Source organism: Trichechus manatus, unplaced genomic scaffold (assembly GCF_000243295.1).
Source record: "Trichechus manatus latirostris isolate Lorelei unplaced genomic scaffold, TriManLat1.0 scaffold00048, whole genome shotgun sequence".
Classification (NCBI taxonomy): Eukaryota; Metazoa; Chordata; class Mammalia; order Sirenia; family Trichechidae; genus Trichechus; species Trichechus manatus.
The window spans coordinates 4131580-4186355 of NW_004443984.1; the positions used below are offsets into that span (position 1 = coordinate 4131580).

Below are 54776 nucleotides of genomic sequence, written 5' to 3' on the forward strand. Positions count from 1 at the left end.
ACACACACACACAATGCTCCAAGTCCCTCAAGCCACAGTCTGGGGACAAGAGAGGGGAAAGTTTTGCATTGCCTCTGAGATTAGGATTTCAAACTGATAGCATTCTGATAACCGAATGTGACCATGCACCCCGGGTTCTGCCACTGCACAGCTGGGGCCAGTGATTGCAGAAAAATGAAACTGTTTCTTGTTCCAACCCCTATACCCATAGAGCTCAACAAACTGGCTACAAATGGTTAATGTCAGCTCCCTGTGCAGCATAAACTCCTTGGTAGCTGAGACTACTGGGTCAGGGCTCAGCACAGTGCCTGGCACATCATAGGTGCCAGTCAAAGTCGGATGAAAGACTGAAGAGCCTCCTCCGTCTGACAGAGAAGGAAACCGAGGCCTAGGGAGGTCAGGGCACTGCCCAGAGCCACACAGTGAGGCAGCGGCACGGCCAGGCCTAGAACCCAGATCCCTACTCCTGTGGCCCAGGCCAGTGCTGAGCTAGATTTCACTAAGAGGACCCTCCCCCAGCTGTGCACATCTGTCAGCCTCAGTGGGGTGGGATGAGGTAATTGCCCAGGAACTTGGCCAAGGACTCACACAGTCGGGACAGAACAACAGGAGGCGCTTCCAAGGGGTGGAGTTGGCAGCCTAGAGGCGAGCTTGGGTTCCTGCAGGGCTGCCCCCTCCTCCTGGCTCTGGGAGCTGCATTCCTAAGGCCACACCTCGTCCTATCACCCCAAATCCTCCTGGCTGGGAGGTGGGAGCTCTGGGATGCTGTCCCGGTTGGTTACATCCTGCTGGACAAGCTTAGCAGGCCTCTGCCCCTCTCTGGGCCTCAGTTTCCCCTTCAGTATAATCATGTTCCATCCAGCTGTGTTAGTCTCACTCCTCAAATCTGCTTGCCTCTTGGGGCCACTTAGAACACACAGCCCTGCCTTCTGGTGTCCCTAGTCTAAGGAGAGAGACAGTCCCGCCCTTAGAAGCCTCAGCTCGAAGGGAAAGACAGTCCTACACACAGAAGCTCCCAATATGTTGGAAGAGGCAGAGCTCCGCCGTTAGAAGCTTCCAGTCTAAGGAGGGAGACCACCTCAGATTCAGAAATTCCTAGTCTGATGGGAGAGTCCTGAGCTGCCAGCAGGAGTCCCCTGTCAGTGCCTGGGCTTTGGTCGACTCCTCCCTTTCCTTTCTCAGATATCCTCTCTCCTTCCCCAGTCACAGGGTGAAGGACTGGCACCTCTCTGCTTCTCAGAACTCAGCATCTGCCTCAGCTGACACAGCAGAGGGTCTTGCCTCAGGCTGTTGGCCGCAGCCCCATCATGAGAGGCTGCCCAGCGCTGAGGCCTGCCAGAAAACACATGTTCCCGCTATGCCATCTGCTTTTGGTGAGAAGCTCTCTGGCTCGGCTGCAGTTGCTGCAGCCCCCAGGGTGACTCTCCCTTGGTCCAGGACCTGCAGGGTCTGGCTTTGGCTCCAGTCAGGCCAACAGTAGTAGCACCTAGAATTAGAAAGTACTCAGACTGGACAGGCTGCTGAGACACAAAGACCAAGATTGGCCTAAAGGGCGACTCCTCTGGGGAGCCTGGATCTGAGCTGTTCTGCATTTGTGTGTCCAGTCTGGTCCTCCCAGTACCCCAAATGTCTGAGGTTGTTACTGATGAAATAACTCAGAGCCTGTTTCCCTATCTATAATATGAGGCTAATAAAAGCAACACCTCTCAAGAGATAACTGTGAAGATTGAATTGAGACAATGCAGTCAAAATGTTAGCACAGGGAACCACAATGAGATATCACTTCACACCCACTAGGATGGTATTATGGATTGAATTGTTTCCCCTAAAATATGTATTGAAGTTCTGGTCCCTATAACTGTGGATGTGTTCCTGTTTGGAAATAGACTTTTCTTTGTTATGCTAATTAGGTCAGACCAGAGCAGTTGTTTTTGTTAGGTGCCACTGAGTCAACCCTGACTCATGGCAATGCCATAGACAACAGAATGAAATGCTGCCTGGTCCTGTGGATCCCCATGATCAGTGGGTCCTAAACCTAATTACTTCTGAGTAAAAAGAGTAGTATAGACACAGACACGGACAGGGGAAGAGGAAGATAGATAACAGTGACATATGCATTCACAGACCCAGAAACACCAAGGATAACCGGTAGCTATTAGAAGCTGAGAAGGATAAGGAAGGACACTCTCCTAGAGCTGCTGCCCTTAATTCAGAGTTCTAGCAGCCCAAAGTGTGAGAAAATAAATTTCCCTTCTTTAAAACCATCCAATTGTGGTATTTCTGTTACGATAGCACTAGGTAACTAAGAGAGAGGGCTATTATTTTTTTTAAAGAAAGGAAAATAACAAGTGTTGGCAAGGACATGGGGAAACTGGAATCCTCATGCATTGCTGGTGGGAATGTATAATGATACAGCCACTGTGAAAACAGTCTATGGTTCCTCAGTAAGTTAAACATAGAATTACCATGTGACCCAGCAATTCCACGCCTGGTATATACCCAAAAGACTTGCAAGGAGGTACTCAAACATACTTGTACACCTATGTATATTGCACCATTATTCTCAAAAGGTGGAAGCAACCCAAAAGTCCATCAACAGATGAACGGATAAACACAGATCCACTGTTGTTAGGTGCTATCAAGTCGGTTCTGACTCATAATGATCCTATGTACAACAGAACGAAACACTGCCTGGTCCTGTGCCATCCGCACAATTGTTGCTATGTTTGAGCCCATTGTTGCAGTCCCTGTGTCAATCTATCTCGATGAGGGTCTTCCTCTTCTTGCTGACCTTCTACTTTACCAAACATGATGTCCTTCTCCAGGAACTGGTCCCTCTTGATAACATATCCAAAGTATGTGAGACGAAGTCTCGCCATCCTTGCTTCTAAGGAACGTTCTGGCTGTACTTCTTCCAAAACAGATTTGTTCATTCTTTTGGCAGTCCATGGCGTATTCAATATTCTTTGCCAACACCATAATTCAAAGGCATGGATTCTTCCTCAGACTTCCTTATTCATTGTCCAGCTTTCACATGTATACGAGGCAACTGAAAACACCATGGCTTGGGTCAAGCGCACCTTAGTCTTCAGGGTGACATTTTTGCTTTTTAACACTTTAAAGAGGTCTTTTGCAGCAGATTTGCCTAGTGCAATGAGTCTTTTGATTTCTTGACTGCTACCACCATGGGTATTGATTATGGATCCCAGTAAAATGAAATCCTTGACAACTTCAGTATTTTCTCCATTTACCATGATGTTGCTTATTGGTCCAGTTGTGAGGATTTTTGTTTTCTTTATGTTGAGGTGTAATCCATAGTGAAGGCTGTCGTCTGATCTTCATCAGCAAGTGTTTCAAGTCCTGTTCACTTTCATCAAGCAAGGTTGTGTCATCTGCATATGGCAGGTTGTTAATGAGTCTTCCTCCAATCCTAATGCCACATTCTTCATATATTCCAGCTTCTCAGATTATTTGCTCAGCATACAGATTGAATAAGCAGGGTGAAAGGCTACAACCCTGACACACATCTTTCCTGATTTTAAACCATGTAGTACTCCCTTCTTCTATTCAAACAACTGCCTCTTGGTCTATGTACACGTTCCACATGAGCACAGTTAAGTGTTCTACAATTCCCATTCTTCGAAATGTTACCCGTAATTCGTTATGATCCACACAGTCAAACGCCTTTGCATAGTCAATAAAACACAGGTAAACATTTTTCTGGTATTCTCTGCTTTCAGTCAAGATCCATCTGACATCAGCAATGATATACCTCCTTCCACATCTTCTTCTGAATCAAGCTTGAATTTCTAGAAGTTCTCTGTCGACGTACTGCTGCAACCGTTTTTTAATTTATCTTCGGCAAAATTTTACTTGCACGTGATATTAATGATATTGTTCAATAATTTCCATATTCTGTTGGATCACCTTTCTCTGGAATGGGCACGTATATGGATCTTTTCCAGTCGGTTGGTAGCTGTTTTCCAAATTACTTGGCATAGATGAGTGAGTGCTTCCAGCAGTGCATCCGTTTGTAGAAACATCTCAATCTGGTATTCCGTCAATTCCTGGAGCCTTGTTTTTTGCTAATCCTTCAGCGCAGTTTCGACATCTTCCTTCAGTACTATCGGTTCTTGACCATATGCTACCTCCCAAAATGGTTGAACGCTGACCAGTTTTTTTGGTACAGTGACTCTGTGTATTCCTTCCATCTTTTTTTGATGCTTCCTGCATTGTTCAATATTTTGCCCATAGAGTTCTTCAGTATTGCAACTTGAGGCTTGAATTTTTTCTTCAGTTCTTTCAGCTTGAGAAATGATGAGCGTATTCTTCTCTTTTGGTTTTCTATCTCCAGGTCTTTGCACATTTCATTACAATACTTTACTTTGCCTTCTCGAGCCAAATTTAGAGACTATCTCAAGAATAGATTTGATGCATTAAACGCTAATGAAAGAAAACCAGATGAGTTGTAGGATAACATCAAGGACATCATCATGAAGAAAGCAAAAGTTCATTAAAAAGACAGGAAAGAAAGAAAAGACCAAAATGGTTGTCAGAAGAGACTCTGAAACTTGCTCTTGAACCTCGAGTAGCTAAATCGAAAGGAAGAAATGATGAAGTAAAACAGGTGAACAGAAAATTTCAAAGGTGGCTTGAGAAGACAAGGTAAAGTATGATAATGAAATGTGCAAAGACCTGGAGTAGAAAACCAAAAGGGAAGAACATGCTCAGCATTTCCCAAGCTGAAGAACTGATGAAAAACTTCAAGCCTTGAGTTGCAATATTGAAGGATTCTATGGGTAGAAAGGAGCCCTGGTGGCGCAGTGCTTAAGAGCTATGGCTCCTAACCAAAAGGTCAGCAGTTCGAATCCACCAGCCACTCCCTGGAAACCCTATGGGGCAGTTCTACTCTGTCCTATAGGGTTGCCATGAGTTGGAATCGACTTGACAGCAACTGGTTTGGTTTTTGGTTTTATGGGCAAATACTGAACAACGCAGGAAGCATCAAAAGAAGAAAGGAATACAGAGTCACTGTACCAAAAAAAAATTGGTTGACATTCAATCATTTCAGGAGGTAGCATATGATCAAGACCTAATGGTACTGAAGGAAGAAATCCAAGCTCCACTGTGGCACTGGCGAAAAACAAGGCTCCAGGAATTGACGGAATACCAACTGAGATGTTTTAACAAACTAATGCAATGCTGAAAGTGCTCACTCGTCTCTGCCAAGAAATTTGGAAGACAGCTACCTGGCCAACTGACTGAAAGAGATGCATATACATTCTCATTCCAAAGAAAGATGATCCAACAGAATGCGGAAATTATTGAACAATATCATTAATATCACACGTAAGTAAAATTTTGCTGAAGATAATTCAAAAATGTTTGCAGCAGTACATCAACAAGGAATATCCAGAAATTCAAGGTAGATTCAGACGAAGATGTAGAAAGAGGTATATCATTGCCGATGTCAGATGGATCTTGGCTGAAAGCAAAGAATACCAGAAAAATGTTTACCTGTGTTTTATTGACTACTCAAAGGCATTCCAGTGTGTGGACCATAACAAATTATGGATCACATTGCAAAGAATGGGAACTGTAGAACACTTAATTGTGCTCACGTACATCGACATGAACATGAGACATGTACATACAATCTGTACATAGACCAAGAAGCAGTCGTTCCAACAGAACAAGGGGATACTGCATGGTTTAAAATCTGAACAGGTGTGCTTCAAGGCTGTATCCTTTCGCCATACTTATTCAATCTGTATGCTAAGCAAATAATCTGAGGAGCTGGAATATATGAAGAAGAACGGGGCATCAGGATTGGAGGAAGACTCATTAACAACCTGAGTTACGCAGATGACACAATCTTGCTTGCTGAAAGTGAAGAGGACTTGAAGCACTTACTGATGAAGATCAAAGACTACAGCCTTCAGCATGGATTACACCTCAACATAAAGAAAACGAAAATCCTCACAACTGGACCGACCATTAAGCAACATCATGCTAAACAGAGAAAAGGTTGAAGTTGTTAAGGATTTCATTTTACTTGGATCCATAATCAATGCCCATGGAAGCAGCAGTCAAGAAATCAAATGACACATTGCACTGGGCAAATCTGCTGCAAAAGACCTCTTTAAAGTGTTAAAAAGCAAAGATTTCACTTTGAGTACTAAGGTTCGCCTGACCCAAGCCATAGTATTTTTAATTGCCTCATATGCATGTGAAGGGGGGACAGTGAGTAAGGAAGACGGAAGAATTGATGCCTTTGAATTATGGTGTTGGCAAAGAATATTAAATATACTATGGACTGCCAGAAGAACAAACAAATCTGTCTTGGAAGAAATACAGCCAGAAAGCTCCTTAGATCTGAATGGCAAGACTTGGTCTCACATACTTTGGATATGTTATCAGGAGCGACCAATCTCTGGGGAAGGGCATTGTGCTTGCTAAAGCAGAGGGTCAGTGAAAAAGAGGAAGACCCTCAACAAAATGGATTGACACAGTGGCTGCAACAACGGGTTCAAACAGAGCAAAGACTGTGAGGACGGCACAGGACCAGGAGTGTTTCGTTCTGTGGTACATAGGGTCCTATGAGTCGGAATTGACTTGATGGCACCTAACAACAACAAATGTTGCACAACACTGTAAATGTAATTAATGCCATTTAATTATACCTTAAAAATCATTAAAATGGTAAATTTTTATGTTATGTATATTTTACTACAATAAATTAAAAATATATATATTAGCACTGTGCCTAACCAAGGTGGAGATATTCTGGGTTTTTTTTTTTTTTTTGGTTTTTGTTTTCTCTTCTTTTTTTTTCCTGCTTACCAGTCAAAGCCCTTTGTTATTTGGGGTCTACTGCATTGGGTGAACCTTAGATGGATGCAGGTCTGTTCTCACAATGTGGAAGCTGAAAACGGTAGACATTTTGCCCAGGTCAGCCAGGAGCTGACAGGTCATCTGGGTTGATCAATTAGGAGCTCTGCCCTGAATCCCTGCTGCAGGGAACAGTAGTGCTCACTGGGGGCATAAGGAGGGCAGGGCCTGGGGCAGAGCCGAGGCTGTGCTGTCCAGATATTTCCTGTAGGTGGCCTGTGTCCTGAACTGCCAACCTCCCCGGGACTCCTGTCCTTTTCCCTGAGCCTGCTCCTCCAGTCGATTCTGTGAGCTCCTTGGTGTCCTTCCAATAAATGCCTTTTCTGCTTAGAGAGGGTCAGTTTCCACTCTTTTCAACTGAGAAACTTGACTGGTTTGGGAACCGGTCTGAGGGAGTGGGTTTCAGGCAACACACCCTCAGGGAAATGGGGGAAATGATTACTGGTGTAGTTGGGGCTAAAGGTAGTGAAAATCCAGTTAGTATCCAGGGATGAGAATCTAGCAGCCTGTGGAATGTTGTTGTGAAACAGCTAATTAAATTAAATTTATGGCCCATGGCCATCTGGAAAAAAAGTGCCATGGAAGGCAAAGCTTCGAGGACCCAAGTCACCACTGCCATTGAACATATGAAGGGCACAGAAATTTCAGAGATGGCTGGCTGGGGTGGCTGCTTCTATGACACGGGACAATTAAACGAAAAAGAATAGCAAGTTTAAATCCCTCAATTCTTGGCTTAAGGCACACACGGAAACCTAGGAACTTTCTATAACTGGGCTAAAAAAATTCTCTTATCTTTCACTGCAGCAGGATTAGGTTTGTGGAAAACCAAATGCAAAGTCTGATCCTTTGCAGTGCACAATTACACTGGCAGTTGATCCACAGCTTCCCATTCCTCTGCCTACCTCATAAATACTAATAGTTGTTCCAGGTTGGTCCTGGGTCCTCTTCTCTTCTTACCCTGCACATTCCCTGCAGCAGGTGGGATGCATTTGGCTGCAAGTAACAGAAAATCCTGTGCAAGTGGCAGTCCAGAGGTAGGCAGGCACCCGGCATGGTGCAGATTCACAGCAGCAACCAAATGTTGTCAGAGCTGCAGATGCTTTTCTCTCTCTCTGCTCTGCTGTTCTCAGGGTTGGCTTCATCCAGTGGTATGTGAAGCCGGCTCACAGTGGCTTGCAAGAGCTGATTGTGTGCATCCTACCTCTGCATTCAGTGATGTCTTCTTGGTAGTTTGAAATTGGCCATGGTGGGAGTATTTACACCACGCAAACAAGCAAATGCTGCAAATCGGGGCATATTTTTTTTAATTGCAGAGGTGGATTCATCCTAAATCTGATTCCCTAAGAGTGGTAATCCATCCCCCATCTGTCCGTTTGTTGTACTTCGGTGGCTTGCATGTTGCTGTGATGCTGGATGCTATGCTACCAGAATTTCAAATACCAGCAGGGTTATCCATGGTGGAGAGGTTTCAGCAGAGCTTCCAGACTAAGACAGACTAGGAAGAAAGACCTGGCGATCTACGTCTGAAAATCAGTCTGTGAAAACCCTATGGATCACAACAGAATACTGCCTGATATAGTGCTGGAAGATGAGCCCCTAGGTTGGAAGGCACTCAAAATACACAGTGGCCATAACAATGGACTCGAGCATACCAAGGATCATGAAGATGGAGCAGGAGGCGTTTCATTCTGTTGTATGTACATGGAGTTGCCATGAGTTGGAGCCGACTTGATGACAACTAACAACACAAGGGTGGCAAGGGGGCCACCTACTTCTTTGTTCATGTGCAGAGTAGAGAGAGATAGAACATTTCTCCCCTGACCATGGAACCAGGTCCAGACCCAGATCTCCAGCCCCACTGACAGCCAGCACCAGGGGAAAGCCATGACCAGACTGCCTCAGTCTCCCCAGGATCCTCTCTGGAGCTGATGTGGCGTCAGCTTCCCCTGAAGAGCCAGGGCTCTTTTGGGGGTAGATGCCTGAACAAAACTGGGGTTCTGCAGGGACTGAGGAAAGAGGTAAATAGAGGTGTGTGGGTGTGTGGGTGGCAACAGCGACCACCATACTCTTGGAAGGCAGCTCACGCACACCTGTGACTTCACTGACCACTCCCTGAGCTATGAACCCAGCCCAGATTTCTCCCTGTGCTCCAGACTTATATAACCGACTGCTGACTGGACATCTCTGCTTGGACAATAATAACAGCAATAGTAATCACTAATGCACATAGGACTTACCCTGTGCCAGGTGCTGTTCCAAGTGCTTTACACGTATGAGCTCATCTAATCCACACAATTATGAATTGTGGTGTTGGCAAAGAATACTGAATATACCACGGACTGCCAAAAGAACGAACAAATCTGTCTTGGAAGAAGTACAGCCAGAGTGCTCCTCAGAAGCAAGGATGGCGAGACTATGTCTCACATACTTTGAACATGTTATCAGGAGGGAGCAGTCCTTGGAGAAGGACATCATGCTTGGTAAAGTAGAGGGTAAGCGAAAAAGAGGAAGACCCTCAACGAGATGGATTGACAGAGTGGCTGCAATAATGGGCTCAAGCATAACAATTGTGAGGATGGCTCAGGACAGGGCAGTGTTTCGTTCTGTTGTATACAGGGTCGCTATGAGTCAGAACCAACTCGACGGCACCTAACAACAATCCACACAAGAACCATATGAAGGGGGTTCCATCATTATCCCCATTTACAGATAAGGAAAATGAGGCTCAGAGGGGTGACGTAACTTGCCAAGGCAACTTGCCAGAGCCATTAAGTGGTGGTGCTGGGGCGTGATCCAGCTGCCCAGCTCCAGGTCCTTGCTCTACTCTACCCTGCCTCTGCCAGGCGCCTCAAACTCACTGCCTTTCTCCCAATGTGCTCAAAGCCCACTCCCCTCCCTGTCTGACTCCAACTCAACATTCAGGCCTCACTGCAGGCATCCCTGTTCTAGAAAGCTCTGTCTGATGTCCAGCTAGGGGCCCAGAGGGTTGCTAATGACCTCTGCCTCCTCGTCAGAGCCCTCGGCACTTGGCGTTGGAACTGTCTGGTTTCCTGTTACCCTTGAGGCAGGAATGGCTCCTACTCATCTCCACATCACCAGTGCCCTCAGCCCAGGACCTGGTACACAGGGGCCACTTGGTAGAGAACTGGTGGGTGGGTGGGTAAGTGTATGGGTCTCAGTCCAGCCCTAGGCCCCCAGCACGCTGCCCCTCCTCCCCAGGCCCAGGACCCTGAGCCCTGGCAGTCTGGGCACGTGCAGCCCCCTTCCCCTTTGCCCAACCTTCCAGCCAATGGCCCAGCAGCCCCCACCTCCACCCCCCCGCCTCCCCAGCTGGGCCTACTTCACAGGCTCTGCACGATTTCCTTACCTCCACTTCTCAGCCTCCTTCCTGCTTTACTCTTTTATTAAGATTCTAATTAAATAATTCTAATTAAATGTAATGAGCTGAACGGACAAACTTATTGCGATAAGCAGCAGTCAAGACATGCTCTCTCCTGATCTTTCTCGCGCAGCTGAAGGGAGATGGCTTGGGCCTTGGGGGCCTCAGTTGCCCGGGGGTGAGTGCTGTGCTCACAGGAGGCCACAGGAGCATCGCTATGGTGAGGACCACTGCCCGGCACCCACGGCCCAGCTGAGGCCTTCCCCAGCCGAGCTGCCGTGGGTTCCGTGCTTTAGGCAGAAGTTCCTCTGCTCTTAGAGATGGTGAGCATCGGCCCGGGCCACAATGTCAGCCCCTCCTCTGGTCCACGCCTCAGGCCAGTCTCAGTGCCACTGCCCGATGACACCATGTGCCCTCCTCCACACCAGAAGGGCCATGTGAAGGGCTCCAGGCCTATAGCTGGGGCTTGCTAACCGTGCAGGCATCTGTATTTGCCCTTCCATCCCACTCTACAAAGAGGAAGAAAGGCCTAGGCCGACAGTCTGGCCCCTGCCCTTCTCCTCTCCTTCTGTGTGGCCTTAGGCAAGTTCCATGCCCTCTCTGGGCCCCATCTCAGTTTCCACCAAATGACAGGCTGAGTAGGGCATGAGGGAGCCGCTATGAAACAGCAGGGGCATGTTGAGTTGCACAGGCCTGGGCTCCATCCTGGCCCTGCCCCTACTGGCTGTATGACCCATAGGTCACTTCATTTCTCTGAGCTGTTTTCTCATCTATAAAATGGGACTAATATCACCTCCTCTGCAGATCTGTTGTGAAAATTATATTAAAACAAGAACATGGCACAGCCTAAGTGCTTGATCCACCACCCGTCTGTCAGTTTGTTGTACTGTGCTGGCTTGTGTGCTACTGTGATACTGGAAGGTGGGCCATCGGTATTTCAAATACCAACAGGGTCACCCATGGTGGACAAGTTTCAGTAGAGCTTCCAGATGAAAACAGACCAGGAAGAATGAACTGGTGATCTACTTCCAGAAATTAGCCAATGAGAACTCTATGGATCACTAGAGAATATTGCCTGATATAGTTCTGGAAAGGTGCCCTGGTGGTGCAGAGGTAAAAGTGCTCAGATGCTAACTGAAAGGCTGGTAGTTCGAACCCACCAGCCACTCTGCAGGAGAAAGATGTGGCAGTCTGCTTCCGTAAAGATTACAGCCTTGGAAACTCTATGGGACTGTTCTACTCTGTCCTATAGGGTCACTATGAATTGAATCGACTCGATGGCAATGGGTTTATCGTGCTGGAAGATGAGCCCCCTAGGTTGGAAGGCACTCAAAATGCACAGTGGCTGCAACAATGGACTTGAGCACACAAACCACCGTGCAGATGGTGCAGGAGCGGGCAACGTTCTGTTCTGTTGCACATGGGGTCACCATGAGTTGGAGCTGACTCAATGGCAACTAACAACAACAAAGTGCTGGATAAATTATTACTGTTAGTTACCTTCACCATGGCCCCTTCCCTGTAGCAAGGGGCTTAGAGGTGGCTCAGGCGGATAGACTCAGAGAGGCAAGTTAGAGCTTTTAGAATCTTCCTAAGCCAGAACCACCTTCCTTCCTCCTCTGGGTTAGACCAGACTGATCAGTGTCAGGGATGTGGTACCCTGGTGACCCCAGGCAGGACATTGTATCTCTCACTCACAGGCCCTGCTTGGGCAGCGGCCCTGAGCCTCTTCTCATCCCTAAACTCACTGGATCTTCACAACCACCCTGTAAGGAAAGTGGAGCTCCGTCCATGGTCCCTACTTCACAAAGAAACCAGAGAGGGGTTGGTGACTTGCTCAAGGCACAAAACCACACAGTGGTGGAGTCAGGACACGAACCCAGAGTTCTGGCTCTGAGACCAGTGGGCCACTAACCACCACCTCCAACTGCACGTGCCACATGGCCAGCGGTGCCCTCTGCACGTGCCCCCATGACCCAGGCCTGAGACCTCCAATGGCCCTGGAGGCAGGCTGGCCAAAGCGACTGCCCCCACTGCACAGATGAGGAAGCTGAAGTCAGTGAGGGGAAGAGGCCACAGGACAGAGCTGAAGGCCGGAGCCAGGCCCTGGTTTCCTGGGCTGCCCCAGCCTGGCCCGGGCCACGTGGCCTCCAGCTGTGTGCCCTACTCCTGGGGAGAGGAGCATTGACTTTGGAGTCACACAGACCGGGGTTCGAGTCCTGGCACTATGCCCACTTGCTGTGTGCCTGGGCCCATGTCTGCACCTCACTGAGCCTTGGTCTCCTCCCGGGGACAGTAAGGGTGTGAGTTTGTAAAAACACCCAGCTAAAAGTGGTGGGTATTATGGGTATTATATCACAGGCTACGAAAACTCTTGTGTACACATTTGATCCTTATAAGTAATTAGGGAAGCTGGCAGACCAAAAATTAGGGTTGTCATTTTACAGATGAGGAAACTGGAGGCTCAGGGAGGGAAAGTGCCTAGTGCAAGGTCACCGGGTGAGAGACAGAGCTGGGCTCTGCACTTCCCTCGCCCAAGTCTGCTGGCCTTTCCACTGTTGTGGTGGTTGTTGGCAGGCGCCGTCGAGTGAATTTTCGACTCATAGTGACCGTGTGTGACAGAATAGAACTGCCCCATAAGGTTTTCTAGGCTGTAATCTTCAAGGCAGCAGATCACCAGGTCTCTCTCCTGCGGAGCTGCTCCACTACCCTCTTTAATTTTAAAATTAGAAAAGAAATGTGTGGAAGTCCAGAGCTGTCTTTTGGGGGTCATGAATTTGATCCTGAGTGGCTACCTGGCATCAATAATAACAGCCTCCGTTGACCACGTATCTACTGTAAGCCAGGCACTGCTTTATATTCACTGTCTCAGGCTGCTGCTTTTGAAGCCCAGCTGCCTGGTTCAAATCCAGGCTCTGTCCCTTCTAAGCTGTATGACCCTGAGCAAGTAGCCTAACCTCTCTGAGACTGTTTTTTCTTATGTAAAGTGGGAGATGAAGAGTACCCACCACAGAGGGTTGACGTGAGGATTAAATGAGGCAATTCAGGTAAAGCCCTTAGCATAGTACCTGGCACACAGTAAGTGCTCGATACATGCCAGCTTTTAGTATTATTTAATCTTTACAATAACAGCATGAGGTGAGCGCCCACTCTAAAGATGAGAAAACTGAAATTTAATGTAGCCATGGAGCTAGTGACAGGAGTGGATTTGAACCCAGGTCTCTCGGACTGTGCTCTTTCTACAGTGCTAAAGCCCTGCTTTCCCTGAGGGCTCTCCAGGCTTAAGAATCTGACTGTCATTTAGGGGTTGAGGAGCCTAAATACCATTTGGTCTTCGTAAATGGGGGGTAAGACCCCTGGTCCAACCTGGTCACCTGGAAGGAGGGTGTCTCTGGGTTTAAGGCACTGCACTATGGGGCCTGGGGCTGGGTGTTCTCCCTCCTTCAGCTGTTGGAGACTCCCCCAGAGAACAGACCCTCAACCCAAGCCCCCAAGAAGCACATGCCAACCCTGCTGGGTCCCAGGAGCCATCTGCTTTGATTCACTGTAAAATCTGTAGACACTCAAGCAAGCAGGGCCTCAAGTGACAGGGCCAAAATCAGACACACTCCCTCCCACTGCTCCACTCTACAGACAAGCAGGTACCCACACACGCACAAACACACAGGCCTGCTCACCCTGCACTCAGATGTACGCATGCTCATGTTCACGTACACACACCTGCTGCACATACAGACCTACTAAGCCAGCACACACTCACCCACACCCAGAGAATGAACAAAATGTGTTCCGAGACACTGGCCTCATCACAGTCTCACGGCTGGCAGAGACTTGGAGACACAACACCCCACATCACCTAAGAATACACAAGCCCCAAACGTACAGACACCCAGAGTCACGACACGCAGATTTGTAAACACCTTCAAACCCAGCCCCCTGGCCACGCACGCATCCTTTTCCTCAACTAACCCAGATGCCCCCAACTGGAAAACAGGGAGGAAAATGCCGTTCCATTTTCTATCTTCCACCTGTCCCTTTTAAAGCCCATGGCCTGCTTTCTCTTGGGCCTGACCTTGGACAACTGCCACAGCCCCCTAACAGGCCTCTTAGCATCAACCCTCACAGCAGATTTCTGTGTAATCATGTCTCTCCCTGAAAGACCCTCCAATGACTCTCAACCTCACTCAGAAGCAAGTCTAAAGCCCTCACCATGGCCTCCCAGGTCCTGCTCTCTCTGATCTCATTCTCTTGCTCTCTCCTCTTCAGCCACACTGACCTCCTTGTTCCTCCTGTTCTTTGATCATTCCAAATTTCCGCCTGCCTCAGGGCCTTTGCTCATCCCTAAGGTAACCACGGGGTTTGCCTCCCTATCTCCTTTAGGTCTCCCTTCAACGTCTCTGACCACCTCTAGAAAACAGCTGCCCCTCCCCCCATGTCACTCTCCACCTCCTCCCCCCGAGTTTTCTTCATCACAATACTTAGCACCACACGTTAGGTACATATATTTGGGAGATTCACTATCCTTCCCACTAGGATATCAACTCCACAAGAACCGGGATTTTTGTTCATCTTTTTGCTGCCACGTTCTGAGCACTTAGAACCAAGGCTAGCACATAGTAGATGCTCGACAAGTGCATGTTGAATGAATGACTCCTGACCCCAGCCTGGCTCCAAGAGCCTCCAGGGGACAAGCCCAAGCCCATGTGCAGACAGACCTGAGGTACAGTCCTGGCTTTGTCACTTAATTGGACACTTCACCCCCCCGCCCCGAGTCTTGGGTCTCACATAGCTTTTGTGAGGATTAAATGATAATGGGCGAACTCTGAGCAGAGCACCCGACACATAGCAGGCATGGCAGCAAGGTTTTCTCTGGGCTAACCACCTCTAGTTTCTTTCACACCCAGCACACCCCACAGGAGTGCCAGGGCAGATGGGGTGCCGGCTGGCATCTCGGCACCATTTTCTTTCCCTCCTATGTGCCCTTCTGTACTCAGGGGCGAAAAGCCTGGAAGTCACTTTTTCCATCTTCCTTTGCCACCAAGGTTCCAACCAGCTTCTGCCCGGGAGGTGCCATCACCCGCGATCTAGAAGGCGGAAGCAGTGGAAACCATTGCTGCTGCGGCAGCAGGGGCCGCCGAGATCGAGGGCAGCAGCTCCCCGTACTCCCACCCTCTCTGATTCCCTGAGTCCCTGCAGGGACCTCCTCCACGCCCCAGCCCTTCCAATGCTTTTTTGAGCTGATTCCCTTTATTAAATACCTACCTTCTTGAAACACCTAGAATGGAACGCTTTCCTGACCGAATGCTGAGCATGAGGTTTCTAGAGCTCTTCTTGAGGGCACAATCTGATGAGAAGGAGGGGCCAGAGTGTGCAACATAGTGGCATCAGGGTGGATGCTTGTGGGACATGATGTGCCCCCTCCCAACTCTGCCACCTTGGGTGGGTCTTACCCAGCCCCCTGCTCCGCCCCACCTAGACCAGCCCTCAACAATAAGAACAGTGACAACAGTGAAAGGTATTCTCAGCACTTTACAAGTAGTAACTCTTCTATTAACTCATTTACTCCTTACAACAACCCTATTTGAACTTGAGTGTCATCCACCTATTGAGGAAACTGAGGCACAAAGTTTTCAGGTCACTTGGCCAAAGGCACACATCTAGTAGGTGGCAAAGATGGGGTCAGGCACAGCCCAGTCTGCTCTAGAGGCCGTGCTCAGAACCACCAGTCTATGCTGTCTCTTCCAGGCAGCTGTGCTGGCAGCTCAAGCCGCATATGAGGACTTGGGGCCCTTGAGGAGGGAGACTGAAGAGACAGAAGATGAGTTGATGCTCATTACGTGCTTGAGAATTCACCAAGGTCCTTTTCTCCAGCCTCTTGTTGTCATAATTATTTTCACTTCCCCACAAGCCCCACAGACCTCAAGCTTGTGGTTCCCTTCCAGCGAGATGGGGTGGGCGGAGGACCGGGCCTGGGGTCCATGAAAAGAATAGGGTGCAAACTCAGCTCTGCTTAACTGCCTGCATGGCCTGGGGAAGTCCTGTTCCCTCTGTGGGCCTCAATTCCCCAGCTGGGAACAAAGTGGATGGGCTGGAGGACTCTTACGGGCTCTTTCAGCACTACCATCCTAGAATCTCACTTTAAGGACATTTTGAAAACCCAGATCTTTGGTGAGGGCAGAAAGTGGACCATACATGTTTCACCAAACCAGGCTGGGCCATGTGCCCGGAAGCTAAGTTCCAATAAGCTTCTGCAGTGAAATGCAATCCCCTGAGGTCTGTGTGTAACGGGGACCCAGAGCACTAAGCCTAGTGTGCACAGGTGAGTCTGCACAGGACGGGCTTGCCTTCTGACCAGACAACCTGCAAAGTGGACCATGCAGCTGCAGAGGCTCCAGTGCTGCTTGCTGACCCAGGGCTGCCCCTTCACACAGCAGAGCTCAAGGGAAGCTGGGCTGGCTCTCCCTCTTCTGATAAGCTATTCTGCGCCAGGTGACTCAGACACGGGCCCTGACCTCATGGGCTCCAGGCTAGTGGATAAGAGGCTCCAACCTTCTACCCTCTTCACAGCCCAACTGGCACACCCCGTACTCCCAGGAGCCCTCCCTGACTTCCCCAGCTACCATCCTCAGCTCTGACTTCACATGTCCCCTGGTGTGGTGCAAACCTAGCCCATACCCAGGAACTTTATGGGGCACCATGACCCACAATCCCTGGACTGTGAAAAGGTCAAAGGCAGCAGCTGTGCTTCAGCCATCACATGCTGGGGCTCAGCAGGTATAGTCAGAATTGCTGCCTGGCAACAAGGACTTCTGACAGCTACCTCTGTCCTGGCAGGAAAAAAAGGCATCAACCTGATCCAGCAACTCTGTGCCAGGCACTGCACTAAGGGCTTCCCATTGGTCCAAATCCTCATAGCTCTGAGGTTGGTATTATCCTAATTAAGGACTAAACCAGGAACTAAGGCCAGAGAGGGTAAGTAACTTGCACAAGGTAGCACAGCTATGAGCTTAAAAGCACCATTCTTTTTTGGTCCCATTTCCAAGCGCTTGACAATGCTTTGGAGATCTCAGAGTTGCTCTGTGCTGGCCTCAGGAGCTCCTACATAAGCAACGTCATTGTGCTCTCCAAATGCTCCTAGTGGCCTGCAAAGGGCTGGCGGGGCCACCCAGGACAGCGGGCTCTGAATCCCAGGCCTGCCTCTTAGCAGCTGTGTGAAGCTGGTAGGTCATATAACCTCTGTGGGCCTCAGTGTCATCACCTCTAAAATGGGTTAATAATACCTACAAGCACAGTTGCTGTGCAGCAGCTTAAACTAACGTGTGTAGATGCTGCTGGTGTTCCAGAGATGTGTTTTTCTCCACCTTCCTGGCTGCTCTGAGGCTGGCATTCACTGCCACAAGGCATGGGCGAGTTTGCTCCCAGAGGGAGCCAGCCGACTTCCCCTGAGGAACAGCCGTTGCAGGTTGGGCAATGCCTGCTGGGGGCAAGGAGGGAGGCCTGATGCAATGGGGCACACCCTGATGTGACTGGCATGTCCAGAGAAGCAGCCTCAAAGGGCAGTCCCCTGGGAAGATCTGTTCTGACCAGTCTATGGAGTCGGCCCTGACTTAGTATCTAGCACGGCAGCCTCCCCAGTCTGTTCTGTAGTAGACTGTCGACCTGCCGGCACGGCAGAGCAGGGCATGGGCAACTTGGCTTGGGTTTGCCCTTCACTCTACAGGGAGCAGTGGAAATACTCAAGTTGTGGATTTAGACAGACCAGGGTTCATTCCCAGCTCCCCTCTTCCCCCTTACTGGCTATGAGAGTTCGATCAATTCATTTATCCTGACCCTCAGTTGTCCCATTCCAAAAACGGGAATATGACCACCCACCTTGTAGAATGGTTGTGAGGCCTTAACATCCAGTGTGGTATGCACTGGAGAAAGGTTTGCTTCCTAATAAATAAGCAGGCCGCCTGTTCTGACACACACATGGGGAGGGGTGGAGGGAGGAAGGACAGGTGAAGACCAGGCCCCAACCAGCATCGAAGGCATGGAAGCAGCCCAGATTTCCTATCCGGGCTTGTTGAAAAGTCGTAGGAGACATAAGTGGGCTGGTTTCTCCTCCTGGGAGAGAAGACCCCCAAAATCTACCCACTGAAGCTGAAGGTCACATCAAATCTGAAAGGCAACTTTGTTCTTCCCGGCTTCATCTGTTATGCATGAAAGAGCAGACGGCAGGTGCTCAGGATTCATAATTTGAGACATCTGGAGACTAAAGACACTGGCCAAATTTAAACCGAAAGATGAACTTGTTGGGTGTCTTCTCAGATTATGAGAAAAGAAGAAAGGAGAGAATTTCTTAGTCATCTGTAATCCACTCGGAATTCACAGCGAGTCTGCCTGACGGCCGTCATCAAAAACTCCACCTCCGCCTCCAGGTTCCGCACTTTTAAATATCACTGTTTGAAAAGGACAGAGATAAACGCCCGAGGAGACCCTACAAGCCATAGCCGAGCAGGGGTGGGCAGAGGTCTGGGGCGTCCCTGGACAGAGGAGCCTGAAGAGAGTGGCCTTTCTGTGAAGGTCACTATGCAAATAGGATCCACGAGCAGCACGATAGCAGATTTGGCTCCTGGGAGGCCAGGACATGGTGGGGCTGAGGGTCACACAGATCTGAGTCTGGGCCGGTGCTCTGCAAAGTCCACGAGGCATGACCCTGGACACTACCTTCCTCTCTGAGCATTGATGCCCTCAGCAGTCAAGGGAGATAGTACCATCTGGGCTCAACAGGACCGTTAATTAAACAAGATAAAGTTACGGGCTTAGCACAGTGCCTGGCATATAGTAAGAGCTCAGTTACAGTAGTTACGAATTTTATCTTTTTAAAACCGTTACTTGGTCCAAACTGCCTTTTGCTCCTGAGATAAGTACACTACTAAGGAGGTGGAATTGTCACTGTCCATTTTCCAAGAGTCATCATACGATAATGGTCACCTCAGTCTCACAAAACCGGGGGGCACAGGAAGAGTAAGGGTTACTGTACCTTTTTCACAGATGAGGGCACTGAGGCTCAAGGAAAGAGGGGACTGATTCATTGCCACAGTTCCTAAGTGGCAGAGCCAGTGCTATACCTGGGGGTACCCACATCACTAAAACACACTTCCCACCATGCCTGTCCCAGTCCCGTCACACTCAACTTACACCCTGAGTTCATCTGGATCCTGTCTGGACCACTGTCCCGGCACTGAGCCCTGGCCCTGGCTCATGGCCAGCACAGAGTAAGTTTGTCAAGAACAAACACTGTGGACTCTCCCCAGGAAAAAAGCACATATAATCTTATATACATTTAAGAGGGTGCACAGGCCCCTGGCCAGGTACCTTCAACCTAGGTTTTCAAAGGCCCCTTCAATGCTGACACTGGATTACTGGAGTTGCCTCAGTGAATCACCCAAAGGCCACCTCATCACACACATACCCATCTGCAGTGAAAAGGAGGCTGACTGCCCTCACCCAGGGTGTACAGCCAGTGTCCAGGCCAACTCCATCCAAGTGCTGCCTGTATTTCAAATAGAGAACTTTTATTACTTTTTCCTCACTAGAACTTCCTTTACGGCATCACGAAGTACAGCACAACCAAGGCTTATCTGCAGACACATGGGGAGCACACCGACAGCTTGTCGACAAGACACAGGGATGCAGACCACAGCGTGACTCACACCAATACAGCAGTCTTCCTCAGGATTCCTGGCCCCTCATGCCAAGCACAGTCTGTGTCACACCCAACCCTCACTGCCTTATGTCAAACACAGAGGCTGACATGGAGGTCTGAGGTGGGGAAGGGGGCAGGAGCTAGAGCCGGGAAAGGAAGTTATCCTCTTATTCTGATAAAGACCCCACAAATCCCACCCCACCCTCTCACCAGGGACTCGGTCTCGAATGTGTTTTGATTAGTGTTGAAGTGGCTTTTAAGAAATGGTGTATGTTTTTCCTGAAGCTCGTAAAACCTGCTCTGAGCCAGGCCACTGGCAGGCATCTCAGGCCGGAAAAAATGCTCATAGCTTTGCTGGGTTTCAGGATGCTGGGAGCCCCGCGGGAGTCAAAGGGGGAGGAAGAAAAGAGACTCTGATGACAGATTGCTGCTGGTGTGTCCCGACCCAGGGTCTGAGTGTCAGGAAAGAGAACAGCGTGATGCTTACGGAGTTTGATTTTGTTTCACCCTCTGAATTAGCAGACTTCAAACACTTCCATTTTCACAGAAATCAACAGCAAGACAGCTAGCAGGGCATGGAGGCTTATGCCAGTTTTGTGCAGAAAGGCACCAGATGGTTTGTTATGAAACACATTTTGGTCAGAAAATAGCTGAGGTTTTTGGTTCCTGGGAGGACAACAAAGCTAGGGGAAAAAAAAGTAGGTGCTGAGTTGTGGGAGGTGGGGGTGGAGAAAGCAGCTTTGGCATCAGATCTGGGTTCTACTCTTCACTCTACCCCTTCCTCCCTTGTGGCCTCAGTTTCCTCATCCATATAATGGCAATAAAATATTTTTAAGTGAATGTAGGTATTAGGTTTCACACAGGAAGTATGGGGAGGCGGGGATCAGAGAAATTCACACACACACACACACACACACACACACACACACACACACACACACACACAGACACAAACACAAGAGAAGAGCAGGCAAACCTTGTCTGTATGACAGGAGGTGGGGGTGGGGACCTCACACAGGCCAGTCACAGTGACAATCCCCACTCACAGTCAGACTCTGGGAGTCCAAGGGTGGCCAGTTACACTGGTTCTAAGCATTGACAGAGATCCCCCACAGGGACTTTGGGCCCCTTCACCTAGAATAAGGGCAGTAAGAAAGCTCTGTTCAAGGCAGCACCAGCGAGCTGTTTGTGTTTTAAAGTGCCAAGCTACATGTTGTCTTTGGTCAGGGCCCACCCCTCTGTATCTGAGAGGCCCAGGGTCCAGGGGCTCAAGCCCAGGCCCGCTGGGGCCCCAGGGAAGGTGAGCTTGAGGACAGTCCTCTCCTGAGGCTGCGAGTGCCCTCCTGTGCTCCGAAGACTGAAATCCAGCTGCTTTCAGTAAGGGACAGGATGCCTCCAGGGAAACCTAGGTCCTTAGAAAGAAGGTACAAGAAATGCTTTGGTCATGTCCCAACACCCACAGCCAGAACAGAGCTTGTCTGATAGAGAGAGCGAGCAGGAAGCTGGTTATCACACCGCACACGTTACGCAGTGGGAGACGTGGCTGACACAAAACTGCTTCCGAGCATGAACCAGGAGAGTCACTGAATAAATATTCAAGGCATCTTTCAGTTCTCAGAGAAAGGGCGAGGTCAAATGAAAATCTCTCCTTCCCCCTGCTTGACTGGCTACAGCCTTGATGTGAAGGCTGATGGTGCTGCAGACCGGAAGAGGCCGGGACACAGGCCCAAGGGCTGGCTCCCGCCGTGGCGGCTTTGGTCCATTTCATGTAGTGGTCAGTCATGTGGCGCTAGCCCCAGGCCCTCAGAAGCTGAAGAGCTCATCCTGCTCAGTGCCACCGCCATCAGGCTTATCCCAGTTGACAGGTGAGAGGCAGTGGGCGTAACGGATGTCCTGCGCTGTCAGTCCAATATCCAGGACCTGAGGGTTCGTCCGAGACTGGGCCAGCCTGGAAGGCAGAGTTGTGTGAGTTGAGGACCCAGGCGAAGCGCTGGCAGGGCCTGAGGAGCCAGTCTAGCCCGGCCAGCACCAGGGGCAGAAATGAAAGGGCATGAGGAGCGGGGATGCCAAGACACAGGGGCCAAAGAAGGAAGTCTCAGATGCCGGGGAGGCAGAGCCTCTGACCAAACAGCCTAAGGGCCAAACAGCTCCGAAAACTGTGGGGCAGGCAGTGCGCATTCCCACCACTGAGAGGCCACAGCGCCCGTGTGGTGCCACAACACCACAAGGTCATGCCCAAGAAGAGGAGAAAGGGCAACGCTGGGGAGGGCAGTGAGGAGCATACCATAGGGTGGGGGGTGGGGAGGCACTGGTGCCCTCCAGTCAGGGAGAAGATGCATGTCAACACAGTGGTGTTCAAAGAGTAATTCAGAAAAGGAGACAATCCAAATGTCCAAAAGAACAGCAGACAGCTAAGTAAATTATGGCCTGTGCTCTTAAAAAACGTTAGGCACTCAATGAACATGGTGTTTACAAGGAGTTTTCAACAGCCTGGAGAAATGCTTCTGATATATTGATGTTAAGTGAAAAATCAGGATACCACAATGCAAACATGAGGAGCTGATCAATGCAAAAAAAAAAGTGTATACGTATAGGATTAGCATGAATTAAACCAAAGTCTGGGCTGTGGGATTATGGGATGGTGTTATTTTCTATTTCAAAACTGTTATTAAAGGGCACATGATATTTGAATGATCTGGAAAAAGCAAACAGAAGACCTTCTTCCAACGAGGGGGTTGTGGTCAAAAGCAGGGGAGATGGTAAAAGAAATGTCTTTGCCTCCACGAAGGGCCATACATGCCCTGCCAGGGCTGGGCCAAGGGGTTTCCAGCCCGGCTCTGGCAGGAGGGGGTGAGGTGGAGGGAGAGGAGGGTAAGGCTCTGCTCCCATCCAGTGCCCACAAGCCACAGGCTCTCACTCCAAACAAAGCCCCTGCTGTGGGAGGGCTGCAGGCAGCTGTTGAGGGTCCCAAAGGGAAAAGGGGGGGCCTGACTGATCAGGGCCCAGTAAGAACTCAGCCTCCCAGGACGAAATGTCCCTCAGGTGCAGCTTTTTTGATGGCATATCCCCAAGCTGAAGGTAGCCATGGCTACAGGGATGGCCCCTGGGAAAATGGGGAAATGCCACCACCCTCAGGCTATACCAAAATATCTTCTCCAAAAAACAATCCAGGGGCTTAATTAAGCACTGCCATCTCCCTCCCCCTTTTCATAAATGTAAAACCTTTGAAGGAGACAAAGCCTGCAACAAAGCCAATTTCTGAAGACTACACCAGGTGTAGGAAGAGGAAATCCACTTAAGCTGCAAAGCGTTTAGCTCAGCTCAGACTCTTGTACAGCAGCCACCAGGAACAGTTTTTGATTCAACAGCAAGAGCTTTTAAGAGATCTGGCCACCACTGCAGGGGTTCCGGCAAGAGACAGTGAGCGCCCTGCCCCTGGAGGTATTCAAGAAGAGGGGATGGGAATTCCTGCTCTGGAGAAGGTGTGACTCATGTTCTCATACAAGGCAAAGGGCCCCAGGAGGAAAGGGCAAGCCAGAAGAGCCTACAAATGCTAGCCTCCCTCGCCCAGCACAAGAAACCCAGCTGATGTTACCTCGAAAATGCTTCATCCAGGCCATCATCCAGCTCCTTGGGGAAACAAAGGAGGAGATATGAACCCTAAGCGGAGAAGCCAAGGCTCACAGCTGGGGCTGTCTTCAGCCCTAGGTAAGCTACAGGGACTCAGGACACAAGCATAGGAGTCTGGGGGGTGCCTGGAGGAACAGATACAGGCAAGCATCTCGCCTGGCTGCCACCATCAGCACCTCTGTTCATGGACATGGAGCGTGGGCTGTGGGGTTGTGGTGCGCCAGGAGAAGGCTGTGTCGCAGAGTGTCTGGAGACAGGGTGGGTTCAACTTCCAGCTCTGCCACTACCTGCCCAGGAGACCTTGGGCAAGTCACTGTTCCTCCCTGAGACTCAGCCTTTCCTTCCACAGAACGAGGGGGCTGGATCAGATGATTTCTACAACTTTCAGATTCCAAGAGGAAGAGGGTGGGGAAAGAGCATTTGTGGCCTTCATCTACTTCCAAGAGCTGAGCCAAATTCCAAGCCCACGAAGGAGGGATAGCTAGTGGCAGGAATCCCACAGCCTAGGTGGAAAAACGAGGGGTGAGGCTCCCACCGTGGCCTCCCATGAGGATAGGCAAGTGGCAAGAGTGGCTCCCAGATAGCAGAGAACTCATGGGTGTCTGCTCATGGGTGCCCCCAACAGCCAGAGGGACTTGACAGTTTTTCATGCAAATTCAAGTCCCTCAATGTTCAGATTCTAAAAAATTAAGTGGGCGTGATAAGTAAAGTAATGCATGATCCTGCACTGGGTCCTGGACCAGAACAAAGACACTGGTGGGACAGGTGGGGAAACATGGACAAGGTCTGCAGAGTCCATAACAGTATTGTATCCATGCTGATTTCCTGATTTTGATCATTGTAAAATGGCTATGTAAGATGTTAACATTTGAGGAATTTGGATGAGGGTGAACAGGAAGTCTTTGTACTATTTTTGTAATGTTTTTAAAGTCTGATATTATTTCCAATTGAAAAATTAAACATGTTTTTAAATACCAAAACAAAACAAAAAAGGGTCCTCTGGGTGATCCTGCAGGCAGAGGTCACACCCTCACTGAGGGGATGAAAAAGCTGAGACACAGAGAGGTCAGGGGGCTTGCTCTGAATCACACAGCAACTCAGGGGCCAGGCTGCCAACTGCCCAAGTCCCCGGCTCCTAATTCAGATGGCTGAGGGGGAGGGGCGCCAGGAGCAAAGTCTGCCCACTCCAGGAACAAGGGAGCCTTTGGCTGGTCCTGTGGTGGGCAGAGCCACAGATGCTCGGGCCAAGAGGCCGGGCATTGTGAGGAGACAGCTGTGCAGGCAGCCAGGCCTGTTGGGGACGCAGGCCCAAGTTCAAAGATGACATTGTTCATCCCCTGCCCTGGGCCTAGGCACTGCTGGGTTGGGTCTTGCCCTCCTAGAGGCCCTCAAGTCACGTGTGTCAGGGCTGGGGCCCTGGAGCACCCATAGGCCTCATCCAGAGATCAGGCTGACGCTCAGTCGGCCCCTGAGGAGTTCCCAAGCTACCCAACCACTCACCCAGACAACACTGCTATTGCTCAAGGTTTGAGGCCACAGTGCTTCGTCCATGTTAGGAGTGTTAGCGCTGACCGTGGACAGCGAGGCCTTGGCCGTCTCTTCCAAGTCCAGCAAGTTCCCGGTAGCGACCACTATGAAGGGTCCAGTCAGGTGTGTCAGTGGAGATGAGCCTCCTCTCTTCCCACCCCATCCCCCACCCCATCCTGTAGTCTCCCTCCTGGTCCTGATTCCCTCATTGGGCAGGACCCAGGCCTATCACCCAGAGCCCCACCCTGGCACCTCCCCTAGCAGCAGCCCACAGGGTGGGAACTTCTCCCCCACTAACGGTTGGGTTTAGGCTGGAACTTTCACAGTCACAACCGTTAAGTTTTTGAAGAGATCACACAACAGGATGTAAAGTGTAGATACAGAGAAGTATACACATATTTGCATAGGGACATATGTAGAAGAACATATACCAAAACAAGTATTTTTTCCCCTTTATCTACATTTTCTAATTTATCTATAGTGAACATGCATTACTGATTTAAAAACAAAACAATGAAATGAAAAAGCCCAGAGTCAGCCCCAGCCAAGGAGGGAGTGAGGCCCTATGGGAGACGGCTGACTCAAACTTAAGGAGATGAATCTGGCTCCCTCCCCTTGCCCGAGACTCACGGCTCTTCAGCGGAGGGGTGTTGTCATGGTGGGCCCCACCTGGGACGTCCCCTCCCTCTTGGCTGGCTTTCTCCCTCTTCTCCTTCTCTGTGGGACCAAGGCACAGCATGTTGGTGGTACCTCAGACCTCAGCACTCCTCCCCAGCCATTGCTGGGGAGGGAAGAGGTTTTGGTCAATCACAGGGGGCAGGTTTTAGGTCTCCAGCAGGGAAGAAAGACACCTCACAGATTTCATTTAATCCTCACAAGCACTCTGGGGGAGGAAGATAGTTACTTCCATTATTCAGATGCGGAAACTGAGACTCAGGTGAAGAGGCCTCTCCAAAGTCACATACTGGGTAAGTGATAAAGCTGGGAGTTGGTCCATGTCTGACTTCAGGCCCACCTTCCCTCCCCACCCCTAATACTGTTCTGGCACCTTCCTCCCCACCCCTCACACCCTCCTCATGTGAAGAAATAATACTCACCTTCCTTGGATACCTGCCAAATCTCAAAGGCAACTTTGAAGGCTTGGGCTACTGTGAGGGTGACAGCCTGGGCCTGAAAAACAGGAAGTGGGGTCAGGGGAGGGGTGCAGTGTCTGCAGGGGACAGCAAGTCTGAACTGGAGGGCCCTGACTTCCTCCCTGAAGATGCTGAGGGCTCCATCCCTGGCTTTGGAATGCCTGATGGATGGCGGCAGCACCCAGGCCTCTCCCAGCTTACCAAGGCAGCCCAGGATGTAAGAAGCCACACGCTCCTCAGGCAGCTAGGGCTCAATCTTCACCACCCTGCACCACCTGCCCCCCCAGCCAAAGCTCTGCGCTGTCAGCAAACACATTCATCCAGCCCCACACCTCTGCAACAGCTGTTCACCTCCACTTTCTCTCCTTTCCCTGTGTGCTGAATTCAATTAACTCTGATGCTTACTTTCTCTGAGAAAATCAAAAAAACCAAACCCACTGCCATCGATTCTGACTCATAGCGACCCTGCAGGACACAGCAGAACTGCCCATACGGTTTCCAAGGAGTGCCTGGTGGATTTGAACCGCTGACCTTTTGGTTAGTAGCCATCGCTCTTAACCACTATGCCACCAGGGTTTCCGTTTGTGCTGAATTCAATTAACTTTGAGGCTTACTTTCCCTGAGAAGCCCACCCCAATTACCTGAGGACTTCACATGCTACCTTAGCCCTTGGAATTGGGAGAACAGAAAAGTGAGAGTTGGAAGGGCCCAGCCACTGCCTGAATGAGCCACAGCCACAGAGGAGAAGGCTAAGTCTGGTTAGCACTATGCCGGCTCAGAGGGGCTGATATCTGGATCCCAGAAAGGGAGGGGAGGCGTCATTCAGTCCAATAACCCACCTGGAAGGAGGGGTTCATGAGGAGACCTTCCCTACACCTTGGCCCTTGGCCCCGGGTGAATTCCCATCCACCCCTTAAAACCCAACTCAAATGCCACAACCACCCAGCAAGGAGTTCCTACAGCCCCACTGCCCACCTCTGGCCTCAGACATGTCAAAGCGTCATTAGCTCACATGCTTGTGTCACCCCCATCTGTGTGCTTCCTTGGCACAAATCATGTCCGAACACCTCTGCAACCCAGCACAGGGGCAACGCCCTCCAGAGGTGCCAACAATGCCGGCAGAAACAAGTGTTGTCCAAGGGGCAGGCTCCTGGGGCTGAAGCCTCACATGCCAGCCAGGACCTGCCCCCAACCCACACATATCTCAACCCCGTCCTCTCTTAGCCTCTCTAACAGTGATACCAGTTCAGGGTTAATCAGCTCAGCCTCTAAAGTGGAATCCCCAGAGCTTGTAGCCGTAGCCGGAAGTAACATCAAGCTTCATTCTGAAAGCCCGGCCTCGGGAAGAAAGCACCAGCCTGGCCTGCACAAGTGTACAAGTTCAGGCCTCACCAGTCTTGGCCCCACTCCCTTCCTCTCCGCCAGACAACGCAATTTAATTGAGAAATGAATTTGTGGCTACTGCCTTTAGAATTCTTTTTAAAAAAAATTTTTCTTAAATCCCTAAACAAGCTGACTGATCCATGCCAATTAAACTAACTCCACGAAGTATAAAATCTCATTTGAATGTCTCTGTCATTTACATTTCTGATGGAAGTACGGGTGCTTTATGGCAAAACTTAAATATGGTAATTAAGTATGAAACTCTTCACAGCTGTTTACAATTTAAGATGTCACGTCTGAATCAAGTTTAATAGACCCAGTTACCATTGAGAATTGCCCATGAACTAAAAATACGATCTAATTACCAGCCAGAGTCAGATCCCTATATACCCAAGCAAGGGCTGGTCACCCAATGTGGCAGGGACATAGAAACACCATTATTTTTTGCCTCTAGGAAATCTGGGGGCACTAGCTTGATACTGTTTTTGCATAAATCTGCTTGTTCATTTGCATATACTCCTACCCTTTTGCCCTGAAGTCCGAGCTGCAAGTTAAACCAAATATAACCTGAGATACAGATGTGTGCAGGTGGCTGCAAGCCGAGGCTGGGCAGGGACTGAGGGGGGGTGACCCTGCTTCCTGTAATTCGGGTGCAGGAATCTGGGCACTGAAAGACTGCTGGGGCCTGCCCACCAGGAGGCCCTCCTTCCTCGATTCCCGAGGCCTGGTATAAACCCCTCCACTGAGTGCCTCTGGCCTGTGGGTCTGTCTTATTACCCTGACCAGGTTCTACCTCATCCACAAGGTCCTGTCTTATTCCCAGTAACCAGGCTGCTAGCCCCTCACAGAGGCCAGGTCTAGCTTAGGGCTATAGACCCTGGGACGCCTGATCCCAGCCTAGTACTTAGGCCAAGTCGGGCCATGTGCTTCCTAGCACCGCTGCCCCAGAACCGAGTCTTGCACAAAAGCAATACTCTAGGAATGCCAAATGGCCATATGGGGGAGAGCAGTCCTGCCCCCTAACAGAGGCTGAGGGCCCTCACAGAATTAGGGGGTATCAGTTTGCTTACTGTCAGTCCAGCCCAGCACCTACTCTGCAACCCTGAGCTCCTGGCCAACGCCAATGTCCCCTCCCCCAAAATCCACCTTCACTCCAGAGCTCAGAGGCTGACATGGCCACCCAGGCCCCAGCTGGGCAGATGGAAACGTAACATTACTTAGTAGAGAACCCTATCCTGGCCATGTCAAACAGGAGCCACTGGGAGAGTGGGGCCTGGGTAGCTTTGAGTTGAATTGGTGGGTGACCCACAAAGGACCCGCTTTGGAAGCTTCTTTCCGCCGACCCTGGGTGGGTCATAAGCCTCCTATTTATGAGCAGGGGATGTGGAGACTCCAGACCTCTGGCACAGGATGAGGGCTATGTTAACACCCGAATTCAAGGCCTCCGCAGGCTGACTCCACCTTGCCCACCCCAGGCTTCGGTGACATCCGACTCTTCAACCACCAGTCACGCTGTTTAATTTTTTATCTCCGTGTCTTTGCACGTTACGTCCTGTGTCTGAAGAGCACTAACTTATCACCTTGGCCTGGCCAATGCCTACTTATCACCAATCCTTCAAAGCCCAACTCACAATGTTCCTCGTCAGGGAAGTCTTACTTACCTCCCAGGGAGATTGAATAACCTCCACCCAAAACCACACTCCCTGTATTCCAGTTACTGAGTCCGGGCTCACCTGCCTACTGCCCTCCTAGGGCCCCAGTGGCCACATAGGCCTGGGACAGTCTGCAGCAAAGGTCCCAGCAGGTGGGATGCAGAACTTGAGGCACCTATCTTGTCTTCTGTCTCCTCCTTAGAAACTTCCACATGAGTTCTGAGAATCTCAGGATTTCCAAGCCAATCTGGGCTCAGCTGAGGCCTTGCAAGCCACGCAGCATTGCCCTCGAGCAAGGTGGTCTATTTACCCCACACTGGGCTGGGCCCCTGTCTCTGAAAGGGCTTCTTGAAAGGGGGAGGCCAGATAAGAAGGGTGGAGGAGAAGAAGGATAAGCCACAAGCCAGCCCCCAACCACAATGAGAATGTGAAGAAAAGTAGAGTTTGGGCCATGAGTGTCTAGCAGTAGCCCTTCCCCTGCCAACTCAGGGCTCTACAGCCAGCCGACAGGAATGGCCAGGCTCTGTTTTCCTTAGTAATGATCTCTTGGCCTGAGGGCAGGCTGGTTTCTTTCAGGCCTGTCTAAAGTCCCCTGGCCCCAGGCCAGGCCTCCCTTGAATGGCTGGTCCAGCACCCGCTCTCTCTCTGCCCCAGGACCTCCAACCCAGAGGGAGCTCTGCACCTTGGAAAACCCCTCAGACTCAAAGCCCATGTTCGGCAGCAATCTGCGCCATGGGCCAGCTGTCCCTGCCCAGCGCTCACTCTGGTCAGTGGGGAGGAAGAGCCTAACAATGGGGACATAATGAGCTTGTATTTTTAAGTCTATGTGGCCTCATCAGAGACAAAGCCAAGAGTTACTGTCTGTGGGAACAAGGCTGTCACAGGAAAGGCCACCACAGCTCAGGGTCCTGGGATGTCACGAGGCCCTGGGTGAGTGGCCAGTGACACTGAGTCTGCAGGAAAGAAACACAAGGTGCACAAAAGGAATTGGGGCCTTTCAGAAAAATCCTGGAGGGCACTGAGAAGACCTCCTCATTCTACTGATGTCCAAGGTCACACAGCACATCAGCCAGGATCCAACCACTAGTCTGTCTCATACTACAGTGGTCCTTCCATGAAACCTGCAGTAGGTTGGATAATGTCTCCCAAAGACATTCATGTCCTAATCCCTGAAACTTGTGACTATGTTACCTTACATCGCAAGAGGGACTCTATAGATACAATTAAGTTAAAGATTTTGAGATGGAGAGATTATTCTGGATTACTTGGTGGGTCTGAGTAATCACAAGAGTCCTCAAAAAAGTGAGCAGGAGGGTCGGTCAGAAATGGCAATAACAGAAGCAGACAGGGAAGAGACTGGAAGATGCTGTGCTGCCAGCTTTGAAGACAGAGGATGGGGCCACAAGCCAAGGAATGCAGGTGGTCTCCAGAAGCTCTAGAAAAGTCAAGGAAGCATATCTTCCCTTAGAGCCTCCAGAAGAAATACAGCCCTGCTGACCATTTTAGACTTATGCCCTCCAGAATGGTAAGAGAATAAATTTATGTTGTTTTTAAGCCACTAAGTTTGTGGTAATTTGTTATAGCAGCAATAGGGAATTTATACAATATCTAAAGTGCACCCTGATAGGGAGCAGAAAGCCTAAGGGGCCACTTAAAGACTGTGATGTCCTGATGATGGGGGAGTGGGGAGAATCTTGTCTCCTTGGCCCATGGACCACACGGCGTGACGACCAGGGCTCCAGACTCAGCACAAAGAGGTGAACAGATGCCAGCACTTAGTCAATAAACATCAGGAACCTCCTCCCAGGGAGGATGCTCAGATCTCAGGGTCTCAGAAATGAAAGCTTCAGCATCAAAGGTTGGCCCCTCTGGTTCCTCACCAGACATCTCAGGACAAACGCCCACAGAGACCTGAGGTGCCCCCTCATCCCAGCTAGATGTAGTCAAGAGGCGGCCCAGGAATGGGACGAGGGCTCTCAGGTCCTCACATTCACCCTCGCAGTCATGCAGGAGGGGAAGAAACACGAGTTCAAGCCCTTGCTCTGCCCCTGGCTGGCTGTGTCATCTTCAGTAAGACATCTGGCCTCTGTGGGCTTGCTTCCCCATAAAAAACAAAACCAGAAACAAAGGAGACAGTAACAGACCCACCTCCACAGCTGCTGTGAAGGTTGGAAGAGAAAACACCTTAAAGCCTAGCACTGTAACAGGCACACAGTACACATTAAAAAAAAAAAAAAGTTCGTTTTCCTCCCTGCTCTGGCTGCAGCAAGCCAGGCTTCCTGAAGGCCCTGTCTTTGCCTTACACCCTGGGCGCCTCTGATCTCCAATCTCTGAAGACTAATCCCTACAAGGCCCCATACCCTCTCCTGTACTAATGACATTGTTAGTTGTCGTCCTGTCAATTCTGACTCATGGTGACCCCATGTGTGCAGAATAGAACTGATCCATAGGGTTTTCAACGCTGTGACCCTTCAGAAGCAGATTACCAGGCATGTCTTCCAAGGCGTCTCTCGGTGGGTTTGAACTGCCAACCTTTCTAGGAGATCCAAAAAAATCTTAAATCCAACAAATCACGTTGCAGGAAGGAAGGCACCCAGGGCTAGTCACTGCCACAGACCAGGCTGACTGGGCAGGGCAGAGGCTGAGGTCGAGACAAGCCCACCCAGCAGTCCCACTTGCCTGACCACACCTCTACTCCTTCCCTCAGCTCCCAGGACTCACCTGGGGTTCTGAGGGATTTCACACCTTTTAAAAAGTAACTGTCACCTTTGGGTCCTGCCTCTCACTTCCAAGGGCAGGACCGCTAAGGCCAGGCCAGAACCTCCCCCACCTGGCCCTCTCCCCACTGACCATCTTCCGCTTGGTGCAGAGGAAGGCATGACACTCAAGATTCTCGTTGTGCTGGCTCTGGGCGATGTATGCAAACACCTTGTCGTGCATCTTGTCTGCTGTGCAGTAGGAGATCCTGAAAGGTAAGGGATGTCACCAGACCCTAGCACAGGGGCCTGACCACATCCAGGACATCCCACGGGGCATCTCCCTGAGTCTCAGAGAGCCCACTATCCCAGCTGCACCAGGGCGAGACTCGGGAGAGACGGCCTTGGCCTCCAGGCCTGGCATCCTCGGTTGTCTATGGGGAAGGGACCCAAGCCAAGGGAATACCTGATTTAACCCTACAGTGTCCCGTCCCCACCAGGGTCCCAGGGAGTCAGGGGACCAAATGACCATCTGCCCCAGGCAGCCTCAGACATAATCCGCTCCCTCCTGCCCCTCCAGAGCTGAGACCAGACTTCTTGCATGGAAGTCAGCACCAGTAAAGGAGCTCATCCCACCTCCTGGGACTTAATCACTCCAGAGCCAAGGAAGCTTCATGCTCTGAATCCTGCCTTCCTTCTGTCTAGCCAGGGTCTCTCATGCTTCACAGCACATGCATGTTAGGGGAGGACTGTGGGTGATGCTGCAAACCCCAGCCCCTGGTCAAAAGCAGAAAGGAAAGACCAGAGGAAAGGTACTTCCCTCTCTCTACTCTTCCATCCCACAAGGAGCCCCCACCCTGAAATAGTAATAGCTGAGCCCTGGCCATGTAACAGGCAATGTACCAAGAGCCATCATCGTTTAATCCTCACAGCTACCTCTGAGACAGGTTCATTATCATCCTCAATTCCCAGATGAGGAAACTGAGGCTCACGGTCACAGACCACAAGCTAGTGGCAGAGCTGAGACCTGAACTCACCTGTGGGCTGTAACCACTGCTGTGCTGTCTCTTCAGAGTTTGTACTGACTGGCTGGGAGGGGAAGCAGCACCTTGCCGACCGACGCCCTTCACCGGGCCTTCCCCTGCCCTGCCCGCCCTCTCATCCATGACCCAGTCCAGAGGCCAGAAACGTTCCAGGCCACAACCTCGGCTCTCCTTGCACCCGCAGTCTTTCCATCCTCTCTCACTTGTCTGGTCCCTCCACGAAGCCCCCAATCATCCCAGGAATATCAAACGGGAGACAAGCTGGCAGCCCCAAGGTGGGACAGGAGCTTGGCAGGCTCCCTCCCTCTCCCTGGCTGGCCCAAACTTCCATCACAGGCATTGATACAGGATGAGCACCACTTAAAACCCCTAGGCACCAGGCTGCAGCTGCCTCTTCTCCATCCCAGGGGGTCCAGCCTCCTGCCCCAAACACCACTTGTCCTTGGTATCAATCAACCAGACCCTGCTATTTGTCAAGGCCCAGCCACCTTTCCTGAGAGACTTTCCCAGATTTCTCCAGGCAGGAACCTCCTTCTCTGCCCTTTTGAGAAACACTTATCATACTTTATCTCCTATCTCTTTCCCTCCACTCCTTCCTAGACTAGAAACTCCTTGAGGGCAGGGGTGAATTCCTCACCTGGCATAGACCCCAAGTAAATATTTGGAAAATGTTAATTAAAGAAAGGAAGGCAGAATCAGGAAGGTAAGAGGAAGGTATCAGCCTGAGACTCTGGTCCCCTCTCCCCGCCTCCCAAATTATATCCAGTACTGGCTTGTGCTCCAGCCAGCTTAGCCACCTGCTTGGGGACAAAGCAGCAGGAGGGATATCTGGAAGATGGCGGCCTGCTGGACTGAGCTCTGGCCTAGGTGTCCTGTTTCCAGCTCAGCCACTACCTCACCATGGACCTTGGGCGATATCCTCTGGGCCTCAGTCTCTTCATCTGTAAAAATGGATCTGGGCTGTCCCGTCCAGCTCTGAAATCTTACAACTGACCGCGCAAGAGAGAGGTGGGGGTAGCCTGAGGCTCCAAGGGCTGAGCCCTGCCTCCCTGGGAACAGGAGCCCCGCTCTAGAAGCCATCTACACCCTGGCCTCAGACCCTGGCAGAGGCCTCCCTGGGACACCCAGCTAGATATCTAGAGATAAGCTGCTACACTCATGGCAGAAGGAAAAGGCAGTGACTATGCGGCACTCTGCTCCAAGCCTGACTCAGTGGCAAGCGGGGAATGGGGATGGGAGTGGGTTCCAGGCCTGGTCAGGCCTCAGCTGCCTGGACTACTGCAACTGGTGATAATGACAGTAGCATGTCATTTAACACAGTGCTCATGTGCATGAGGTGCTGTTACTCATAACACCACTGTGAGGCAGGATGTTTCCACTCTCTGTTTTACAGATGAGGAAACTGAGGCTCCGAGGCCAACCTGATAGGAAATGGTAGAGCCTGGATTCAGACAAGAGATTCCAGCCACCGTCCCAAGGGACAAAGTGGATGTGAGCTGCCCCCCAGGCCGAGTGTACCTGTAAATGGACACGTTCTCAATCAGCTGGTTGGTGAGGCTGTCAGTCAGGATGATTCCCCGTGGCGACACCTTCAGAGTTACCTTCTGCAGCTTCTTCCCGCTGGCCTTAGCCTTGAGAGCAGACATGGGTCAGAGGAGATTGACTGCCCCACTTGGGCTCTACCCTCGTGGGCTACACCTACTGCTGCTAGCTGCCAGACAGTCCTTAGCTCAGGTGGCTGGCAGCTGAGACGAGGAAGGCAACTCAGACAGCCCCATCTTTGGCCATCTCTGTTCTGGTCTATCCCCAATTGGTTTGTTGTTAGCTGTCGTTGAGCAGATTCCGATTTATGGCGACCCCAAGTGTGCAGAGTAGAACTTCACTCCATAGGGTTTCCAAGGCTGTGACCTTTTGGAAGCAGAACACCAGGCCTTACTTCTGAGGCACCTCTGGCTGGGTCTGAACTGCCAATCTTTCGGTTAGTAGTCCAGCGCTTAACCGTTTGTGCCACCCAGGGACTCCTGCCAGCACCCTCTTGTAGAACAAAACAACTACCACTCATTGAGCACCTACTGTCTGCTAAGCACTGGATCTGGCAACATTGATCTCAGGGGCAGAAGGGTGTCTCCCCAGAAGGAAATGGGTTCAGAAAGGTTAAGTGACTTGCCCAAGGACACACAGCTAGGAGGGACCACAGACTCTTAGTGCTGAGTGGGCTATCACAACCCAGCAGGACAACTCCTGGGGACTCTCTACTCTACCCACTGCACCTGCCAGGGCCTAAGCTGAGGGGCCTCAGGCCCCCAAGGGAGATGGATTCAAAGGGCCCACACTCACTCAGAGACGGGGAGGGGAAAAATCTAGTCTCTGGTGGGCTACCTTGTCCCTGCTCTGCCCTCCAAGGGTCAATCCCTCAGGCCACTGGGCAAGTGGTCAGGCGACAGCAATCCCCGCACTGTCTCCCACACCAGCCTCCCTGGCACTGGTAAGTCTCCAGCCCTTAGGCAGGGAGCCTGAGCAGGGAGGCTAGGAGAGGCCATGGCCACACAGCTGGGGAGGAGGACGCTGACCGTGACCCCTCAAGTCCAATGGCTCCCCTCCACCAAGGGTCCCTAAGCTAGATGCAAGAAGATTCAAGGGCAGGGCCAGGCTCAGGCACATCCAGTTGGGGTAATGAGCAGGGGCACAGGGGGAGGGGCACCCCAGGAAGGAGCTGGCCCTTGGCCCATGGTTGTCCCCGCGCCCCCAACTGGGTTCTCACCGTGGCCACGATCCTCTTGACAGCTGCAGCCGACAGCTCCTCGCCCTTGGGCTGTTCCACCAGTGTCATGCCCAAGTACTTGAGGCTGAAGAGCATCCCCTCGAGCAGTGTCTCCCGAGTGTCTGTCCAGTTCTCAGGCAGCTCTGGGGCAGGGGCAGGACAGGACCTCAGAACCTACTGGCAGGACCCACCACCAGCAACCAGCCAGCCCCCATTTCCTAGGGAAACTCATAAGGGACACTGGGGTTCCCCCATCTAGCATTATTTTCATTTTTTAATAAAAACCAAACCAAACCCGTTGCTGTCGAGTCAATTCCAACTCATAGTGTCTCTAGAGGACGGAGCAGAACTGCCCCATACAGTGTCCAAGGAGCGGCTAGTAGATTTGAACTGCCGACCTCTTGGTTAGTAGCCAAGCTCTTAACTACTGCACCACCAGGGCTCCTGGGCTAACATTTTCCGATATATACCAAATACCATGGTAAGAAGCTTTACATATGTTCTCATCAGTTCTTGTGAAAATCAAAGTAGACACTTTTATCATCCCCATTTTAAAGACAAAGACACCAAGGCCCAGGTAGGCTAAATAACAACAAAATCTATACAGCCGTTAAGTCCAAGAGCCAAGATCCGAACCCATATTTAAGTCCAGAGCCTAAACTCCTAACTTCAACACTAATACTCCACTAATGCTTGCTGAGGGTCTACCATGCCATTTCCTTACTTGATCCTCAGTGCAATCCTGTGAGGTAGGTATTCCCACTTTACAGATCAGAAAACTGAGGCTCAGAGAGGCAAAGCCATTAGAGAAAGGCCACATACTATGAGTAAAGGGTTGGGGTCAGAATGCAAAGCCAGGTGTTGCCCATGGCCCCCGCCTGCTCTCCTCCGTTCCTCTATCTGCACATCCACAGAGACCAACAGGTTAGGGGGAAAGGGACAGCAGCCTCTGTAGGCTCCTTCAACAAGCCACAGCCTGGCTCTGGGGCTCCTGCACTGTCCAGAGCAGAAACCTGGGCCCAGGTAGCACCACTGCATCCTCAACGCAGCCTGGGCCCAAGCTACTCCTTTCATCCCCAGCCTCCTCTAGCTCCGGTCCTAGAGCTCCAAGCCTCTGTGGGCTCTGCCCCACCACCACCTCCAGCCAGAAGGAGTAGGGGTGGGGTGGTAAGGGCTAGTGGAGAAAGGGGAGATGATTTCTCAAATGATGCAGTATAAAGACCATCCGAATCTGGCAGACCTGGGTTCGAGTCCCAGCTCTGCTTCCCACCACCTGCATGGTGGCCTCCAGAAAGACAGCTTCCCTCTTCAAGATGAATAACACCTGCCTTCCCAGCCTGCGGCAGTGGCATAAAGTAGGATACACAGGAAGCGTCCTCTGAAAACTCTGACCACAACTGATGTCAGGAAGGCTGGGAAAGGCGGGGATGGGCCCGTCTCCCTGAGTAGGGAAACAGACCAGGAGGGAGAGTTGGAAAGAGACACCCACCTCGCCCCACCCATGCAAGGAGAGGGCCCTGGGGAGGAAGAGGGACAAAAGGGGAAGCATGGTCCTCAACGGTGGTTTAACCATTCCCAAGTTTCCTCCTGGAAGCTGAGCCAGAAGAACCATATTACTCAGCTGGGAAGCAATGAGGCCAGAATAAAGTCTCCAGGGCTTCTTCCAAGCCCCTATCACTAGGATGAATGGACACCCCACGCTCCTGCCTGTCAGGGCACTTTGCCTGTCCCTCATCATCCCCTCACAGATCCTGCACTTGTAGGAGGTATGATTGTGCCCATTTTACAGATAAGGAAACTGCTCTTCTGCCTCACATACAATCTTGGATAGAGTAGGATCCAGAGAGGAATAGCTTCCAGGGGACCCCAGAGAGGTGGAGGGGAACTGGGAGAAGTCCTGTGCCCTCCCGGCCTCCTCCTGGGGTCTTCCTCATTGGTTCTGAATGAAGAACCACAGGAAGTTAGTTTAAGACTGGACATAGCTGGTTCCAGCACAGCTGAGGCCCTGGCAAGGCTGTGGGCTCCCCCTACAAGCCACAGCCTGGCTCCGGGCCTCCTGCACTGCCAGGAGCAGAAACCTGGGCCCAGGTAGCACTACTGTGTCCTCGACCCAGCCTGGGCCCATGCTACCCTCTCATCCCTAGCCTCCTCTAGCTCCTGTCCTAGAGCCCCAGGCCTCTATGGGCTCTGCCCCACCACCACCGCCAGCCAGAAAGAGCCTTGTATACTCACCTCTCTCTGGACTTGCTTGAGCAAGCCACTGGCCTCCCTGAGGCTGTTTTCTCATCTGAAAAAAGTGTGTGTATGGTGAGGGGTATGCCTACCCCTGTGGACTGAGATCTAGGTGGGCAGGGACTCATTTACTGGTCATCAGCACAGGGTCCAGCATGCAGTTGGCACTCATTGTTTGCTGAGTGAAGGAATGACCTGGACACCTCCATGGAAATGTCAGGACCTACCCTCCAACCCTGCCCCAAGCTCTGGCTCTGACCCACTGTCCTCTACCCTTGCCCCTGGGCCACTACCTCATATGAAGCCAGTCCTTGCAGTGACGATCCGAAAGTGACCCCATTCTCTGTCCCATCAACCAGAAGTCTATTCCATTTGATCCTCAAAAAAAAATCAGGAAGTTCCTGATGTGTCTCCAAGCCTGTGTTGGTGATAGGGGCCAGGATCAACTCAGACATGGGCCCTGCTCCCCCAAAAACTGAGAACAACAGTACCATTAACAGAGCAAAAGAGAGCTATCAAGTAACAACGATGACAATAATAATAAAGCAGTAGTTATTACCATAACCTCTAACCCTCACAGCCACCTTGCAAGCAGGCATTATTTCATTCCCATTTTGCACATGAGGAAACAGGCTCAAAGGATAAGTAATTTGACTTATCTGACTCTAAAGCGCAAGTTCCTGACCATTAGGCGGCACTACCTTACCATAAGGCAAAGTACCTTAATTCTAGCAGAAAATCAGGGAGAAGCTCCTGAAGCTGGAGATATTTCCTCCCACAATTCCTAATTCCTGATGCTTCCCTTCTGCAGGCTAAGATAACCCAGATCATTACCTTCAAACCTAGACCTATCTAAGCAAGGACGGCAAACGACAAGCTGCCATGCCTATTACCTGTGTCCTTGGCAGACATTGCTAATCAATTGTGGCTCTATTTCCCTCGGATCTACAGAGGGGCTTTGGACTATTTCTCAACACAAGGCTCCAGGCAGGCTATATCAATCAATGAGGGCTGGCCTTGTTCATCTCATTAGCCATCTCTGCCCTACAGCAAACATCCCTTTCCTCATTTTGATGTCCTCACTCTCCCCTTTCCTCCAGCTCAGTTCTTTCCTGGCCCCTCTCCAAAGCCACTTCCGCTCCCTCCATTCCAAAGGGCCAAAGTTTGCCAAGGTCACTGATGACCTCTTTGCTGTCCAAACATTCCCCAGTCCTCCCTGACCTCTGAAATGCTCGGCATTTTTATGCATTCCTCCTTCCCTGGCCTGACCCTTCCCTGATTCTACCATCTCCTAGAAGAGGACCTTGGTAGACCAGCCACCATTCTTCAGCTTTGGCGACCCTATGCCCAAAGCCCTCACTTGTCAGATGATGCAACTGAGGCCCAGAGAGGGATGTGACAAGGCCACCCAGCAAGTCAGAGGGAGCCCCAGCTCAGCTCTCAGTCACTACAGGTAATTCCCACAATGACTGTTGCAGGAGGTCACAGAGCGCCTCAAGCTCCTCTCCCATGGTATCAGCCTTGTGTCTGTCTGTCTCTCTCTCTCTCACACACACACACACATCCAGAAGCTCCAACCATACAGCGCTTCTCCTTCAAACTGTAACATTCACTTTTCTACTTCTATGCCTTTGCTCAAGCAGTTCCCTCATGCCCGTCTTTCCCTCGCTTGATCAAACCCCCACGCATCCAACACCCTCCGCCAGGAAGCCTTCTATAGACTGGTGGTTAAGAGCTAAGGCCCTAGTTCTAGGATCTCAGTTCTGACATTTGATGGCTCAGTGATCTTGACTGAGTTAACTGCATTCACTGAGCCTCAGTTCTCTTACCTGCAATTTGAGGTAAACAACAGTCCCTGGTTCAGAGGATTGTTATCACCCTTGAATGAAATTTTAAAAAATGAAACAAGATATAAAATACAAGCTCATCACAGAGGGCCCTGCCCATGGTGGATGCTCAGTAAACATTATACCTTCTGATGAGGCCTCTTGCCCATGGATTGCTCGTGCCTCTCTCAAGTGTGGGATTTCCTTCTCTTCCTCACAAAGCCACATCGCCTATTGCCAAGCAGCTGCCTACATGTGTGTCTTTCCTCCTCAAGAGGACAGATGGAAAGACTTGCCATTCATGTTTCCCTCCCTTAGGAACTAGTACAGAGAAGGTGCTCTCCTGCCCAGTAGAGCTGTCCAGTTACATCCTGTCCCCTATCCTCCCAGGCCGGGCTGAGATCCCCCTCCTCTGGAGAACCCTGCCTCCCTCCTGTACTTCTGTGCATGTGGCTTGTCTCTTCACAGAGGCACAAGCGAGTCTCGTGCCCCTCACCCTCCCCACAGAAGCCAGTGCCCAGGAGCGCTCAATAAATAAAGACATGAATGGTTTACCACCATGCCTACCCTGCTCAGCATCCAGCCACCTCAAATGGAGATCTGCCTAGGGCCAAGCTCAAGTCCAACGGCTGGAGGCCACATGCTCCTTCCCATGAGGAGCCCAGGGCCTTGGGAAGAGCTCCCAGGGGCCCCCAGGCAAATACAGGCCTACAGCCACAGCCCAGCCCCGTTCCGGTCCTAGTTATTTTTGGCCCTGTGGTGGGTAATGACTGCGCTATTTTATATGTGCAATTTTACAGATGACCTGCTGCTGGAGTTAACTGGGGACAGACCATATGCCCAACCTATCTCTCAGCTGCTAACATGTGTTCTTTCCTGGTTAAGGCCCCTGCCCACAAATCAGAGCTGGGAAGGGTGCCCCCTACCCCTTCAGGTGCCCCGAGAGATTCAGCCCGGCTGGTGTCTGGAACATCAGAATTGTAGCCAGTCACGGGGCCAGGGAGAACCTCCAACCAGGGCCCTGGCCTTGAGCCTCCTCTGGCTTGGCAGGGAGATGGCCTCAGAAGCTGCAGAGTGACAACACCTCAGAAGGGGACTCAAACCTCAGCTCTGCCCTGACCTGGAGTGCTGCTGCTTCTTATCTGACAAGTGGCTTCTTGCCCCTCTTGGGGGCATCATTAGAAAAAGCATCAGGGTGTGAAAAGTGTGAGGCAAATTTCAGAAGTCAGGGTTGTTGAGACTTATCCAAAGAATAGATAAATACTGATAATAGCCCCATAACCATTGAGTCGATTCAGACTCATAGCAACCCCATGTGACAGAGTCGAACCTCCCCCATAGGGTTTTCTAGGCTGCAATCTTTACGGGAGTAGATCACCAGGTCTTTCTCCCGCAGAGCCACTGGCTGGGTGCGAACCGCCAACCTTTTGGTTAGCAGCTGAGTGCTTAACCACTGCGCCACCAGGGCTCCTCCAGTAATAACTGCAGTAGCTACCATTTCTTAAGAACCTACTTACACTGTAAGAAAAAAAATACACTGTTGTGGTTATAAATATGAACTCTGAAGCCAGCCTGTGGAGTTCAAATCCTGGCTCTGCTACTTGGGCAGTTTACTTAGCCTCCCTGGACCTGTTTCCTCACTTTAAAATATGGACAATAAAAGTATCCACCCCATGGGGTTGTTGTGAGAAATGAGTTCACACAGGAGGTGTGCTTAGAATAGTGCCTGGTATGTACCAAGCGCCACTGAAGTGTGAGCTACTGTCATTACTAAGTACTTTAGCACATACATGGCCATTTACAGTGTTTTATGAGAAGAGTCAAACCAAAAAAACCCCACTGCCGCTGAGTTGATTCCGACCCTATAAGACAGAATAGAACTGCCCGTCAGGTTTCCAAGGAGCAGCTGGTTACCAAGACCTTTTGGTCAGCAGCTGAGCTCTTAACTATTGCGCCACCTGGGCTCCATGAGAAGAGTCAAGGATATATTAATATCGCCATTTCACATTCAGAGAAGTTCAGCCACTTGTTCAGTGTCACATAACTGGCAGCACTGGGACTCGAATCCCCAGCAGATGCCCTTACCCACTCTTCCTTCCTGCACCCCACCATGCTCCTCCTGATGCAAGGCAGGGGTTCGGCAGGGCCCTCTCAGGATCCCCCCAGGAAGGGTTGGGCCTGCCACCTGCAGAGCTGCCAGAAAGGGTGTCCAGTTCCTCCTCAGTGAGCAGTGAGTGACCTCTAACTCCAAGCCACATCCTCCTCCCTCAGCTGCCAGGACTGTGAGAAGCAGGGCCCCAGCCTCTACTTAAACGTCCCCTGTACTGGCTGCTCCCTCTGGCTGGACCGTTCTTCCCCAGATTTGTGTGCACAGCATCCTCCCTCCTTGTATTCACGTCTCTGTTCCAAGCTTACCTTCTCTGAGAGGCCTGCCCTGACTCCCTGCAGCTGACACCATCAGTGCCTCACCCATATCCCTCTGTGCGAAGCATTTCTGCATACACCACCTGACTTCCAACTGCCAGCACCTGTCACTCTACCTGAGCGCCCTCTCTGCTGATGCTCCAGGCCAGTGCAGACTGGTGAGTTAAGATCTCACATCCCCAGCAGCCCTCACCCACGAGTGACAGGAAGTGGCCCTATCGAAATGGAATAACTCTGAAGAGCATATTCTTCACTGCCTCTAGAAGCCTGCAGTGGTAATCACTTTATATGGCCACTTTTTTGGCTCCCTTTCCATTTCACTTTAATGGTGTTTCCTGGAATCTCTGCCCCGGCGGCACAAACAGTTAAGCATTCGGCTGCTAACTAAAAGGTTGGTGGTTTGAACCCACCCAGTGGCTCCACAAGAGAAAGACCTGGTGATCTACTTCCAGAAAGATTACTGCCAAGAAAACCCTATGGGGCAGTTCTAGTGTCATGTGGGTCAGAATCGACTTGACAGCACCTAACAGCAACTTCCCTAATAAATTATTTGCACTCAGATCCTTGTCTCAGGGTCTGCTTCTGGAAGAACCCAAATGAAGGCACCACCCTATCCAAAAAAGCTGTCCCCATCATTCCCTCACCCCACTTTATTTTTCTTCATAGCACTTACCACTACCCACAACTATATTACTTATTTGCAGCCACAGCTGTCATTTTCTCTGCCTCGTCCACCATGCTATGAACACTATCAGAAGAGAGGCTGTCTCATTGTTCACCAGAGTCCCTAGTGCCTGTGTCAGCGCCTATCACATAGTCAGCGCTCAAAAAATATTTGGAATGGAATAGATTCCCCTCCCCCACCCACCACCATAAACTACAGGCAGTCCCCGATTACAAGTTCCATTCCTAAATCTATCTTTAAGTCGAATTTGTATGTACGTCAGAACAGTTAGGTACGGTTTGTAGCTAACGTTAGTTAGTTAAATGTTTGTCTTAAAAAAAAAAATCCCAAACCCGTTGCCATCAAGTCGATTACAAGTCATAGCAACCTCATAGGTTTGTCTTAGTATACAGTATAGAGTGTACCTTTCTATGCATAAAAACATTAAAGAAACACTTCCAGATACACTAAAACATCTTTAACATAATAATACAGTAGTAATAGTAATAACGTGCCTCAATCAAATTTGTAATATAATAGGCTTCACGTGGGTTGTTACGTTGGGTCAGACGTTAGCAACCCAGGGACTGCCTGTAGCTTTACTGGAACTTGTACCTCAATGCTCCTTTACTCCTCACTGGGTTGTCTGATGGGTTGGCATAACCCGTAAAGGAGCCTCAGGGTTAAAGTAACCCCAGAGCCTTTGGAAAGAAGGAGAGACTCTAAAGTGCCAGGGTGAGCCACCCTTCTAGGCCACTGGAAGAAAGGAAAATCTCTGGCCTGTGACTAAGATAAAATATTTATGGTTCCTGAAGAGAGAAAAAGAGCCACGAGTGGGAGAGGGAGGGAGCCCTTCTCTGAGGTCAAGACTAAGTGTAAGATAAAAAGCAAGAGGTTCAAGGCAAAGAAGCCTGGGAAGCTGACTTCGCTGTGTGACCTCCGGCAAGTTGCCTCCCTTATCTGGGCTTCAGTTTCTCTACTAACAAAACAATGATCATGCTAGTCCCAGCTCTGAGGACCTAAGGGGTAAGGAAACAGGCCAGGTCAGGGATCAGGTCTAACCTTAACTACCCTTCAGCTTAGTACCATCATTTAACTATAGGCCTCAGACCTCTAGCACTGGACCCAGGGCCTGGCTGGTTATGACCTCAGGTAAGCCCATCCCGGTACCACCCAACCCATGCACACATCCCACAACCTCCCTCCCTGCCCTGTGGCCACTGCTGTCCTCAGGGGCACCAGCTCTCCGCATGGCCAGAGAGTCCACGGGGCACACTGGTAAGACCCCTAGGCTGGGAGTTGGAACTCTGCCTCTTGGAAGCTCTATGTCCAGGGCCAGTGACACCACTTCCTTGAGCCTCAGTTCCTTTATCTCTAAAACGGGTCTGATGGTAAGAATCCCCTGCTCTGTCACCTCACGGGAGCAAATGAAAGAATGGAAGTAAAAACACTTCGCAAACCATAAAAGACAAAGGCAATACTTAGCATTCGTTTAACACTTCCTCTGTGCCAGGCATGATTTCATTTAACCCCCACAAAGACATCCAAGGCAGGTACTAGTGTTATTTGCAATTTGCAGATGAGGAAACTGGGTCTTAATAATGAGAGATGGGGGGGATTTGAATCCAGATCAGTCTGGGTACAGAAGGCTCAGGAACAGCAGCACTCTGGGCTTACTAGGGTGAGGGGCAGCCCTCCTCTTCTTTCCTCTGCAGGTGGCAACAGGCTTCGAGCCCCCAAAACCTGTTCCACTGCAGGATTAACCATGTGGAAGGTCCAGACGACAGGCAGGGGGAAGGGGAGGGGGAGACGGAAACCACCAATTAGGTGCCAGAAGGGAGTATTATTATCAGTAATCTTCTAACACCCTGGCTGGGTAAGAATTTTTATCCCGGTTTTGCAGATGAGGAAACAGGGTTATAAAGGATAAGTCAACCTGCCCAAGATCAGAGTAGGCAGGAGAAACTCTTTTCCACCACCCCCCAGGTGGCTCCCTCTTCCCTGCTCCCAAATTCAGAGGTGCTGCTAAGCTCCCCTCCCTTGCCTAGGGCCCACAGCCCCCCTTACTCCATAACCACCTCCCTTGGGGATGCCCCACCCACCCTCTCTCCCTCATCCCAGAAAAGAACCACAGAGTTCCCCCATTGAAACAGACACCATCATTCTCAGAAGCAGTGGGCAACTCCCACTCCTGGTGGAATCCCACAAATATGTAAAGGGGATATTTTGGGAGCCAAGAAGTGTGGAAGATGGTCCCTGCCCCGCCTGGCACTCCCACTAGCAGGCACCAGCCCAAGTTCCTGATGCCAGTTTCGTATAGGAGGCGGCTACAGCTGAACAGCAGAGTAGGGCAAGTGGAGGGGCAGGGCAGACTCCCTAGGCCCAGACAGGCTGGCACTCCTAGGAGAGGGAGCTCGGGCTTCCCTGGTGGGACCATGGAAGGCAAAGAGGGAATGGGCGTGTGCATGTGGCTGCACTCCCTGCTGTTTCCTGGAGTGGGAGAGGCCTTGGCCAAGGTGGCAGAGGAGGAGGAGGAAGAGACCAGGTGAGGGAAGGTGTGTGCATGAGTCTTGGGCTTTGGCTCCACATCCGCCAGGAAGGCCTGCGTGAGCCCAGGAAAGCCGCTTCACCTCTCTGGGCCTCCATTTCCCCTCGTGAAAAAGGAGGGATCTGGGCTGGGTTTCTCAGGCCTCAGCGGAACGTGCCAGGTGACGGGCTGCAACCGGAGACAAGGGAGAGATGGGGGAAGGAGGCCAGATGAGGCCCCTCCCAGCCTCCCAAATGCCCCTGGGAGGTGGCGGCGAAGCCTGCCATTTGCCTGGGCGCCCCGGGACTTTAGAAACCCCAGGGGGGAGGTGCGAGAGAAAACAGGTTTCAAAAATAGCCGGGATGCCAGCTTCACCACTTCGACCTGGCTAGTGGAGGAAAAGCGGGGGTGTAGACTGCCCGGTGTGAGAGACCTACGGAGACCCAGGCCGGGCCTCGCCCCCAACCTCAACCAAGTACCTGCGACCCCAGGCTCACATTCGAGTGGGTCTTTGGGCACCCGGGAGTCAAGAGAGGGCATCGTAGGTTGGACTAGGGGAGGAGGCAAGTGTGCTGCCGCCCCTCGTTAACCTCTCAGAGGGGGCGCAAGGGTGCGAGGACCTGGCCATCCTCCCAAGCCCCTGCGCCCACTCCCCTCCCCCGGCCACCGACTGCGAGCTCCTGCCTCCCCCAAGCTGTGCAGAGCAGGTCAGCTTTCCTCTCCTGACCTGCAACCCCGTCCCACTCCCGCTTACACCTGGGCACCCCGAGATCCAGCCTCGTCCCCAAGTTCCTGCCCCTCCTGCCCGGCTGCACAGAGCGAGGGAGACACAACTTGACACCGAGCGACCTCCCAGCCCCGCCGGGCCCTGCCTCTCCTCAACGTCACCGAACTCCAGGCGCCGCGGGAGGCCCGTCTGCCGCGGCCCGACCCCGGCCCGGCCCCGGGGGACGCGCACACACTCACTCCGGTGCCGGCCGGCGCCCCCCCAGCTCTGCTTGGCGATGCTGGGGCTCCGGATCAGTGCCCGCCCCGCGGACTTGAGCGCGTCCATGGCTCGCTCCGATTGCCGCGGCCAAAACTCCGTAAGGAAAAACTTTCCGCCGGGGCCAGGCGGCGCGCGCTCCGCGCTCTCCCTTCCCCCGCGCGAGCTCCGCTGCGTCGTCCGGAGGGACGGGGCCAATGCCTTCCAAGCCCCGCCCCCGGACCCGCCCCCGACGGCCCTACCTCGCCCCGCCTGCCCTACCCTGCCCTGCCCTACCCTCAGAGCAGGGCTGGGCGCGCCGCGCTACCTGGCCCGGCGCGGACTAAAGGCCTCGTTGTGGTCGAGTCCATTCCAACTCATAGCGACCGTATTTAGACACAGTAGAACTGCCCCATAGGGCTTCCAAGGAGCATCTGGTGGATTTGAACCCCTAAAATAATGAGCTGAAAAGAGGACGGCTCCTCCTTTCCCACCCTCTCTCTCACCTCATTTCCCCCACCCAATAGGAACTGGCAGGTCAGAGAGCCGCCGCCGCCACACCGCGGGACTCTCCCCTTCGGAAGGCCCGACCCTAGGATTTCCTAGACAGCCCAGCTGAAAGGTACTTGGAGACCACTTTATGGATGGGAAGACTGAGGGCCGGAGAGGGGTCCTGTCCAGAGGCAATAGCAGGGAGATGGCTAGGACAGAGGGAGGCTTAGAAGGAGAGGGTGGATGTTGTAGAACTTTGCTGGGAATGGGCAGGAGTATAAAAGTTGGCCTTAGCAAGACCAACTGGCACCTTACCCACATAGCACCCAGGCTGTTCCTTGGCACCACCTGGGCACACTGTTCCCCTCCCCACCCCCAAGGAGGCCTCACAAGGCGGTGTGTTTTAGCTTCTGACACTGACTCGCCGGGCAACTCGGGCAAGACCTTGCCCTCTCTGTGTCTTGTTCTTTATCTGTAAAATAAGAGGGGACCCCATCACCATTGGTCCTCCCAACCTAACAGGGCTGATGTGCTGCATGACCTCGACCCAGCCCCCCTCCCCCCCCCCGCCCCTTTTCCTAGGACGCTCTTGGAGGGGCCAAGAGTCTCCCTTCTAGAATTCCTCAAGCAGATGCCCTAAAGCCAGGATTCTAGAACTGTGACTCTGTAGGATCCTGTGACTTCCTGTCAAACTGCCAAAAGGAGTCAGAAGGAGAGTATGTACATTCAGGCCCAGGGTCTGGCTTCTTTTGGGTGGAGGTGCCTCAGCCAGGCGAGCTAGAGAGAGAGCAGGGCGAGCTAACCCTCACAGTCAGCCTCTGTGCTTGCTCCAGGGTCAGAAGCCAGGAGCCTGGTTTCTGTGTTGGAGGAGAGAGGAGGCTGTGCTAGTCCCAGCTGGCTGGGGAGGCCTGGACAACACTGCCACTCCCTGTTCATAAACAAAGTGGGTTTTCCAACCATTCTGTCTTTGCTTCTCCCAACATCATGACTAATGTGGATGAGGCAACCAGAAACAGACCCATTTTACAGAGAAGGAGCCTGAGGCTAGAAGTGAAGCATTCACCAAGGCTCTCCAGCAAGTCAGAGACCCAGATCAGACTCAAACTCAGGCCCATAGGCCAGAGTAGAATGCTTAGGGTTTGAACCCAACTCTCCTCCTTTATGTAGTTGTTAACCTTAGCAAATCTCTCACCTTTCTGAGCCTCATCTGTAAAAGGGGCAACAATACCTATTCCACAGGACTGTTTGCAAGCAGTTGGAGAGACTGAGTCTTGTCCTTGAGAACTCACCTTTAAAGTCACTTCCTCCAGGAAGCCTCCCCAGACTCCCACCCATGGGTTAGGTTTCTCCCTGTGGGCTCTCACAGTCCTGGGCTTTTGGCATAACAAGTATTGCCACTGCCTGTTTTTACTCTTCTCACCCCCACCAGACTTTGTGTCCTTCAAGGGCAGCAAGTTTTTCTGATTCATTTGTGAAGCCCAAACGCCTAGCAAGGGGTCCAAATGGAGTTGGAAGGCAGTCAGTGTTCCTTTCTTCCCTCTCTCCTCTCTCCTTTCCTTCCTCTCTCCAGCTTTTACCCACACCAGGATGCCTCCTCCCACAGAAGGACAGAAGGGCTGTGGCGATAGGTAGTTAGGTCCTCAGGGCTGAGCCCCTCAGCTCTCTTACCCTGAGCCAACTGGGTCTTGGAGTGGCAGAGAGAACATTCTGGAGCCCGAAGGAAAAGCAGTCACCCAGGGCTGTCTAGGAAAGGGCAGTGGGCAGCGTGGGCTGGAAGGGGGCACTGTATGGGCCTGGTACGCAATCAGGCCTGGAGATGTGCATGCAAGGAAGGCTGTTTGTGGGGCCTTCACATCCTCCCAGAGATGATGCTGGGAGCTGTCAGCCATGCATTCCCCGCAGAGGGCAGCCTGCTTGTGTCCTGCTGATTCCAGAAACAGAAGCAGAAACAGAAGGTCAGAGCTGCAAGGGGCCGCCTCTGAGGTCCCATGTCCAACCCCTCATTTCACAGCTGAAGAGTCTGAGGCCCAGAGAGGGGCAGTGACTTGCCCAAGGTCACACAGCAAGCCAGGACTGGAAGCCAGGTCTCCTGCCTCCCAGACCGGATGCTTATAAAACCAAGGAGGGAGTAAAGAAATCTTGAAAATACACCAGTATTCAAGAAGGGGGTTTAGGGTGATTTTTCTTTTCTTTCTTTCTTTGCCTTATCTGGTCTGTCTCTGCAGAAATTTCTAAAATGATCATATATCCTTTAGTAAGCAGAAAGAAAAAAAAAAAGGGAGAAAAAGCTACCTATAGGAATCACTGGCTTTAGTGTTGAGGACAGTGGGATCAGAACTACAGTCTTACTGCTTTCTCTCCCACTGGGCCCTCCTGGGACCCCAATGAGGTAGTGGGCTTCAGGGCTGTCAGCTTCTCTCCAGCAGTCACTGGAGCTTATAGTGGGACCAAGACAGAAGCCTAGACAGGGATCAGGAACCCTGGTTTCCTCAAGTACCGTGTCCTTCTCTCTTTACTTCCCTGAGTTAGATCCTTCACCTGGCTGGGCCTCAGTTTTTCTATCTGTAAAATGGGAGTTATCAGTGGAAGACAGGAAAGCACAGTGGTTAAACATATGAATGCTGGAGGCTGGAATCCGGGCTCCCTCACTTCTTTACTTCATGACCTTGGGGAAGTCATTTAAATTCCATGGACCTCAGTTTCTTCATCTATAAAATGTGGACTGTGTCTCATTAGGTTGTTGTGAGGATTAAATGAGTTAATATTTGTATTATGACTTGCATATAGCGAGTGCTATATATGTTGCTTATTTTAATAAAAATAAAATCAACACTTTCCTAACTGGATAAACAGTGAAGATGAAATGGCTGGGTGGTTACTATCATTGTTATTCTTGGCTGGTCCTCAGTGAAGGGAGCTCTCTCAGGACTGGAAGCAGCCTGGCCCAGTCTGAGCTGTGAGCATCCAGCCTCATGACAGCCCCCACAGTGCCCTGCCCCTGCCAACTGGCAGGGCAGGGCTGCCCTACCCTCCCTCAGGCCCAGGTCTAAGGCAGCCTCTATCCAGGGAGTCAGGGAACCTGGGTTACAGGGTGAGTCGGGAGCCCCAGGGATTCTTGCTTAGACTCAGCTCTGACCTTTCACCCTACCTGCAGGGCCTCTGCTGCTTGCTGTGCCCCACTGACCTGGCAGCCCTAATCAGTTGCCTCTGAATCCCTCCTTCTCAGACCCTTCCTACACTGCTTTCTCTCCTAGAAACATCCAGGTAGATTTCCTCCCTGCCTCTCCTGGCTTCCCTGCCTTTGCCCAGAATGTCTAGCTGACCTTCTCCCCAACAGCCACGGTCACAGCTACCCATACACCAGCCTTCCTTCCCCAACACACGCACACACTATTTGACCTTGGAGTTTTCTACATGCCTGAGCTCTAAAACCAAATCCTCCATTTATAGCTATGTAACCTTAGCTGGAGAGGGCACTGCTGGTTCGGTGGTAGAATTGTCACCTTTCATTCAGGAGACCCAGGTTCGATTCCTAGCCGATACACCTCATGCACAGCCACGCAGCCACCACCCCTCTCTCAGTAGAGGCTTGGGTGTTGCTATGATGTTGAGCAGGTTATAGTGGAGCTTCCAGACTAAGATGGACTAGGAAGAAAGGCCTGGTGATCTACTTCTGAAAATCAGTCAGTGAAAACCCTGTGGATCACGACAGTCCGATCCACAACTGATCATGGAGATGGCACAGGACTGGCAACGTTTCAATCCATTGTGTGTGGAGTCGCTATGAGTCAGGGGCTAACTCGATGGCAGCTGACAACCTTAGCTGACTCTGAGACTCAGTTTGCTCATCTGTGAATGGGGAGCATACCTGCCTTGGAAGGCTTTGTAAGGCTTCTGTAGGATAATATGTGGGAAGTGATTAGCCCAGACCTTGGCATGTGGCACCCCTCAGTAAATAGTAACTCTGGTTGTTGGTGAACTTGTTTGCCTCCCCCAGCAGCCTGAGCATGCCTCAAGCACGGGGACAATCCTTGTCCACCCCAGGACCCCCTAGAGCAGCTGACCAGTGTCTGGCATAGAGGAGGTGCCCAGTACACATCCCAGGACTTAAGTCACATCCTCTGGCTTTCAGTGTGTGCCCAGCAAGTAAGCAGGTGACCCTCTGCATTTGGAGGAACAGCAGTGCCTGTGGGGCTGGAGGAGGTGCTCCTGAGGGGCCCCTTGGCTGCTGCCTGTCTAGTCTGCCCTCCTTCAGGAGGGCCAATAGCTGTCTCCTCCCCAGCCTGGGCGTCCTCGGGAGAACTCTGGGTTATGGAGCCACTGAGCTAATTAAGAATGACAAAGCACCATGTAATTGCCAGCGATTGATGAGTTCCCTGCCTTTTCCTGCCTCTCCTGCCTTCCTTGGCCTGGTGGTCACTGCCCTGTTGAGGAGGCAGGCGGAGTGACATAACTGAGTACAGGCTAGTGTCAGGCGTCCTGGAGGCTGGCCACCCCCACCACCCACTTGTCCTGGGACCCTGGGCAAGGAAGTTCCCTTATTACATTAGTTCCATTTCCTCCTCTGCAGGGCTCTTGACCTTGTGTTCACCCACTGCCATTGAGTTAGCTCTGATTCTCAGTGACCCTACGACAAAGTAACCAGACCTTGTGTTAAGGTGGGGGTGAAGGAAGGGACAAGGCTAACGGGCCGGGCTAAAGGGGCTCTGCTGAGGGACTGAGCTGCATCTACCGAACTGGCTGAGTGCAACAAGGTGGACAGCCCTGGGTTTGAATCCCAGCTCTGCCACCCACCAGTTGTGTGATCTTGGGCAGGTCACCTAACTTCTCATCTGTAAAATGGGGACATGCTTGAGAGCACTTAGCTCTTACTAGGAGAATGTGCATTTGTTCTAAACCTGTGCCTCTAACAGAGAGCCTTGGACAGACCCATCCTTATCAAGATGAGTACAGACTAAGTGCTAAGGAACTTGTAGAACAATTTGACAGAGTAATATTATGTCTGTTGAATCTAATAATAAAAAGATTAGGCTTATTTTTTGGTCTTTATTTTATTTTTTTCTAGTAACTCATTTTCATTGTATCTTACAAAAGTTTTGGTCTGTGACAGAAAATTTTTTTAAATAGGTCCTTTTTCACAGGTGGTTTGAGAAGGACTGCTTTAGGGGATTTTGTAAAACAGGCATGGTAACAATCTCACCACAATATTTACATAGTTTTAGGGTTTGATTTCCAGGAATTTTCAACTTCTGTGACTCTCAGCTTCTTGGATTATTTGCTCAGCATACAGATTGAATAGGTATGGTGAAAGGATACAACCCTGATGCACATCTTTCCTGACTTTAAACCACACAGTATCCTCTTGTTCTGTTCCAACGACTGCCTCTTGATCTGGGTACAGGTTCCTCATGAGCACGATTAAGTGCTCTGGAATACCCATTCTTCTCAATGTTATCCATAATTTGTTATGATCCACGCAGTCGAATGCCTTTGCATAGTCAATAAAACATAGGTAAACATCTTTCTGGTATTCTCTGCTTTCAGCTAGGATCCATCTGACATCAGCAATGATATCCCTGGTTCCACATCCTCTTCTGAATCTGGCTTGAATTTCTGGCAGTTCCCTGTCGATATACTGCTGCAGCTGCTTTTGAATGATCTTCAGCAAAATTTTACTTGTATATGATATTAACAGTATTGTTCTATAATTTCCGCATTCAGTTGGATCACCTTTCTTGGGAATAGGCATAAATATGGATGTCTTCCAGTCGGTTGACCAGGTAGCTATCTTCCAAATTTCTTGTCATAGACAAGTGAGCACTTCCAGCACTGCATCCATTTGTTGAAACATCTCAACTGATATTCCGTCAATTCCTGGAGACTTGTTTTTTACCACTGCCTTCAGTGCAGCTTGGACTTCTTCCTTTGGTAGTATCAATTCCTGATCACGTGTTACTTCCTGAAATGGTTGAATGTCGACCAATTCTTTCTTTTTTTTAATTGTGTTTTAAATGAAAGTTTACATTTCAAGTTAGTTTCTCATACAAAAATTTATACACACATTGCTATGTGACCCTAGTTGCTCTCCCCATACTGCGACAGCACACTCTTCTTTTCCACCCTGGATTTCCCATGTCTGTTCAACCAGCTCCTGACCCTCTCTACCTTCTCATCTCACCTCCAGACTGGAGCTGCCCATTTAGTCTCATGTATCTACTTCAGCTAAGAAGCACACTCTTCATGAGTATCATATTATGTCCCATAGTCCAGTCTAATCTTTGTCTGAAGAGTTGGCCTCGGGAATGGTTTTAGTTCTGGGTTGACAGAGAGTCCGGGGGCCATGGTTTCTGGGGTTCCTCCAGTCTCAGTCAGACCATTAAGTCTGGTCTTTTTACTAGAATTTGAGTTCTGCACCCCACTTTTCTCCTGCTCCATCAGGGACTCCCTTGTGTTCCCTGTCAGGGCAGTGATTGGTGGTAGCTGGGCACCGTCTTGTTCTTCTGGTCTCAGGCTGATGAAGTCTCTGGTTTACGTAGCCCTTTCTGTCTCTTGGGCTAATACTTTCCTTGTGACTTCGGTGTTCTTCATTCTCCTTTACTCCAGGTGGGTTGGGACCAATTGATGCATCTTAGATGTCTGCTCACTATATTTTAAGACCCCAGACACCACTCACCAAAGTAGGATGCAGAACGTTTTTGTAACAAACTTTGTTATAGCTCCTTTGCCGAGGCACAGGCATAGGGATCCATGGACTTTGAGTGCCTTTCACCCCGCATAGACTTGTGTGGGCCCATTTCAACAGCGTAGGCCCTTATTACTGCAGTACAACAGGGTATATACCTGAAGTCTAACTTCAACTGTTTCAGCTGTGAAGTGGCAGGTTCGTGACATTTGACACTGCCCCATTAAGCAGGGTCTTCACCTACCCACATCAGAAGCCTGAGGACTGGTGGCTCCACCCATGCCACCTAGCCACTTGCAATAGGGGCCCAAGAACAAGAGGTGCCTCCCAGTCCTTATAACCAACAGCATTGGGTGCTCATAGTCCAGCTGCAAAACTCACCCACCTATGCGCTCTAAGGAACAGGGACATGTCTTCCTGGACACTCGGGGGCAGGCGTCAGCCCCCTGCCTTGCTCAGAGTGTGTCCCCCTGCTGCAGCCAGGTGCCTGTGCCTACACCAATCACCCATGCCTGTCTAGGACTGTAGGTGAGAGCCTGCATCACACACTTGGTGGCTATCTACCTAGGCACCTGAGCTGAACCCATACAGGAGGAGTGGGCGGACTCCTTAGCTGACATACCTAGTAATGGATCTAACCACCTGGTGACAAGACATTAGAGCTTCAAAGGATCCAATAATCAAACTAGCTCACAGGAGCAGCCTATTAGGGCATAGCAAAACAAAACCAGAAGTTAGGACACAGCAAACAAACATAAAATAAATAAATATAATAACTTATTGATGGCTCAGAGACAACAGTCAATATCAAATCAAATAAAGAGGCAGTCCATGACGGCTTCAGCAAGCTCCCAAAATAAAGAATCTAGAACTTTTCCAGAAGAAGAGAACTCCTTGGAATTATAGGAGGCAGAATACAAAAGATTAATATACAGAGCTCTTCAAGAGATTAAGAAGGAAATTAAGCAAAATGCAGAACACACAATAGAAGAAATTAAAAAGATTAGAGAAGAGCATAATGACAAATTCAACAGGCTGCAAGAATCCATAAAGAGACAGCAATCAGAAATCCAGAAGATTAACAATAAAATGTCAGAATTAGACAACTCAATAGAAACTCATAGGAGCAGAATTGAGGCAATGGAAGTCAGAATTAGTGAGATTGAAGACAAAGCACTT

General features: G+C 50.9%; 1 protein-coding gene across 1 annotated transcript; it reads right to left on the minus strand.

The window, feature by feature from the left end:
* Positions 1 to 21167: 21167 nt before the first annotated feature.
* Positions 21168 to 46567, minus strand: LDLRAP1 (low density lipoprotein receptor adaptor protein 1). Its single transcript, XM_004377099.2, has 9 exons — positions 46426 to 46567; positions 35787 to 35929; positions 34544 to 34656; positions 32137 to 32251; positions 26216 to 26288; positions 25749 to 25835; positions 25092 to 25222; positions 23557 to 23591; positions 21168 to 21909 (listed from the first exon to the last, which is right to left on the minus strand). Exons 1-9 carry the CDS (start codon positions 46511 to 46513, stop codon positions 21765 to 21767), a joined length of 930 nt encoding a protein of 309 aa, XP_004377156.1. The 5' UTR covers positions 46514 to 46567; the 3' UTR covers positions 21168 to 21764.
* Between the last annotated feature and the right edge of the window lie 8209 nt (positions 46568 to 54776).

Coding starts and splice junctions, on each gene's coding strand:
- LDLRAP1 (XM_004377099.2), bottom strand. CDS start 46,513: ATGGACGCGCTCAAGTCCGCGGGGCGGGCACTGATCCGGAGCCCCAGC. Junction 25,836..26,215: donor TTGGCAGGTATCCAAGGAAG/GTGAGTATTATT, acceptor TTGGTCCCACAG/AGAAGGAGAAGAGGGAGAAA. Junction 25,223..25,748: donor CACCCCTCCGCTGAAGAGCC/GTGAGTCTCGGG, acceptor GACCCTTCATAG/TGGTCGCTACCGGGAACTTG.